This window comes from Primulina eburnea, chromosome 2, assembly GCF_022965805.1.
Source record: "Primulina eburnea isolate SZY01 chromosome 2, ASM2296580v1, whole genome shotgun sequence".
Classification (NCBI taxonomy): Eukaryota; Viridiplantae; Streptophyta; class Magnoliopsida; order Lamiales; family Gesneriaceae; genus Primulina; species Primulina eburnea.
The window spans coordinates 6814866-6885075 of NC_133102.1; the positions used below are offsets into that span (position 1 = coordinate 6814866).

General features: G+C 35.0%; 8 protein-coding genes and 1 long non-coding RNA gene across 17 annotated transcripts; 4 read left to right on the forward strand and 5 right to left on the reverse strand.

Annotated features, from left to right (window-relative positions):
• Positions 1 to 1235: 1235 nt before the first annotated feature.
• Positions 1236 to 2255, reverse strand: LOC140824539 (uncharacterized). Its single transcript, XR_012116366.1, has 3 exons — positions 2129 to 2255; positions 1546 to 1988; positions 1236 to 1442 (listed from the first exon to the last, which is right to left on the reverse strand). It is a non-coding gene; the product is annotated as an uncharacterized lncRNA (long non-coding RNA).
• Positions 2256 to 13013: 10758 nt separating this feature from the next.
• Positions 13014 to 16713, forward strand: LOC140822829 (rac-like GTP-binding protein 3). 3 transcript variants are annotated; one of them, XM_073183733.1, is made up of 9 exons: positions 13014 to 13127; positions 13336 to 13446; positions 13929 to 14016; positions 14164 to 14273; positions 14647 to 14710; positions 15429 to 15493; positions 15570 to 15635; positions 16198 to 16292; positions 16485 to 16713. In XM_073183733.1, the coding sequence occupies exons 2-9, from the start codon at positions 13342 to 13344 to the stop codon at positions 16522 to 16524; spliced, it is 633 nt and encodes a 210-aa protein (XP_073039834.1). In that variant the 5' UTR covers positions 13014 to 13127; positions 13336 to 13341; the 3' UTR covers positions 16525 to 16713. The 3 variants fall into 3 exon arrangements, with proteins under 3 accessions (XP_073039834.1, XP_073039833.1, XP_073039835.1); XM_073183732.1 differs by having other exon boundaries at positions 13120 to 13138; XM_073183734.1 differs by lacking the exon at positions 13014 to 13127 and adding an exon at positions 13142 to 13237.
• Positions 16714 to 20151: 3438 nt separating this feature from the next.
• On the reverse strand, positions 20152 to 28087 carry LOC140822830 (uncharacterized). Of its 5 annotated transcripts, none has more exons than XM_073183736.1 (5): positions 28013 to 28087; positions 27427 to 27792; positions 22899 to 27251; positions 21087 to 21157; positions 20152 to 20515 (listed from the first exon to the last, which is right to left on the reverse strand). In XM_073183736.1, the coding sequence occupies exon 3, from the start codon at positions 27201 to 27203 to the stop codon at positions 22929 to 22931; it is 4275 nt and encodes a 1424-aa protein (XP_073039837.1). In that variant the 5' UTR covers positions 27204 to 27251; positions 27427 to 27792; positions 28013 to 28087; the 3' UTR covers positions 20152 to 20515; positions 21087 to 21157; positions 22899 to 22928. The 5 variants fall into 5 exon arrangements, with proteins under 5 accessions (XP_073039837.1, XP_073039840.1, XP_073039839.1 ...); XM_073183739.1 differs by having other exon boundaries at positions 27975 to 28087; XM_073183738.1 differs by having other exon boundaries at positions 27970 to 28087.
• A 1103-nt stretch (positions 28088 to 29190) lies between these two features.
• Positions 29191 to 30279, forward strand: LOC140824540 (L10-interacting MYB domain-containing protein-like). Its single transcript, XM_073186120.1, has 2 exons — positions 29191 to 29640; positions 29718 to 30279. Exons 1-2 carry the CDS (start codon positions 29233 to 29235, stop codon positions 30264 to 30266), a joined length of 957 nt encoding a protein of 318 aa, XP_073042221.1. The 5' UTR covers positions 29191 to 29232; the 3' UTR covers positions 30267 to 30279.
• Positions 30280 to 32598: 2319 nt separating this feature from the next.
• LOC140822832 (uncharacterized) lies at positions 32599 to 36892 on the reverse strand. The gene is made up of 4 exons (XM_073183740.1): positions 36690 to 36892; positions 35600 to 35777; positions 33977 to 34134; positions 32599 to 32997 (listed from the first exon to the last, which is right to left on the reverse strand). The coding sequence occupies exons 2-4, from the start codon at positions 35754 to 35756 to the stop codon at positions 32890 to 32892; spliced, it is 423 nt and encodes a 140-aa protein (XP_073039841.1). The 5' UTR covers positions 35757 to 35777; positions 36690 to 36892; the 3' UTR covers positions 32599 to 32889.
• A 4100-nt stretch (positions 36893 to 40992) lies between these two features.
• LOC140822833 (nucleobase-ascorbate transporter 6-like) lies at positions 40993 to 46989 on the forward strand. Of its 3 annotated transcripts, none has more exons than XM_073183741.1 (15): positions 40993 to 41087; positions 41331 to 41452; positions 42048 to 42145; positions 42249 to 42422; positions 42912 to 43012; positions 43180 to 43255; positions 43394 to 43453; positions 43585 to 43769; positions 43868 to 43964; positions 44403 to 44489; positions 44605 to 44663; positions 44738 to 44829; positions 44909 to 44986; positions 46400 to 46560; positions 46639 to 46989. In XM_073183741.1, the coding sequence occupies exons 2-15, from the start codon at positions 41359 to 41361 to the stop codon at positions 46855 to 46857; spliced, it is 1581 nt and encodes a 526-aa protein (XP_073039842.1). In that variant the 5' UTR covers positions 40993 to 41087; positions 41331 to 41358; the 3' UTR covers positions 46858 to 46989. The 3 variants fall into 3 exon arrangements, with proteins under 3 accessions (XP_073039842.1, XP_073039843.1, XP_073039844.1); XM_073183742.1 differs by lacking the exon at positions 40993 to 41087 and adding an exon at positions 41092 to 41200; XM_073183743.1 differs by lacking the exons at positions 40993 to 41087; positions 41331 to 41452 and adding an exon at positions 41524 to 41939.
• Positions 46990 to 47255: 266 nt separating this feature from the next.
• LOC140822834 (inositol transporter 1) lies at positions 47256 to 50187 on the reverse strand. The gene is made up of 2 exons (XM_073183745.1): positions 49270 to 50187; positions 47256 to 48468 (listed from the first exon to the last, which is right to left on the reverse strand). The coding sequence occupies exons 1-2, from the start codon at positions 49825 to 49827 to the stop codon at positions 47524 to 47526; spliced, it is 1503 nt and encodes a 500-aa protein (XP_073039846.1). The 5' UTR covers positions 49828 to 50187; the 3' UTR covers positions 47256 to 47523.
• Positions 50188 to 59152: 8965 nt separating this feature from the next.
• LOC140824541 (uncharacterized) lies at positions 59153 to 60418 on the forward strand. The gene is made up of 3 exons (XM_073186121.1): positions 59153 to 59557; positions 59679 to 59830; positions 60144 to 60418. The coding sequence occupies exons 1-3, from the start codon at positions 59254 to 59256 to the stop codon at positions 60255 to 60257; spliced, it is 570 nt and encodes a 189-aa protein (XP_073042222.1). The 5' UTR covers positions 59153 to 59253; the 3' UTR covers positions 60258 to 60418.
• A 1798-nt stretch (positions 60419 to 62216) lies between these two features.
• Positions 62217 to 64743, reverse strand: LOC140822835 (LIM domain-containing protein WLIM1-like). The gene is made up of 4 exons (XM_073183746.1): positions 64371 to 64743; positions 62935 to 63031; positions 62705 to 62838; positions 62217 to 62633 (listed from the first exon to the last, which is right to left on the reverse strand). Exons 1-4 carry the CDS (start codon positions 64551 to 64553, stop codon positions 62433 to 62435), a joined length of 615 nt encoding a protein of 204 aa, XP_073039847.1. The 5' UTR covers positions 64554 to 64743; the 3' UTR covers positions 62217 to 62432.
• Between the last annotated feature and the right edge of the window lie 5467 nt (positions 64744 to 70210).

Genomic DNA, 70210 nt, shown 5'->3' on the forward strand with positions numbered 1-70210 from the left:
ATTGTTAATATAGATTCGATACAGTGATTATTACCATGTTTGATTTTTATTTTTACGTGTTTGTACATACATGGGAAAGCTACGATATGATCGAGTGTTTCGGTTGAAAAGTTGTTCCAATCTTCGATATAATTTGAGTCGCATGCATATTTGAGTTTAGTTTGATTATCAAACACGTAAATATCACAACTTGCGTGCAACTTGTTTATATCTATATTCTTTCTTCTTCCCTGGTATTTGATTTATTTAATGTTTCGTGTTGTAGAAAATAACGACCGACGAGGGAAAAAAGTTTGTTTAATGCAACATGTAATGATTACCAAAGTTAATGTTTCAAAAAAACTAACAAAAAAAAGTTTTTTTTTTTTAAAAAAAAGTTAATTTCTGATAAATTTTGAAGTTGTCAATACGATTGGGGTGTGTTTGGTGACAGTGATGAGATAAATAAATGATTGATTATGCTATAGAAAACAATGTTGATATATTATTAATTAAACATTATGTGATGCTAATAAGATTGTTTGATTCAACATTTTGAATATTTGATTAGCTTCTAAATATTAATAAATTTACAATTTTACCCTTGAGGTAGGCAAAGGACCTCGCGCATATGCGCGCTCTGTCGCGCGCATATGCGCGAGGAGGCCAGTAGCTACGATGCGAGAACAGAGGCACTCGCGCATATGCGCTGAAGTGTGCGCGCATATGCGCGAGAAAACCGTCGCTATTAGCGATCGCTAAATGTTTAGTATAGTTTAGTTTCCTTTGTTAATCTGCGCGGTTCATCTTATTACTTCAGCATGAACTTATTTTTCTTATTTTTTACTTCATCAACATTGATATGCCGAAGTAAAATATAATAAAAAAATATAGTGAAGCCCGTATTTTTAAACATCCGAAGTAAAATATATTATTTTACTTCGCTTTTGTTATTACTGAAGTTATTGGTAATGTATTACTTCGTAATTTATTATTGCCGAAGTAAAGCCTACCGAAGTAAAATCCGATTTTTCTACTAGTGGTTAAGAAAAATAATTACAAAACAATAAGGTAAATGACATATGAACAATGGACTAAATAAGTTACAAGATTCAACATCTAAGTTTCTAAATATTAATAAAGTTACTATTATACCATTGCTAAGTTTACTTATTAGTTAAATAAAAATTTACGTTTTTTTAGAAGCTATCATTTTCTCATTCTCGTTAGACTCACACTACTTCTTGACATCGATGTTGTTTCATCATACGAGTCATGTAGTAATTTGTCAATACCAATATCAACATCATTTCATTTTGCTTTTCCTTATCATTTAAATCCTCCGCCATGTCAGAAAATCCTCGTGCATGATCACCAGTAGCTCTATCATTTCCAAAAATTTCATACCAATCATGATAAAATGGCCAAGACTTGTTTCCCATCAGCCTTGCACTTGGATCAGCCTATAAAACCAAAAACAAAAAAGAAAAGAAGAGATATGCACACTTATGACATGTAAAATAGTTAAAATAACACAAAAATAATATATACAATGTAAAAACTTACCTTCGTGTATTCATTCCAATCAACATCTTTTACACAAATCATTTTATCGATATCATTCTACCCTATCTCACTTCGAGTAAGCATAGTAACCAATGATCCATGGTTTTTTTTTCCATACATGAACTTTTGAGTTGATATGAGGAATTCCACGTATAACTCTTTCTGGAAATGATTTCCGCATTTCATTTTCAAGAATAGTTAAGTGACCACTACAAAATCCATTCTCGGATTTCCATCAAGTTCTAACAACAACTTTCAATGCGTCGATCAATGCTTCTTCTTCTTTACCGACCATATTCGTCGTATTTTGTCTGTTTTGTTACTTTTCACACTGTCAGATTGGATGCTTGGCGGTTTCATAACTGTTCACCGCATTAATAATAATGAAAGAGAAATGTCACATTTAACTCAGCAAATGAATGAAATATTATGGCACAAATGCACTTCAAATACATGGACACTCAACAAATTTCGGCAACAAGAGATTCACGACATTTATATGATGAAATTTTCTTGACATCATACATCATAACACTTGAATTTACCAACATAACTACAAGACAAGCATAACAATTATAAAGACAAACTATCCAACAAATATCTAGAGATACAATTCAACTTGTAACTTATAAACATCTTAAACATGGAGTTGTCTAACAACTCATAATATTCAAATTCAAATATCATTAAAGCAAGAAAATTCGAGGAAATCCTAATGATTGGTTGTACATTGTCATTGCTAAATTTTCTCTCCAATATCATGCAATCCATTATGAGTTCATTCAGCGAATAATAAAGGGCAACTTCATTTTCTGAGGTATCCATGACAATGTCGTTGACTGCACGAAAAAAAATTGGTCATAGTTTATATCCTTATTCAAATAACAAAATTGTAAAAGCATACTAGAGAAGGTGCTGTCTGCTTGAATAGAGAAGCACAAATACAAAAGAAAGAACTGCACAAAATACAGAAATTGAATAGGTATAGTATAATAAAGTTATTGATGGTTCACATAGTAGTTTCTAAACAAATGAGTATGGAAGAAAAGTATAAACATTTCTAGAATGGCGTGGTCATACAACATCCTTTTAAACCTACAACATTAGAAAATTATTTCTCAATAGCTTGTGAAGTTATTTTTTTAAATCTCAACTAAAAAATACATCATTAATAGAGGCAAGTTGGCATGTAAACATAAAATTTAAGGACACCAAAAACACACACAGAAGGATTTTCATTCTGAAAAACATAACAATGTTACTATCATCATCGACCTCAGTAATATAGCCAAAACCCAGTGAATGAGGTGAGCACGACGACTGAAAACTAATCAATCAGGAATGCTGTAAGAAACCATCGAGGTCTCTTTTATGTTTTAACCTCGACACCATTGATATCACGAGATAACTCATCTTGAATATATATACGATACATACATCACAAAACAAATATCTGAAAAACATCAGTTTTTGGCAACAGATTCTTTATGATGTTGAAACAACATAAACATGAGATTTCGATAACAGAGCTCAAAATATGGGAAGCAAGAACAAACCTCAGTTTTTGGCAACAAACTTATGATTATTACTGGATTTGAGAAAACCAAGATGAAGAATCGATTGACATGAGAACGAGAGATACCTGTAATTGAGGTTCAGCCGCCGCTTTGACGTTGCAAAGTGAGTAGGGTTTTGAAATAAGAAATAAGAGGAGAAAAATGTAATTTGTTGAGTTTTGATAGCATATCTCACTTGATTTGTTAGATTAATAATCAAATAATTATCCACAAAATTGGGTCTTAAACGCAGTCAAAATGATTATTAAAATATCTTAAAATTTTAACCAAACATTAAATAAGTGTTTGACTATTCATCTTTCTTATTTAATTCACTAAACCAAACACACCCTTGGAATATTATACATTTTGCAAATTGCCGTCAAATTGCGAGAACCATTTCTATAGAATGCAACATGTCGATATCCACCAACTTTGTGACTCTAGAGGTCTTTTTTATCAGTTAAAGGAGCAATCTTCTTGTAATGATAATTTGTGCTGCATAATATATCGAAAAGGTAGCTCTAACATTTACCTCCTATCTAAACTCGGTTTTTTATTTTAAGGCAAAATTATTTTGTAGAAACAATATCACATGAGATATAAAATTTAGAATGTTTGAGACGCGAATCTCATCTCTTCTAGTAATTAAGTCATGCAGGCTGCAGCAATTGGGGCTGAAACTCACCAATCCTTGACATTTTCTTGCTTCAAAACACAAATCTACAAGCTCTAGCATTCCCAGCTTAACCTTAAGATCTTCAACAAAGATAGAGTCCTCAAACCTGGTCTTGTCCCAGTCTCTTTCTTTGTGATTGTGGCCGTCGGAGCCATCGCCATCGCCATGTCTGTTAGTACACAGCATATGAGAGCCGAACTAACTAAACAGGTTAAAGATTCAAACTTGTGATCACAGTACATGAACTCTGTGATGGGATGAAGCATTTTGAATGCGTCTCAAGATAGTTGGATATATATTGACGGTACTTGTGCTTCAAGGAAATCAATATCGTACTATTCATACTCGGCCAATGGCAACAGGTCAAGTTTGATGTGAGGTGAAGTTTGCATTTTAAAGAAATATTTTATTTTTAATTAATTTTGTCTTTTATCTAATATAAAAAATAAGTGTTTCGCGTTTTTAAACTTATTTGACATAATCTAATCTTGGTAATTATCTTACATAATTTATTTTTGGTATTTATCTCCAGATAAATTATCTTAGGTTTGAGTATAATTTTATTCCTATTGAACTCTTGTTTTCATATCTGTAGAATTGACTTTTATGGGAAGATAATTAGGTCAAGATATGAAGAAGTATATATATGAAATATTTAGAGAAGAGGTGCACACAGATATTGGAGTTTTTCTGAGCATACACAGAGTTCAGAATTGAAGATTCTCGTATGAAAAATTTGTGTGATTGATTCACATGCTTACCATATTGTTGATTGATGTTGATGACATTCGAGAACAACACTGCATGAAGTGTTGGGTGAAGAGTGGTTTCGGTTGGTTTTAAGCAACACGCTTTTTGTTTATGCATCTACTAATTGGTTTGAGTTTTTGATGCATTTTAATTCCTTGGATTGTCAAAGAATGTGGTTTGTTAATCTAATTAGTATTATTTTGTGTAAACGATATACTTATTTTTCTAGTGAATTTTTGCGATGTATTGTACAAGTATTCGTACTTATGCATAATTTAATCTGTCATATTCTGGTTATTAAAGTTTATGTGTGTATTAAATAATTAATTTCTACTGCATGTTGTGTGCTGGTGTTGACAACATCCAAGCACAATACTAACTTCTGATACACACATTGTAATTTATTTCTTGTTCGCTTATAGTTGTCAATATCGCTATGCGAAAACAACGAAGAATTCATTGCAGAAAAAAGGCAATGTAGAAAATCACATTAGACAACAATTTAGGCCCCTTTTTATGCTTAAAACTTTTGCTTTGTAGTTTCTTTACTTGTTCATAATATACTCCCTGGCTGCACCATTCAAAGGTGTCCGGAGGAAGGTTATAACATTACACTAATCATTTTTACTACACACGTACATATTCTTGAATTTTAGAAATAAGAATTCAGCAACAAAACCAAAATAAAATCAAACAATTAAAAGCATGTCAGAAATACTGGAACCTCACCTATTTCTTCCTAAAATAATTCAGGACAAATTTTATAATCATGGAAGAAATTTTTTTTAGACAAAAACTTGTGTGAGACGGTCTCACGGGTCGTATTTTGTGAGACGGATTTAATGCTAAAAATATTACTTTTTATTGTTAATATCGGTAGGGTTGACCTGTCTCACTAGATTTCTCACAAATGAGTATATGTGAGACGCTATCACATGAGACCCACTCTTTTTTTTTTATTACGTATTCAATTCGATTTTTTTGTCGATAAACTCACTGATCACGGTGCGAATCGAAATTTCAAGGACAACATCTGTAATATTAGTTTTGATATCCTGCACACCTACCGTGCACATCTTTGTGAGCACCGATGAGGTGTCACTCACCCATTGGATGCACACTTTTTCTATATCTCATCACATCCAATGGGTGAGTGACACCTCATCGGTGCTCACAAAGATGTGCACGGTAGGTGTGCAGGATATCAAAACTATCTGTAATATGTCGAAAAACTATTATATTTGTTTTCTATTAAGATAGTATATATTTAATTTGATACTGTTTTTTATTTAATTTTTTGTTTGTGCACTATTGGCGCGACCTTTTGAAATCATGTCGCTTTATCTTTACTCGTTCCTTTAGCCAACCCATATTACTCCTTTAATCATTTAAAATTATCTTCCTACTCCCATTTGCTTTAAAATATCTCTTCACTCATAAAGATCTAATAAATATTGCAGGCCTTTTTTAAAAAAAAAAAAAAAAAGTAAAAAATAGAAGAATGATGGTTAGAAAACATAGAACAATACTATAAAAATGTAATATATCGAAACCTAAAATAAAAATACTTAAATTGATCAAAGGTACAAAAAAAAATCCAAATCTTCTTCTAATGTAAGTTACGATTAAATTATTGTAGAAATACTTTACTCCAAGTACTTAACAAGACGTGACATGATTATTTCATGGCAAAAACTTGTGTGAGACGGTCTCACGGGTCGAATTTATGAGACGGATCTCTTATTTGAGTCATCCATGAAAAAGTATAATTTTTTATGCTTAGAGTATTACTTTTTATTTTGAATGTGGGTAGGGTTGACCCGTCTCACAGATTAGTATCCGTGAGACGGTCTCACATGAGACTCACTCTTATTTCATACCTTATGCTTAAAGTTTCATAAAAAAAGGTTATATATAAATTGATCGAAAGAAACTAAATCGTGTGAATACATTGTTTTAATGAAGTAATCCTCCAATCAGATACTAATTACTCCACGAAAGTGTTTGGTTAAATTTATTTGTTCTTGTCAGCTTTTATAATCTTAATTATAAGTTGTTTTAGAAGTTTATAAGTTGTCGTATATTTTAAAAATAAGATAATGTAGTTTAGAGATATTTTTGTTATGTGTCATATTATAAGATCTTTTCGGTATCATACTCTCAAATGGCTCATACCTGACCCATTTGCAAGAAGACAAGAGCCATTTATTTTTTATTTTTTAAAATATTTTCCAAGTTTTATAACTAGCTCATTTGTATCATCAATATAACGTCTCAGATTCGATGATTGTCCACACTGTATCAAGACGAGTCTTTCTAGCGTACTTATGTCCTCACTCACACGCATCCTAAGAAACATCCCAGGAGTCACCTATCTCGAATTGACCCAAGTCAAGCACGCTTCACTTTGGAGTTTTTATATGATGAGCTACCGAAAAAAGATGCACCTTCTTGATATGAGTAGTACATATCAAATCTTTTAAGCCCTCTCCTTCCGGTGTAAAATCGGTTCATCCATGTTCCCTCCGCCTTGAAGTCTACCAAAAACCGCTCATTGTCCGTGCAACCTTATGATACCGACGATCATCCCACACCCTCTTCGGCCCCATGCCTCACATGACCCTCCTAAACCAACCTAAAAGTTTGTAAACTAAATTAACAGTATTAAATATAATTAATTAATTGTGATATCACCAAAAAATCTAAAAATATTTTTTTAAAAAGGTCCCTAATTATATATGTGCAGCTGCAGTCTACGGTTCAGCTGTTGTTTTCATTAAAGGCATGGTCCTGTGAGGGACAAGCCAAAATATGTAGTCACCAAATGTCGAAGAAGACTATGACATTATTCCTCCCATGATACACGTCTTGAAACTGAATGGCTAAGATAAATGGTATTTTTATTCTTTGTTATTTTATTTAAACTCTCAATTTACGATAAGCCAATAATAAACAGCAAATCTGTCGATTTATGATACTGAATATTCCATCCGGCTCAACTATATTGGATTTCGTTCCTTTTCAAAATTTATAATCTAGTTTGTAAATGTAGTAGACATTTTTTCTTGTTTTTGTAATTAATATATCCTTGTTAACTAAGTCTTGGAAAATCGAAAACGTATTACTATTTTAGGAATGAATTGAATAAGAATAAAACAAGAAGTTCGTTTGTAAACCTTTTCTTTTCCTTGTGCGGAAAACAATTTTTTTATATATATGATGATGCCATGGTAGATTGGGTGAGCTTGTGTCTGGCAATCTACCGAGCAGAGAAGAGTACTTTCCCTGTAAAGAATTGGACATGACGGATGAGTATGATCTGGCCTGATAGGATGATCTCGGGTGGTTTGTCATGGTCTCCCGGGTGCTCTGTACCTGGTCTACCCAGGTGACTTGACTTGGTCTGCCCAGACGATATGTCTAGGTCTGTCCCGGTGCTCTTCCCTAGTCTGCCCGGGCGATCGGTCCTAGTACTGCCCAGGGCGATCGGTCCTGGTATGCATGGGCGCTCTGTCCTGGACTGCCCGCCTTGGTGGGATAACCTCGGGTGGTATGACCTGTCCTGGTGGGATGACCTTGCTCTGACATACTGCACACACTCAACAAGGTAATGTAAGCGGGCATAGTCACTCTGATGCTCAAGTCGGTACAAAGTTCACCAAGTAGAGAGAGAATTTGTTGAATACAGTAGATTGAAATGTTTCTCAAATAAGCAAACCTGAGTATTTATAAAGGAGAAGATGACCTCGATTACAGTGCATGCACATTGTTCTTCATTAGACAACTGTCTATGCCATGTATTCTGAAAAGTGCCATGCCCTGTCATCTGACAACTGTCATGCCCTGTCATCTGACAACTGCCCATGCCCTGTCATCTGTCAGCAGGCATGGCGACCTATACTGTTCGAGTCTTGTCATGGACACTGATTATCATGCTAATGATGCATGTTGACTCATACTGATCGGGTGACCTGAAACCTGTCTGAACGAGAGGACCCTGGTCGGGTGAGTAGACCATTGTTGGGCTAAAGTACCATGGTCAGGAGAAAGTACCATGGTCAGGCGAGTGTACCATGTCCGGGCTAGAGTACCTTGTCTAGTTTTTACCCATGCTCTAATCTTTGCAGCAAATTGGAATTTGACTCGTTTAAGTTTTCTCTTTACGCCCGAGTCTAAGAATGACCCGAGCCTTTCCAGGGTATCATTACTCTCTCCTCAAATAGTCGGGTTAGAGTCATACTCCCTGTCCCGATTAGTCATGCTTGGAATCCACCGAAAAGATAATTAATTCTTGCTTAGATAAGGTGCCAGGGGCCCTTATATCTCCCGGGCTTACAAGAAGGTGCCGGGGACTCATGTCTCCCGGGCTTAAGATAAAGTGTCGGGGTCTCGTGTCTCCCGGGCTTTAGATAAGTTGCCGGGGTCTCACGTCTCCCGGGCTTACAAGAAGTTGTCGAGGCCTCATGTATCATGGGCTTTAGATAAGGGGCCGGGACCTCATGTCTCCCGAGCTTACAAGAAGGTTCTGGGGCCTCATGTATCCCGACTTAAGATAAGGTGTTGGGGCCTCGTGTCTCCCGGGCTTCAGATAAGGTGTCGGGGCCTTATGTCTCCCGAGCTTACAAGAAGGTGTTGGGGCTTCATGTCTCCGGGATTTAGGTGCTGGGGCCTCATGTCTCTCGGGCTTAATATAAGGTTTCGGGACCTCATATCTCCCGGACTTTAGATAAGGTGTCGATGCCTCATGCCTCCCGGGCTTTTAACTTCTCTGTTTCTCCTGCTATATTAGTTTTATTAAAAACCAAATCACTAACCTGGAAATACTGAATCCGAATTCATTTATGGTAGAGTGAAACTTCTTAGTTGAACTAAATTAAGTGACTAATATAGCTGTATGCTACTGAGTGCATAGCAAATGCTCTTCCAAGCCAATCTAGAATAGCTGTCGAACTTCGAGCCCATATGAAAATCCACAGATAAAATCTGAGTGTCGGGCTGGTCAGATTTTTTTTTTGAATGGAAACCATATCTATACATCTATAGATCTGATTTCCCACAGACGCCACCATTGATGATGCCTGGGTAGATTGGGTGAGCTTGGGTGGATAATCTACCGAACAGAGAAGAGTAATTTCCTTGTAAAGATTTTTACATGATAGATGAGTATGACCTAGCCTGATTGAATGATCTCGGGTGGTCTGGCCTGGTCTCCCGGTTGCTCTGTCCTAGTCTGCCCGGGTGATCTGGCCTGGTCTGTACAGGTGCTCTTTCCTGGTCTGCCCAGACAATCTGTCTTGGTCTGTCCAGGTACTCTGTCCTGGTCTGTCCGGGTGCTCTGTCCTGGAGTGTCCGCCTTGGTGGGATGACCTCAGGTGGCATGGCCTGTCCTGGTGGGATGACCTCGGCTCAGATAATCTGGACACACTCAACAAGATAATGTTAGTGGGGCGCCATAAAGGTTTTCGGCGTAGCCACTCCAACACTCAAGTCAGTACAAGGTTCACCGAGTAGAGATAGAATTTATTGAATGCAGTATATTGCAATGTTTCTCAAATGAGCAAATCTGTGTATTGATAAGGTAGAAGATGACCTCGATTACAGTGCATGTACATTGTTTTTGATTAGACATAGGCACATGCCCTGTCATCTGACAACTGCCCATACCTTGTCATATGTGAGTAGGCATGACGACCAATATTGTGCGAGTCTTGTCATGGTCACCGATTATCATGCTAATGATGCATGGTGACCCATATTGGTCGGGTGACCTAAACTCTGTTCGGGCGAGAGGACCTTGATCGGGTGAGAGGATCTTGGTCGGACGAAAGTACCCTGGTCGGACGATAGTACCATGTCCGGGCTAGAGTACCTTGTCTAATTGTTACCCATGCTCTAATATTTATAGCAAATTGAAATTTGACTCGTTTAAGTTGTCTCTTTCCACCCGAGTTCAAGAATGACTTGATCCTTTTCCTAGGTATCAATATATTTGAAAAATAGCTCTGATTTCAGTTAAACATTGAATAGTTATTCAATACTCAACTAATGGTTTTACATTTATTGAATTTTCAAGGTATCATGTAAAAGTAAAACTATTAATTGCTGAACTAACGGATTTGTAGAGGTAAAAAATTATTGTTTGTATTGGATTCATTCTCCAGTTGAAGAATTTAGCCTTTGAACACCTATAAATCTAGTGTGTTTAATTATTTGCAATTCGTTTCATTATATTTTGCACTTTGATAATTGTGATGTATATTATGTAGTAATTCATATGTATATTCGCCAAACTATTTTAATTCGGTGACTAATTAATGTATCGTGTAAGATTAAATATTTGTATTTAATGAATTCATTGATGCAATCAATGAACATGCATTTTTTTTTACCACTAGTTAACATTTTAAAAATGTTTCAGAATGTAATATTTAAATCCCTTTTGGTTTATCCTTAATCACACACACACACACACACACACACACACACACACACACACACACACATATATATATATATATATATATATATATCTATATATAATGTAAAAAATAATGTTCGCTTTGTCTCAATTATATATATCACTTTTCTTTTTTCTTTTGAGTAGGTCTCTTGTGAGACGGTCTCACGGATCTTCATCTGTAAGATGAGTCAACCCTACCGATATTCACAATAACAAATAATAATCTAAGCATAAAAAATAATATTTTTTCATTGATGATCCAAATAGGAGATCTGTCTCACAAAATACGATATGTGAGATCGTCTCATACAAGTTTTTTCCCTTTTCATTTATCCCAAATATATAGGTGTGTATCAATATTTAAAATATACATAAAATGTGTGAGAGATTAATGCAAATTATCCATTGATATTTCTGTCGAATTTGTTAATTTTTTATAAAAAAAAAAAACATATCTATATAATTGGGACGAAGATAGTATAATAAGAGTGACATAAATGCAAAATAAAACTGTGAGTAGCTTTTGGTACATTGATTCATTTCGGTGGTTCAAAAAGAAGAAAATAATTGAGTTCCGACAGAGTAAATAAATTTAAAAACAAACTCTTATAAAACGGTAACATATTAAATGCGAATTGTCGCTCTCAATATATTACATAAAAATAGAGACAAAATGGTCCATACAAAGTTTAAAATGTCAGTAAATCCCATAGTTTGTGTCGGAATCGAATCGAATCGAATCGAATCGAGTTTCAACCAATGAGTTTGGCTATAAGCAAAACTTGTGATCGGAAACCCTAAATAGATGCATGAAAAAGTTTTGCCAACTCAAACTCTCGAGCTGATCGTAGTTAACTTGACTCGTCAGTCACCTTTAGTATAATCGAATTACTTGGATACGATTTGGTCATGGATCGATTCCAATATTGTGATTTTACTAGGTATGGTAGTTTGCATCATTGTTTGGATAATTTGCGATTTTTTTTAATAAAAAATGGACAACATGTGAATTTGGGAAAGTAGATGAGCTAGATACGATAGTTTAGAGTAAGTAATAAGTTTACAACAAAGGATTTTATGATATTTATACTAATATTAAAGGAGAAAACGATTATTTTTCTAACCTTACATGTGTATTTTGTAAAATTTAATTGTGTAATAAAGTCAGATCGTCGAGTGTCTCCTGTTTTATGTATATTATGTATAGATGCATATAAATATGTGTAAATTAAATATTTTAATTATGATTTTTTTAAGAGTTTAAAATTTCAAAAGTGTAGATGAGAAGTTCTATAATTTAGATTCCATTCGTAAAATTTATAAATAGCTGACTTTCATTTCGGATTGAATAGGAGATGTCCATGTAGGGATGACAATAGGGACCGGGTGGAGGCGGGTTTTCTATCCTCATCCTTATCTTTGTCCTCGAATTCCATCCACACCTCCATACCTGTCTCCATCCTCGCTTTTTCGGGTTCAGAAAATCCCCACACCCGAAATTTCGAGGATCAACTTCACATCTCTGTCCCTATCTTCGTTTCAAAAATATTAATATGGCAAAATTATTACGGATTCGACGATTTTCTCAAAATAAAACTTATTATTATCTATTACTATTATATTATTATCTATTAGTAATAATATTAATATTATATTATTGATATTGATAATACTATTATTTTATTATTGATGTTATTTCGGGGTGAGTTCGGAGATAGGAATAGTAATCCGATATCTGTACCGAACTACATCGGAGATTTAAAAAAATCCTCGAACACGAAGTCAAACCCGAAAAGATTGAAGATCCACATCTTCGTTTTTTGAAAGTTGTCATTCCTGTATACATGTAACGTTGGGCAGGAGTGTTTTGCCTTGTAACTATGATCTGAAATTCAATATCTGTAACAGTAAAAATTGAAATAGCAAATGATATTCGTACATTTCTTCATCAAAATTTGTGAAATGTTTGATGAAACTTTTAACAAGTATCGAACGTGAAACTTTGAAATTCATTAATTGTTAAATTTGTCAAAAATCCCGTAATTTAAATCCAATCTTGAAAAAGGGAAATCTTTAATTGTCACAGACGAAAGCATAAAGTTTTCCAACAACTCTGCCATAAAAAGAATTTTTATGAGTAAGAATCATGTGAGCTATGCCCAGTCTCTCTCCCTCTGCCCCTCTCTCGATCTTTAATGCCCCATAAAAAATTAACCTGATTTCCGAACCAAACACTTGGCTCACAAAGTTTTCATCTTTTACTGTTTTTTAGTCCTCTTTCACTTTTGGGAAGTTTGTTTTTCTTTACCCTTCAATAATATTGTGTGTGCTATTGTGATCTACAGACTACAATGGCCGCAAATGCTTCAAGATTCATCAAGTGTGTGACTGTGGGAGATGGTGCTGTAGGCAAGACTTGTATGCTTATTTGCTACACCAGTAACAAGTTCCCAACTGTCAGTTTACTTGTTCTTTGTTTTTTAGTTTTTTGGGGAGAAAAAATCTGAACTTCGTGCTGTGAAATGTTTTGTTGGATTATATTTTATTATGGTTTAGAGATGGAAATTTTGAGGGGAAAAGGGGTCTAATGATTAGCTTTATGTTTTTTGTGCGTTGTTAAGGCCTGCAAGGCTTCTGGGCTTGCAGCTTTTCTCTGTATCTTGCTCTTTTCTTTTCTTTTTTGGCTAAAAGTGGTATCTTGATTTCGTATGCTTCTGGGTTTTTGTTTATGGTATCTTTCTTGAACTTTGTAATTTGGGCTTACACGTTGGACTATTATATTTTGGAAATCTCAAGTCTCTTGGAAAATTAGGTAAAAATTCGAAATTTCTTGTCGTCTGATGGAGAAAACTAACCAAATTTTGCTATTTTTTCAATAATGTTTCTTTAACTTTTTTCGGCATGTCTTTAAAGTTTTTGCTTGTTCGATGGTAACTAGGACTACATCCCAACTGTGTTTGATAACTTTAGCGCAAATGTTGTGGTTGAAGCAACTACAGTCAACTTGGGCCTTTGGGACACAGCTGGTAAGCTTATGCTTGGTAGTCAAACTAGTTGGCTTCTCTTCACAATAAATTATTGTTATTTGGCAAGATTCTTTGTAATTTCCGAATATTATATTAAGTGGAGGATTAATTGTGATGCGTTCTGTTTCTTGATTATCATGTTTGTAGGTCAAGAAGATTACAATAGATTGAGGCCATTGAGTTATCGAGGAGCGGATGTATTCGTGTTGGCGTTTTCATTAGTCAGCCGTGCAAGCTATGAGAACATAGTCAAGAAGGTGAGAGCTATTGTCTTAAAGTAATGTGATTGTTTATAATTCCTTTGGTTTTTAGGTAGATTCCTTTATATAATAGGATACAAAGTGGATGCAATTGGAAGATTGGTGCGCTCAAATAGGAAAAAAAAAGATAGATTTTTTATGATTTGTTTTAGAATTTATGTTTCGACCCCATATTCAATTTAGGCACCCCTCTCTTCGATCTCGCCACGCTCCAGTCCTAGAAATTTCTGGATTCACTTTTAGGTGCAGTGAGTGCCCTACAAATTTTTTAGAGACTAGAGAAAATGGATTTCTAGGACGTAGATCATGGAGTCGAGTCACATTGAGTGCATGTAGATGCTTATGATCTTCAATGGTATTTTGTTGGCAGTGGATCCCTGAGCTTCAGCATTTCGCTCCTGGAATTCCTGTCGTACTAGTCGGCACCAAACTTGGTATGTTGCACTATATTAGTGGCTTCTTTCACTAAAATTGTGGTCGCTCTGCTTCTTTCATCATTCTTTGATATCATGTAGATGCTGTGTTTACTGGTAATATCTTTCATACGTTCATATTTTTGCTAAAATAAGGATACATCACACACGTTCTCGATTTAGGTGGAGAAAATGTAGCTGTAGTTTAAATAACGCTGTCAAAATTTATAATCTTTATGCTGATGAAATCGGTGAAAAATTCTTGCTTAAGGAGTTGACAAATCTATTATATCTTCACAACAATTTCTCTAAGTGGCTCTTGTTATCTTCTTTTGTTGTTTCGTTCATCAGCGTTCTTGAAGAAAGAGTTGACAAATCTATTATATCTTCACAACAATATCTCTAAGTGGCTCTTGTTATCTTCTTTTGTTGTTTCGTTCATCAGCGTTCTTCAATTTCTTCTTATCCTTATATGCAAAATTTATGAAAGAAAAGGGCATTCTTTATGCTAGAATTTAGAATTTTAAAGAAATGTCCATCAACGAAGATTTTCCTTTATTTTGCATTGAGAACTTCATCATCCATTGTTCTTAGTTGCAAAATTTCCTGAAGCCATATTTTAAAATTAACAATGGCTACTTATTCAACGAACCTGTGGTAACAAAAAGGAAATATCTATATTTCTTTGCGTCAGTTGTTATGCATCAGAAAGTAACAACTGTTTTTGTATAATCAATAGATCTTCGTGAAGATAAGCTCTACTTAGCTAATCATCCTGGATTAGTTGCTGTTACTACTGCACAGGTATATATATGTTGTCATGCTGATCAGATGCTAATTTTTCTCGCATTTTATTTACATCTTTAGTATACATTATCAGGGGGAAGAGCTGCGTAAGCAGATTGGTGCCTCGTACTACATTGAATGCAGCTCTAAAACTCAGCAGGTGCGTGGTGGCAGACCATATCATTTTGCAACAATCAGTTAATGTGTTCATAAGTGGAATTTGGGGAAAGAATTTAGCCGTTTATCTTGTACCTGTTGATGAATTTCATCCCCAAAATTGATGTAGTTAGGTCGAAAGCCTCTGTTTTCATTTATCAGTGTGGCCTTGGTCGATCATTAATACTTGCTAGGCTTGAAATGATTCATTACATGCAGAAATGAGGAAGTGTGTTGAATTACAAGTCTGCCTGCTTATTCCATATTCGTATACATATGATAAAAATTTTAAATTACAGAATTGTCTGAAAGTCTTATTATGTGTGGTTGCACGAAATAGTAGGGGCAACTGCGCTACCCGACAAGTGTTCAGATTCATGCATACATTTGATGCTAGTTCTTTTGCATGTGCATTCACCATTTCCTTCGATCACTTCTTACATGAGCAAATTATGCATGCATAGACGTTATGTTTTCATGCTAGCAATTTCTTGATATTTTCAAATGATGCATATTTGTACTGAACAGACAATGTAATGGCTTCTGATTTTGAATGCAACGTGCAGAATGTAAAAGCTGTGTTCGATGCTGCTATTAAGGTTGTAATCAAGCCACCACAAAAGCAAAGGGAGAAGAAAAAGCCGCGTAGAAGATGTAGCAGGTCACAATTGGCTCCATTAGCAACTATCTCGCATCTGTCCACGACTATACAAAAAAATTATTGATTTATGCCATAAAACTCCATTAAACCACAAACTATTACAAGACATTCAGATATATATACATTCCATGTTTCGAGTATTCTGTTCGTTCGCACTTGACTTACGCCAACTTTTACACATACCATTTGCAGGAGTGGCTTCTTCTGTGGAAGATGTGTTTGTTCGGAATGAATCAACGGAGTTGCAGGTTTCATTCACCACAACATATGAAGTTTGATTTGAATTATGTTCTTCTGGGTGGTGTATAAACAAATTCTGGGTGCAAATAGTATTTATAGCATAGTACAGGGACCAAATTGAAAGGCTTGAATTGGCGATCTAAACCAAGATTCTAAGCATTTGATTTGGTGATGATCCTTATTCCTATGTGCTCAGTTTTGTTTTTGGATAACCCATTCTTTTCTTATTTTCTGATATCTAAGTTGACTCGAATGTGTCTAGTTTTGATATCGCGTTGCGTTGTCTAAAATTTATTGTTCTAACATAAAATTTATGAATATGTATCTTGTTAGACGATTTCACGGATACGTATCGACAATTTCATATATTTACAATAAAAAGTAATATTTTTAGCATAAAAAATAATATTTTTTCATGTGTGATCTAAATAAAATATATGTTTCCTAAACTTATTTGTGAAACTATTTCATAAGAGTTTTTATGAAAATTTATTGGACACGTGTCTTTATAATTACATAAAAGAAGACATTAAAAATCTTTTTTTTTTGGGTTACAAAAAAAATATTTTTTTGGTTCATAAATTGTCATATCTCAAATTATGAGTAGGATACTAGTATAGTCCTATGTTAATATAGGAAAATTATTCAAATTCCACTTGACAATTTTTAATCTAAAAAATTCATTTCCATCAAATATTTGAACCAAAAAATCCAACGTAAATTTTTATTTCAAGATTACTCTTTTCTTCTTCAAGTGAAAAAAAAATTTATTGAATTATAGATTAATTTTTAGGGTGAGTCTCATGTGAGACCGTCTCACGGGTCATGATCCGTGAGACGGGTCAACCCTACCCATATTCACAATAAAAAGTAATACTCTTAGCATAAAAAGTAATATTTTTTTATGGGTGATCCAAATAAGAGATCCGTATCACAAATACGACCCGTGAGACCGTCTCACACAAGTTTTTGCCTAATTTTTATTAGAAATATAGTAGTAGTAGTACCACTACAATAACTACTATCGAATTGTCAATTAAAATTGTATGTACCACTTAATAATTTTTTTATAGAAAAAAGTATTTATTTTTAATAGGTACTTGTATGAAGATTATTTTGCCAAAAAAAAAAAAAAAAAAAGGTAGTATGCACAAGAATGTGCTGGATTAGATGAAACACATGGTAGAGAATATAATGTCCCACATGAATACATCCAACATAAATTTTCTCTCCAATCCATCAAAGCCATAATTCATCAACAATAAACACACATAATTTGTCCTAACTCACTTGATGTAGTACAAATTGGGCTAGAGAGGATATTCCATCATTTACAAATGAGTCCTATAAGTTTGTCATTTTTTATTTTTGGTTCTGGTGTTTTTGGCACAATTAAGTTACATCTGATATTTTTCATTATTTAAACATTTGATCTTTTTTTACCTGATTTCTATCATTGTTTCTTAATTGACATTTTTTTCTTGGTGATATGTAAACTTTGAATTGTAAGTTTTGTCACATCACACATAATGTGGAATTTAACATAAACATCACATCTTACCTCTCATATTCATGACATTAGCTTTTATTTATAGGAAGCAAATCTCTAATTTCTTTCAACAAATCCTTAACTTTATAAAAAGAAGAAAATTTATTTTACACGAGATTAAGAAATCATCTGTTTCTGAAAGATGAATATTATTTTGTAAATGTGGAATAAAATACAATCGAGAATTTTTTGGACAAGTGATAATCCAGGTAGAAGGTTTCATGGCTGTCGAAATTGGAGGGTGAGCATCTTGTTTTTTTAGTTCTTTTCTTTTACAACTTTCTTGTACTTTAATTTTTATAGTCTTGCACTAATTTGTTTGGTGAAGCCTGTTATTTTCTATATCAGAGCGGTTGGTGTGATTTTTCGTAAGAGAAAATTCATCAGTGTATCGTAGATCGATGACTAATAATTCTTGACTTGAAATAAATAAAAAAAATTGTTGTCGAAGTTTACAAAAAAGTAAATAAAAAATAAAATAAAAATTTGATTTTTTTACTCGTCGGATCATGATTGATTTTCATTTTTTAAGCTTGGGTTATTGGATAATTTCTTAGATGAAGATCAGACGCAACTCGAATCCACATTTTTTGCAAAATAACTTCGGCCAATTCTATCCTACACCAGGTAAGTTACACCCCTTTATTTTTTTACTTACACATGTCTTTTTCTTTTTATTATTATTATTGCATTTTGACACTACGTTAATCATAATCAACCAAATTAATCATTAAACTAATTTTGTTTCATGTTTATAACATGTGTTATATTATTATTGTTCTCAAATTTTAAAACTTAATATTTTATATTTAAAAATTACGTGAACTTTTTATTTGATAGTAAAACTTTTACGTTATTTAAATTTTCAATTCTATTATTTTTATTTTTGTGGTAGAATCATATAAAATGTCAAAAATCAATATTTTAAATTTTATTATTATAACAAATTCTATGTTATACTCATATATAAACGCTAAGAAAATTACTGTAGCTATTGTAAATGTTATACAATATAAGAGATACAATTATCAAACTCAAATTGATAATAAAAAAAAATTGACAAATAAAAAAATAGAAGGGTGTAACTCACCTGGTGTAGGATAGAATTGGCCAATAACTTCTCTTATCTAAGAAAATTGATGATTTTTTTGGAGGAATATAGAGACTTATTTCTCCCTCCAAGTAAATATTGATGGATATGGGAAGGAAGAAGTGTTCACTTCTCTCCAATAAAAGTTTGTGTGTGTTAAATTTCATATTATTGTGATGTGACAAAATCTACAAATCAAAGTTCACTTATCACCAAGAAAAAACGTCACTTCAGCAATTGTGATGCAAATTGGGTAAAAAAACCAAATATCTAAATAATGGAAAATATTGGATATAAATCAAAAGAGACAAATATATCGAATAAAAAATCAAAAGTGACAAACTTATAAAATCATTTTTCTCTATTGTACCAAGAACCTGAGACAAAAAAAAAAAAAAAAAAAAAAAAAAAAAAAGAAAGAAAGAACTCCCTTGTTACACGAAAAATTCCTCTATTTGCCCTAACTCACTTGATGTAGTTGCTAGAGGGGATATTCCATCATTTACGAATTAAACCAATTTGTTTTCCTTCTTGATTACCTTTTTTTTTTTCACTTGACTCTTGTTAAAAAATTCCACAATTTTTTTTTAAAAAATTTGGGTGATCCTCATACCAAACAAATGCAAAACGTGACATTAAACCAATTTGTCACACTAATTTTTAGATTTGTTTTTCCCAAAGTTTTAGATTTGTTTGGCTCAGGCCGATTTCAGTCTATTTTCAAATATAAACTGTCACTAAAGTTGAATGGTTAGACAGTTTTCACATCACTAATCAAGCCGAATTCCTAGGTTTTGAACTGAAATCGAACCCAAAATTTTTTATTCTTTTTTTTCAACTATGGAATTTTTTGGTTTGGTAGTTTGTGTTTCGGATGGATTTCTACTTTAAGATTTAATTATTATAGTATCAACCAAGCAAAAACAGAAACAATAATAGGAAATAGGAACAATGCTTACACATTACTACTGCTGCATCCATCTAATGATCAACAAATATATGTACATTTATAACATCAACTGATGAGTACATGTCAAATAACAGGGATTCTACAATTGTAAATGAAGCATGAAAATATTAGGGTGAGATAGAAAACCCAATTACAATACTACAACAAAGGCAATAGAAACTAAAGGACACCAAAAAAAAGGTTAAAACCTACTTAATTACTTGTAAATTTGTAAATGGAAAAAATAAAGATGGAAGGTTAATTAGAGTCAAACTCAAATCCCGAAAAGCCTCTTCACTTGGCATCGAATAACAATTTTCTACGACCCCGCCTCCTCAGGAATGGTTAACCAGGAAGGTTGTATGCACATCTACCTTTCTCCTAAATTTCCCATCCTATGGAAGGTAAAACCAGAAAATTGATTATCCAGGAATCAGCTTCAAACACTAGGAAAAGTAAAATAAACAAGACGCTAATTAGCATAAACGAGAGACGACTGATATACCATCACCAAAAATATGTAAAACGTGAAATTGAAGTAACAGCAGGAACATTTTCTGAGGGGTGGTATGAGGATCACCACTACAGATGATGAAATTTGACAAAGTGACCAGAGTAAGGGAGTCACATTACAGCTCGAGATTGTATAAATGCAAGCGGAAAACTAGCAGAAAGATGCATAAAAATTAATGAGTGGTGAAATCATAAACTAAGGTCAAATCACAAGTGCAGAAAGTCCTATTTGCATCACTTGAAACAAAACTTACTGATCCACATATAACGTAAAATGCTTCCGTTACATTCACCTGTTCCATATAATCTCTAATCGTTTATGAGACTGTAAAACAAACAGGATGCCACTTATTCTTACCAGGACACTTGAGCTGTTATAGAGGGACTACTGATTATATTCTATACTTATATAAAAAAAACTGAATACATACACCTTGTGAGAGAAACACTCACCCAAAGTTAAAATGGAGGGCTGGTGAGAATCTACACCCCTACGACACCAATATGTAATCATCCCCCAACACCTGTCATTGGCATTGGTGCAATACAAGTCAAATCATATGTTATCGATTATCATAAAAGAAATTCCAAAGAACTAAATTTTTCTATTCCCAACAAGAGTCTTGTTTTCATACTAAACAATAACAATTTGCCCATACATCCCAGTCACTTTTTACAATGCTTGTTTGGGAAATGAACACTGACAAATATAAAATCTGGGAATAATTACAAAAACATTAGTATAATTCAATGTTGATTCCATATAGAAGCTATACAGAAGCCTGAATAGTTGGAAACTCAAAGGTCTCAGGCTGAAAAAGGCATCCATATAAAATCTTATACATAAATAAAATGGCGAGTTTTCCCCTTCTAATTTATGAATTGCTGCATAATTAATAAGCCACATTCAAGATGGGAAAAAAATTAGGCATCTATCAGAATAGCCATCTATCATACATCATTTTAGTGTGTGTTTGCCATGAGGATTACCGGATCATAGAACCCTTGTGATAGATTATCATACCTATTTGGACGTGATTTACCAGAACATTAGTAGAACGTACGTACACGCTTGCAAATAATAGTAAAACCCTGACATTATTTGTTGAGCTTTCAAACCATAACAGATGTCCTGTAAACAATACAATCCATGGAGTAGGAAAATTGCTATACGTTGCAGGTCTCAAAAATACATCCAGAAGTAGAGATGGCTATTACTGTCTTTATCATAAAACTACTCAACTTTATCTCTCCTATAGTCTTGTAAACCAATCAATAGATTATTTATCCAATACTACTATTTATCCTATCATATCATATATATAACTCAAATAATCAATCACTCACTCTATTATTATACCAGTTTAACTGAACGCACCCAAAAGGTATAATGCGCATTTCTCGATGACAACAGATGATGGCAAGTAATCTTGATGATAACAGATGACGGCAAGATATGGCAACGGATGATGGCAAGCAAAAATGCTAAAAGAAGAGGATCCAACATAGAAAACTGCATACATGACTGTATGTCATTTCTTCTGGACACATGTAAAATTTCAAAATATATAAAGAAGCTGAGCAACTGAACTAAGTCATGCAGCTACAGTGCAAAAAAGAGATGATAACTGATGACTGCAGATAAGATTATTACTGGGAAAACAAAAACTAACTTAGATAACTGGATGCATACACTAATGCAGGTTCATCCTTAACGGACACTAGGTACAAATTCAGAGAAAATTTGCAAAAGCTCTCGACGCCATTTCAAAAAAAAAAAATCTCATCAGTCATCTGGCAAGTATCCTTCATCACTAACACAGAAAATCAGACCATTCCAGAGTTGGGCTAATTCCATGTATAGAACATGTTCAGAAGTGATGTGTTAAATTCCCCTATAAACCCTTGTTTCATGCAATCATATACAAAGTACTTTAAGACGACAAAATAACCGAAATTTAGCATTACGAGCATCAGAACTCAAATGACCTTGTGGTGAATTTATTGTGGCCAACCCAGCTCTATAGGCTCATAAAAGAGGCCTGGGTTTAAGATACATTCTGTGTATGAGTGGGTACTTTTTTTTTGGTTTAATTCTTACAACAGAAAAAAACTCGTCACTCAAATATATTTGGATCAAGTGGAGTCTCCATTTGAAAAGCATACAAATGAAGTAGGTGTATTAGTAAAGAAAATAAATATTGTACAAATCAAATTTTCCGTAGGCATATTCTAAATTTTATTCTGCAATGCATGAAAACTTACAGGACTTCAGGGAGTGATGCATTCACATTCCTACTGCCACGAAAACTGCTTGTATCTAAAACTCTCGTTGTCCCAACCGCCTTCAGGCTCCTTCCTCTTCGAAATACCACCAGGAACTGGATACATCCGGGCTTGATCCTCTACTACAACTTGTGTGCTGGCAACAGGATGTTGTGCGAATGAATCCTCCCTGACTTCTTCCATGGCTCCAGGGCCTGCATTGAGATCCAGACCTTGTCTGCCCCACTTTCTGTTGTTCTCCAGCATGCCGTTGTTGCTACCATCTGGAAGGTTAACTAAGTACGGTCTTTGAAATTGGGATGCCACAGGACCAATCTGTCCCAGAAACTGTGAATTTACAGGAGGTGCAAACAACCTAGGACCAGATGAGGAATCTGCATAATTTGTTCCAACTGAGAAGGTGGCTGAAGGTAGAGGAAAAGTAGTCCCAAAGGGAAAGACAGAAAACTGGAAAGGACTAGATGAGAAAGGGACAGCAGGAGATGATGACAAAACCGATCCTCGATAGACATCAGGAGTAAGTGGGGTGACACCAAATGCCCTCTGAGGCGCACCAGGGGGAAAAACTGGAAAAGGTGGGTCACCTCGATCGGGTAATATTGTAGGAATTGTCACTGTTGAGTAAGTATTTCCAGGTGGAAACCAAGATGAGTAACTTCCCACCCCAGGACTATTCATTCTAAGTCCTGGAGGATGCAATTGAGATGGTATACCACCCTTGACTTGCTTCCTGATACAGCTGTGCTCAGCACTAGCATTATCAACAATAGGCCCATCATTGAGATCAAAATCCCTCCGAACATCACCGGTAGGTAAACCACCTAAAGGTTTAATGCGTGCCATGGAACCCTCTACTTTCTGATAGTTGCTGGTGGAGCAATAAGCATTTTCAGTTGCTTCATCAACCCTATTCAAATCTAGATCCAGCCCTCCAGAGCCAGGGACAATTACAGAACTCAGGGAGTCATTCAGCAAAGTAGCATAATTACTTACAAAACCAATTGTCGAACCAACAGCCATAGCAGAATCTCGAGAAGCTATTTCCTCGAGAACTCTCTCATCCGGTACATTAAGATCAAAATCCAAGGGTGTGCGACCCTGTTTACCTATTGAAGCATCAGAACATGCGTTACTCATTGAACCAAATGCCGTTTCAAGAAATTTTCTGGGTTCAGCTGGCCGAAATGCGCTAGTAGCAGCAGATCCCTTCCACCCAAGTTCCCCTTTACTTCTCACTAAGTCATCTGGAGGAACAAAAGGACCTTTAGCGGCAGCAGCAACAGTAATGGAAGCAGAGTTACCGGCCAAGGCAGAATTTACAGAGAACGGTACCGAGTTAATAATATGGACATTTGTTGAACCAGAGGATACTAAACTGACGGGCTCCCCATATTTCCCATCATCGGCACTAAAACCTTCATTTAAATCAAACTTTATTTTGGTGTCTGTATGTGTTTGTCCTGCAGCAGAGGAACAAGCCTCTACAACAATAGAATCACGATTCTGAGCTTCATCTGTTTGAATGCTAGAAGACTTAGGACCTTTAAACTCGGTCTTTTGTGGACCTGCATGATCCACACCGCATCCTCTCTCAGAAGGTGATTCATGCTCTAACATCTTTTTGCTTTCAACATTTGTGCCTTTCTGATTCTTTAAATCATCAGATCCGGAACAAGAAGTAGCCAAGCTATGTCTTTCAATATCTGCATTCCTGACTACTTCCTCGCTGAAGTTCGGCAATCCAGACTTGATTATGAAATTCTTAAAACCCTTTTCAACAGATTTTCCAATGTTGACTTCATCAACACCTTTTGAGACTGAATTCTCACCACATGCAGTTTGTTGTAGCTTTACACTGTTCTCTCTTTCTGCAAATCCAGAAACAACAATAGCAGTAAATTTCTGTTGTAAATTATTTCCTGTGCTTGATCCTTCACTTAAATCCTTTTTGTTGTCACCTTCACACAGTTGTTTTGAGCCAGCAAATTCAGTCATTAAATTACCCTCATCCATAACAGTACCAGCCTTTTCCTCCATCATCTTGACCTTAATTTCGTGGGTTTTGCGATTTAAAATACCAATAGAACCAATGCTTCTGGAAGTGTCTTCATGAATATCTTCATCGAACTTGTCATCCATAACATTCTCGGTTGAAATAGTATCTGTCTTTAAGTTAGACTTCTCAACAGTGTCCAAGTTATTGTGAATATTTTTTCGTGGATCCAAGCTAGAAGAATTCAAGTGATTGTTACCCTCTCTGCTATGTACATCTTCCGTAGCATGCGATGGAGCACATTCATTGTCACCAGTAAACTTAACTGATACTTTTTCAGGCACGTGCAATCCATCCTCAGACACTAAACTACACTCTAAAGTAGACTGCTCCTTATCATCAGCATCAATGCAATACTTACTTGGAACTGCTGACATGTAATTTTCAGAGGAAGACTTGGATTTTTCCTCATCTGCACCGCAGTTCTCTTCAACAGCTGGAGTGCTTATTTCTGTAGAATCTGTAGGTGAAGCCAAGTCAGATCTTGACATTTCTCCTGCAGCCACACTAGCAAGCAAGTTCATTCCACCATTATCTTCAAGAGACAAAGATGAATTTGCTCCAGAATATTTAGCACAGCTCTCAATTAGAGCATTCATTGGGCTGAAAGAAGATATTTGCGACCTTGACGTCTTCAACTGATTTTTGGGGAGTCCTTCACTTAATCTCCTGGAATCATCGGTGGTTACACTTCGCTCTTCCTCAGGAAGAGCTACAGGAGAACCAGCACCCTCTCCTGACCCAGTCAACAAATCTTTTGAGTCGTTGTTTTGCCATGAATCAGTCTTGTCCTTTGAAGTGTGCTCAAACTTCTCATGCTTGTCTAAAAGTGCAGGAGAAGAAGCTCGGCTGCTCATTAAGCCGGGATCTTCTAGAGACTCTCCACTGACACCATGTGCAGGACTTCGTACCTGATTTGATATTGCAACAATTAGCTTATGACTGCTACCTTCAGTAATGGGCCCCTCAAGAGCCCTTCCAAAAGGCGAAGAGGGTTGAGACTTCTCCAAAACAGTAGTCTTTTGTGCTAATGAACCTCTGCTAGAGCTAGTTTCTTTCTGAATTCCAGTTACAGGTACTCCATGAATTCCACTATTTTTTCGAGTACGAATAGTACTGGTTGATATCTTGTTAACAGGAAGTAAACCTGCAGAAGAGCTCCTCCCGTCCTCCTTCCCAGAAGGAGACTGACAGCAATTATTAGATTGAATAGAACTAGTACTCCTGTCCTCCTTGATTAGAGGGACATCAGGAGTGCCTCCAGAAGAAACTCTAGGCTGGCTCTCCTTGCCAGATGCAGGTGATGAAGAAGATTTCAAAGGTCCAGGAGATGACGTAGATTTAATGTTACTATCCCCATGTGAAGGCCTTGTAGAAGTGGTTTTCAATGCATAACTCTGAGTGGCTGAGCTTTTCAAGGCAATGTCAGAGCCACTTGGAGTTTTGCTACCACCATGTGATGCCTCGGGAAGGCGTGATTTAGAAGGCCAAACAGATATAGCTTGGGCTGAACCAGACTTTGTGTCAATACTATTCATTTCCGCTTCAACACGTTTTTTCCACGTATCGACCAAACTCCGTGCCTTTCTCTGGATTTCCAAGTTTTTATGTGACCGTAAATGATTCACAGATCTACCAATGTTGCATGTTTGAAGGGCATGAAGGTCCACAGGTAATTTATCCAGCGCACGAAGCAAAACCAAAACAAATTCTTCCACAGATTTATCACCATCCTTTAAATTATTACCATCACCAATCTTCCCTTTGTGGATTTCCTGGAGCCATTCATCCAACACAGGCAAACCCCTGAGCTGCACAAACCGATTAAGACACTCAACCTTGTCAGTAGCAGCCATTACACCTGCAAGCATGGACCGAGTAAGCATATCCCTGTTTCTCTCCATCCTGTCTGATTGCATTAGCTGGATAAGTTTCTCAACCCCATCCACATCGGTGACCCCTCCTTTTTCGGTTATTCGCGCTATCTCGGCTTTGTAATTAATTCCAGGTTTGAATTGAACAAAATCCTCATCATTGGCCCTAGAAGACCGTTCTCTTTTCACAGAATCAGCACCATGATCAGCTCTGTCCCTCTTCTTTCCCTTGACTTGAGCAGGAAAATTTGTCCCACTATTTTGACCACTGTCACAACCAGGCTTCAGTTGTACAGTCGAAGACGAAGTATTAACTTGCTTCGGAGATCGATCACCAGGCTGCAATGTTGCGTGCATTTCTGTCCTATTTTGTATTAAATCTTTGTCCACTACTTCTTGTTGATCCTGTTAAAAAATAAACCATCAAAGTATTAAAAAATCATAAAACCTCTGACGCATAATTGGAAAGTTTACCTTAAATAATGTTAAACAATAAATCATCGAAGTATTACCTCTAACGAAAATAATGACATGAAATTCATAAACCGCAAAAATAGATAAAACTAATTGAATGAAATACCTTAAATAAAAAACCAAAATTCGTTCATAAGCACGAGAAGAATGCCGAGTAGCAGCCAGGGGTAGAACCGAGAAAAAACCCCTCCCAATTCTAGCAGTTCCGATCGAACCTACGATGCATAATTGAATATTTTACCTTTATCCCAATCTTCCTCAACCCAACACGCCAACATCATCCAGCAAACTCACACCTTTTAACTATAAATTCCCCCTTCCTCAAAACCCCCCACTTCGATAAGTCAAATTTTCATTTCTTCCGGTTACCCGATAAAATTCCCGGACAACCCTAGATCGTCCAATTACGCTGAAACCCTAATCCACCCCGCCTTTATTTCTGTCGACAGCTTCGATTCTCCGACCGAAAAACCTAAAAAATCCAGTTTCAAAACTTTCAGATCGAAAAATTAAACCCAATCAATCAAAAACCACCAAACCCAAAAGCGATAAAAAAAAAAACCACACAAGTGACAATAAGATGACAATTAACATAAAAATAATAAAAATAAAATCAACACACACAAAACTCACACACGTGCACGTAAACCTGACAAAGCTCAACAGCGAGAGAGAAATAGAAATAGAGGGACCTGCGGAATTTTTCGATTCAGAGAGAAACGGCGAGGAACTTTAGAGAGAGAAAACGAAGGTGAAAAAGACAAAACCTGTTCGTCAAGAGAGAGATTTATTAAAATTTTAATATATAATAATAATAATAATAATAATAATAATAATAATAATAATAATAAAAGAAAGGAAAACGACGTCGTCAGACGGCAAAAGCAAAAGGTGTTGTAGTTGTACTTCATACTGGGAAAAGGATGCGGGCAGTCTGGGCAGATCGGGCAGGCAAGAGATAATGATATTGTCACCCGTCTAGGCACCCGCGTCATAGAATATGTGGCTTTTGTGCGGTGACTTGAGTTGACCGTACCTCTGTTTTGACTTTTTGGAGCTTTTCCATGTTTTCTCTGGGGAAAACGATTGATTTAATACTTCAATGATTTCATCAAAATCAGGCAGCTAATCGATTCTGCCTGTGATTTCCTAACGTTGATCCCAATTAAAAGGTCCATATATAAACCAATTAAAAGGTACATAGACAAAATTTATTTTCCAAATTTCCAATCAAGAAAGTGAATTATTGTGGATATCAATCCATTCCAACGATAAAAAATACATATAATGATGAGTAAGTTTTTTGTGAGACAGTCTCACGAATCTTTATATGTGAGACGGATCAACCTTACCGATATTTATAATAAAAAATAATACTTTTAGTATAAAAAGTAATATTTTTTCATGGATGACCCAAAAATATATTGGTCTCACAAAATACGCTCGTCTCACACAAATTTTTGCCTATAATGATATATTTAAAACAATATTTGATGCGGATAATAAAATAAATCAATTACGCACTGATGAATTATGTACTGATAAATTTTGTGTGATGATTGCATGATAAACAGATAGAGGGCCCGTTTGGTATAAGAAACTACAATTAAAAAAGTGTCTTTTTAATTTTTAACTTGTTTGGGTGGGCTTCTAATGCTTAAAAAAGCACTTATTTAAGTTGAAATTAGAGTTTTTTTAAAAGCCCTATTTTAGAGCTTTTTCCACTAGCTTTTTCAATAACCTAAAAAAAACATCCACCAGTAGCCTCCTCTCAATCTTTTCTCCATTCTTCTACAAGGTACAATTTTTTTTTTCCGTCAAGGTTTTTGTTCGTTCATTTTTTTCTGCTTTCTTTTTGCTGCAAAATCTACACTCCCTATTGATTTTTTATGTTTTATTTTTTGAATATAGAATGTATTCGAAGTTAGCTCCTAAACGAGGATTATCAAATCCAAGTCAATTACCTAGATATACGATTGAGACTGTTGAACTTGGATTTGTTGCTGATGGGAATAATAAGGCGGATTGGACTGATCAGAATACCGAAATATTTTTAAAAATTTGTGAGGAAGAAATTGAATCTGGCAATATGCCTACCAAACATTTAAACAAAACGGGGTACACAAATTTAGTTTCAAAATTTCATGAGAGAACGGAACTTTCTTTGAATAAAAAACAATTCAAAAATAAATGGGATTCTATGAGAAAATATTTTGCACTGTGGGCACAACTTATTGGAAATAATGAGATTGGCTTTGGTTGGGATCATAACAAGATGACCGTGCAAGCTGATAATAGTTGGTGGGAGGATAAGATTAAGGTACATAATTTATATACTACATTTTAAATTTTTAATCAATTATTTTTATTTATTTTTTGTTACGTTTCAAATTACAGGAAAATCCCGAGTATGCAAAGTTTAGATTGAGGGGACCCAAGAATTTAGATTTATTGGAAAAGATATTTAAAGGTTCCATAGCAACTGGCTATGCTGCAATAGCACCATCAGAGGATCAACCAATTCATAATAATTTCAACGATGATACAAATGATTGGGATGTTCAGTTAGATGGAGAGTTTCAAAGTGATGTTTATATTAATATTGAAAGCCACGAATTTATGGAAAACTCAACAATGGGAGCTGACACCTCTATGCAGCAAAAGAAGAGAAAAAGAAGGGAGAGTGGGGAAAAAAGAGGTCTCATTGCCACTAGGTTAGCCGATCAACTTGTTCGTGTCCTTCAAGAATTTGAGGCTCAAAAGTCTATACACGAAACACCAAAAGATGATCCATGTAGCATTGAAAATTGTTTGGAGGTTCTTCGTAGTTTGCCTGGTATGGTGGTTGGCAGTGAGCAATTCTTCATAGTTACTAGAGTTTTGGGTAAAAAGCATAATAGGCAAACATTTATCGGATTGAAGGACTCGGAACTGCAGCTTGGTTAGGCAAAAACATTCACTAAAGATGATTTGAAGCGTTATTAACATGAGTTATGTTTTTGGAAAAATACTTGAATAATGCACTTGTTTTTTTCTTTTATTGATTGATGAGTCAACTTTACTAAGTAGTATGTTTAAATTTTTAATGCAATAATCTAAACTTTCAATGTTTATTGTTTTTTTTTATATATATTTATCTTTATTCATATATTTTCATAGGATGTCTTCGAGTTCATGCTCCACTATATCAGATAACTCTGATGCATCAAGTGATTCCGACATTTCCGTTGATTCTATTAGAAATACACGTCTCTAAGAAAAGAATGGTTTTGTTAATCTTGTGTGGTGTTACGAATTATGTTTTGAAATATATTGTTAAAGAAAAATGTAGGACATCGTGGTTATCAGGGTCTCAATGGGTGGCAGAGATATTGAATGGTAATGAGACACGATGCTTTGAAATGTTTAGAATGAAGGAAACATGTTTTTTATAAACTATGTGACGATCTACTCCAAAAATATAGCTTACAGCCAACAAAAGGAGTTGATATCTATGAAAATATGGGATTATTTTTGTACACGATAGGTCAACCTGCTTCAGTTAGAAATGTTCAAGAGCGTTTTCAACACTCAGGAGAAACTGTTTCAAGACAGTTTCACAGCGTTTTAGAGTCCATATGGAAGTTGTCGAGAGATATCATCAAACCTATCGATCTTAATTTTACAGGTGTCCCTGAATATATTAAGAATGACAAAAGATATTGGCCTTATTTTAAAGATTGTATAGGGGCTATTGATGGCACACATATATGCATTCGTGTTCCGCCTAGCAAGCAAAGAGATTTCATTGGAAGAAAAGGGTATACTTCAACAAATGTTATGGCTGTATGCGACTTCGACATGTGATTTACTTTTGTATGGGCTGGTTGGGAAGGTTCTGCTCATGATTCTAAAATTTTTAAAGAGGCTATGCGCAGAGAGAGATTGCATTTTCCACTCCCACCTGAAGGTTTGATATTAATATATCTTATATGTTTTTTTAAATAATTGTTAGATAAATATTTACACTTTTTTAACTCTTATTTTTTGCAGGTAAATATTATTTAGTTGATGCAGGTTATCCTACTTTCAAAGGCTTTATGGGGCCATATAAAGATACTAGATATCATTTACCTCAATTTCGATTGACTCCAAAGTTCCGATCAAAAAACGAAGTATTTAATTATCATCATTCCAGTTTAAGGACGGTTATTGAAAGAACATTTGGAGTGTGCAAAGCACGATGGAAGGTATTACAAAATATGCTCACATTTTGTCTAGATACTCAATTTAAAATTATAGTGGCATGTTTTGCTTTACACAATTTCAGGCGATATGATGCGGCTGGAGATATTCTTGAACAACTCGAGAATATTGATAATTTACAAGAAATCGAGCAAGATGGTGAAAATGTTTATGTCCATGACAGAGGTACGAGATGACAAGAGCCAACACAAGAAAATATTACGGAAATGAAAGAATTGAGAGATGACATAAGAAATTCACTGCGATATTGAACTATTAGTTTTTATTTAAATAAATTAAAGTAGAATGTAAACATTAACCATTGTTATTAACAATTGTTTTTATGGTTTTTAAGATTTCAATATTTTATTGTTTTGGTATGGATTTAATTATTTATATTTATACATCATATTTGTTTAGAAATCCGTTATAAAATATATATATATATATATATATATATATATAAATTAATGAGTTAAAAAAACACTTTAATGATATGTATCCAAACACATTTATTAATTTAAAAAGTGATTTTTATCTATTAATCCAAACACAATATTAACACAACTTTTACTTAAAAAAACATTTTTAAAAGCTAATTAAAAAAGCACTTTTTTAATCAAAAAACTTTTGATACCAAACGAGCTCAGAGCCTCGCCTAGTTTACATATCATATTGCTATAAATAGAAATCGAAGTTAGTATATCCAATGATATCTAATCTCTTTACACATTAAATTATGTTAAATGAAATATATTATAGTTCAAAATATCCAACTCCTAATCTTTATCCAAATATGATTTGATAAAATATATCAAAACAAAATCATGTATGATACACATATAACAAAAGCTATCGATTCAAAAACTGATATGACGTCTTTCCCTTCAATTGCTACCAAAACATTAAAAATGGAACCGTACGTTGGCTGATATTTTCACACGACATCTTTGGCAATATTTACTACGGTTTTCCGACACATAGTGACCTGTTGGTAAACATTTTACATCTACCACCTCAAGAACAGATTTACTCCTACAATCGAGACGAAAAAACAGAAAAACACAACCACTACAAAATAAAATTGGCTCAGAAAGAAAGTGTACAACACAAGTGCTTGCAACACTTTCGAGATATACACAAGGCCCAAGTGGTCAGTACAAATTGTATAAATATACTGAAAGATGAGATCAAGATCTACATGGCAATGTAGTAGAAATTTGGTCCGTAACCATAAGTTCAGAATTTGGACACGATGGCTGCCAAATCACAAGAAAGGGGAATGTGGAAGGATGCAACTCAACCAGCGTCTGCCGTACCTAATAGTGAAGACCGGAGTAAAAATTTATAAGGAGTTGATCATCCTTTTCATCTCTGCCGACCTCCTAGCATCTGGTTCATCCAGAGCTCTCTCAGTCAGCACATGTTTAATTCGGCACATTGACTTTCTTACCTGTTCAATCATGACAAGGGAGGGATGAGTAACAGAAGACCATGACTCAGTGGCGGTAATCGGGCTGCAATTATATATCATATGGCCATACGAGTGGCTATTTATGGAAATTTGGGATTGTCATAAGAAACGGGGACATTAGCTATTGGAATGATGTCAGAAACTCAGGGTACTCCGATAATTCCTCAGACAATACAAAATATTGGCCTGGAAGTCACTTGCAGAATAGCAAAGGATACTACACTACATAAAAGATAATTACAGTCATGTTTAGTAGCATAGTATGAAGAACATGAAGACTGAAGCGATACGGCTAATGTAATATTCCTTTGTAGTGACTGCCGCCACCTGCAGAACGAAGTTTAATATATTTGTTCTAATAGGATTTTGATTTTTGAATTGGCTAATATATCAATTTCTCCGTACGACTGTAAGAAAATTTCAAAACTATCTTGGTAGATTTGCTATGTTAATGTTCTCAATAACAGAACACAAAAGAATAAAAGATAACCAAAATGGATCCACCATTGGAGTATGCTTCTAACAAAGTGGTCATTGACCGTAAACTTTTTATCTCCAAATAAAACCGTTAACCGCCTATTTAAGGAAGACCTAATTCTCTATATAAATAACTAAAATACTTTTGCTAGCGGGGCATTAAGCCGTAGCTCTAAGATAGTACAAGTCTAAAAGGCTAAATGGTTAATTATACCAGGAGAGTCATTTCCGAACACAATATTTAGGTGATTATTCAACACACACACACATTTAGGGAAGAGTCTTTCTCAAACACATATAGCAAAGCTTTACTAGTGACTGGTAGAGAGAACATGAAGCTAGCTATCAGCAGTCTATCAGATGCTCACACAAAAGAATCATTACCATGATCAGAAGAGATAGGAACAAGATGCAGTGGACAACTTGAGAACCGACACAATCAAATTACTTTCTCTAGTCAAGTTCAGAAGTAAAGTTGCACCTTTGGGACACGCTCTGGATTGGGAAAACGTAGGTTTTGAGCATGAAGCATCTGCCGCTGAGTCATCAACATATTCTTTTCCTTCAGAAGGACATACCAGAGCTTGTTAAGGTCATCCCAAGACTTGAGACGCAGTTCAGAAGCCTTCCAACTCCTACCTGAAAAATTAAAACTCTCTATCAGAGAAATAAATAACAACATAAACACACCAAAAGCAAGTATAACTCTTCCAATGAAGATTTATCACGTATACACATAAAAATTTATCTCAAAAAATCTGCTGGTGGAGTCGAATATATCAAATTTTATGAGTGACAAGTATTTAACCACTTTCAGAACACATAAACAAGTAGTGGTGCATGTTGCAAAGTTATTGTAGCCATACATGGTATATGGTCTTATGAGATCTATGGCCCACTCAAATGAATATGCACTACTTAATGAGAACACCTTTATCGAAATCTTCCGTACATGTCTTACATAAATAAGCTCAGAATGCAATCTATCAAGGAGAGAATGAAGCAGTTAATGATGAATCTTAGCAGTACAACAATGGGCAGATGAAAGACGCATTAATCAACCACCAACCATATAATAGTAGGAAGAAAAAACTTTCAGAAGAACAGTTGTATTTCTTCCCTTGAAGTTATGAAAGGAATCGAGCATAGGATACAAGAGCGAGGAAAGGTGGTTATAAATGGGTTTTGAAGACATGATCTTATTCTTCACTTTCCAAGTGAGCAAATAGTCAAAATAAGATACAGCAGAATTATCGAGCAACAATGGTCTAATTCAATTATCAAAGTGCGTAGTGCTTGAAATAGAGAAAGAAAATCTGGCAACAAACTTCAAAAAAAAAAAAAAAGAGTGCAACCTGATCGTTGGTGTTTACCAGTGTTAAAATCTGCTGCATAAAGTGATATGTTTTTCACATCAAGTGTGTGAAAATCAGTTGAAGATCAAACTTTCAACTGTAAATTCTCGCATTTACATCCCCAGATTCCAAGTAAGTTTATCAATTCATGAACACTTGTTATCCATACATTTCTTCTCAAGCAACAACATGATCCCTTTGATGAGCACATCTTGATTTAGAGACCATATCTGTTGGCTAAGATTTACTATTTTCCTAGTGGAACCCCTTGGCAAGAAACCACTCACTAACGATGAGAGTGTTATACGCTTCTTCCTTCAAATAAGAGAATCATATATCTACTAACCCCGTGTTAAAAGTTTTTTGTCTTTCACAGAACAAGTGTTCAGGCACCACTTATATGTCTTACTATACCTATGAAAACAGATCAATCATGTTAAGGCGTTCAAAATCTGCATTTTGATCCTTACCCCCTGCACTCCAAAAAGAATGCATGAAAAGACAGAGGGAATAAAGTAAAGAATGGAATGACTGTGAGGAATCGAGGCTTTCTTCTTAATCCATGGCCTTAACACAGTCGTTCTTCTTCCATTTAAAATAACCTGAATTCTTCCATACATGACTAAAATCTTCAGGCATCGAAAAAAATGCATCCCAGGGCCTAGCATACAAAACTAAAATACCCAACAAAGAAAAACAAAAACAAAAACAATGTTATCAATGAGTGGACAGAGACAGTAACATTTTACCATAGACAACCGGTTTATCATCCTCCGGGTTCCTATCAGCCTCGAAGAACTCCTCAAGTGGGTTATGCGGAAGCTTAGAAGCAGCAGCAGCAGCAGCTGAAGCCTCAGATTTGGCAGCAGCGTATAGCGTCCTCCCAAATATCCTTGTCAAAAACATTACTTTCAAAATGAGAACTTTCTGCAAGAAGCAAGATAAAATATGAATAATGAACACCAAAAACCGCTAATCAAAACACACTTTCTTTAAAATGCGAAGATCGCAAACTTTCCAATTAAATTCCGCGCCTCGAGTATAATCTCAACCTGGGTGTTATTTATTCCTACCATTTGCCACGAATAACAAAACAATACAACAGAGGGGCCAGGAATCAAGCAAATGAGCAGTAGGGGTGTTCAGTCTGTTATAACCGAACCGAAATTAGCAAAACCAAATGAACCAAATTTTTTTTCGACCAACCAAACCAGCAATCGATTAAATCGAACCAATAAAAAATCGGTTATTTCGCTCCGTAACCGAAATAACCGCTTTTTTTATAAAAAAAAAACCCTGGATTTTTCAATTTTTTGTCACTCCTCATCTTATTTTATTGAATTCCAACAATTCGTTACACCGATCATTCGACTTTCTATCCACCGAGAGAGCACTGAAAATCAGTAATGTCACAACCATTTGAAATCACACAAAAAACAACACTTGATTAAATTAACCATTAAGTTGATACAACATATACTCATGTATATATAAGCAAAAAAAAAAAGAGAGCAGAAATTGAAGCTTTAAGCAGAAATCTCGAAGCACGTGGACAAATCTCGATCATCCATCTATCATGAAGAATATCCTTTCAAAAAAAAAAAGTGAATCCTGTACCCACATTGGATAAATCTCGTTTCATCCTATCCTATCACGGAGAATGTCCACGTGAGAAAGATGAAATAAACCACTCAGGGATACAACACATACTCATGTAAACTAGTAAAAAAATGAATAAAATCTGAAATCTCCAAGCAAATCAAGCAAAGTTATGAATTTATTTTCACAAATAAACATGAGAAAAAAAACGATAATCGAAGTAAATAAAGATTTACTCACAAGTATCGGTTTCTCGTCCCGGATCCCGTCGTCCGTTGGTTCGAAAATTAGGGCTGAGAGCAAAAGTAAAGAGAAAGAACGATGGATAGAAGTCGAAGAACTGAAGAAAACAGTGACCAACGATGAAGTCTGAAGATGAAGTCCTCGTAGGTTTTCGTTTAGGACCTGTAAAAATTAGATTGGACTTTTTGTTTTAAGCCCTCACTTACCAAAAACCCGAATTGTAACTTTTTGCAAAGCACGCTATTTGAAAGCGTGTTGGGTTTGAAACTCATTTGGCATCCTTGTCAGCCCAATAAAAATATTTTATAAACATCTACTTGTTGGGCTGATGATACCCCAAGGCCCAATTTCAGTTCATTAAAAAAGTTGTTATATATTAATTTTAATGTAACAAATATCGTACATTTTTATTATTTAGGTAAAATTCAGTTTTTGTATATGACAATTTTATTTATTTTTAAAAAATAACAAATTAAAACTAAAATTCGACAAATAAATAATATCAAAATTGTGATTTTTCCTAATTTACTTTTTATTATTTCCAAAAGACATAACTGCCAATAATTTCGTCCTCATTATCTGAGAGCTAAGGCCATCTCCAATCCACTGCACTACATTGGTGTTACACTAAAATCATCTCCAACCACATTGCATTAATTTTACACTACAATAGAATATTTCAAGAATATTCTTTTTTTTTCAATATTAATATTTCTGTTTTATGTTAATTATTTATAATTTGATAATATAATGATAATTAAATATTATAATTTATATATTAAAATTTATATATTTAAATGGATGAAAGAATTTTATACAAAGATTTGAGTAAAATTACTGATCCAACTCTGCGTGAGTACACTAAAGCTCAGCAACAAAAAATATTGCAAAAAAGACTTGAAGATGAACGTCGAGAAAATGACAACTTCGGATCTTATTTTGGAGATATTGGAGGATCGGGGTCTGGTTTACTGCATTACTAAAAATCTTTTTTTGACGTAATTTTTTTATGTTTCGTAATTTTATGGTTTGTTAGTTGTCGTAGTTTGTTTATTGTTACGTAATTTTTGTTGTTTTTTGTTCGTAATTTGTACCATTTTAACACATTATTAATTTAATCTGTGTTTTTTTTTATTTTTTATTTTTACACTTAATTAATTTCTAATCAGAATATTAAAAATTTTATAATTAAAATTTCAAAAAAATATTAATTAATTAAATATTAAACACTTTATTAAATTAATCAAATTAAAAACTAAAAAAAATAAAAAAAATATAAAAAAAAATTGTGAGAACCCGAATTTCCAGCAGCATTATTCAGTAGCAATGGAAAATTACAGTAGAAGCTAACAATTCCAGCAGCAGTCAATAATTCAGAAGATGATATTTTTCCAGCAGACACAATTCCAGCAGACAGAATTCCAGCATATAGAATCCAGCAGCAGAAGAATTCAGCAGCGCAAGATTCCAGCAGACAGTTACTGATTCAGCTTAGACTTGTAACTGAAGCATTAACATGGAATAAAGGATGTTAATGGCAGATTATGGCCATTAATTGAGAGTCTAACAAGCAGAAACATTGCCTATAAATATCACCCTCAAACACCTGAATTGGTTTACCAAAATCTTGAGTTGTCACTTGAAATATTTGAGCTAAGAGAGTGCTGATTTTCGAGCAGCAGAAACCAGTAGCAAGAACAAGCAGACTTCAGATTTCAACCGAAATACTTTTAGCAAATTACAGTAAGTGGACTTATGTATAAATATCTTGAAATCCGTATGATAATTCTGTTTTAAAGTTCAGTTTCTGTATGATTTCTGATATATGATTTTGAAGCACTGAAACTCCCCAGTGAACTAATGGTAGGAATATATATTCTGAACATTTCTGAATTCTGATTCTGATTCTGGCCTCACCCCTTAGAGGAGCGAACATATAGGGGACTGATATCAGTTTAGCCATGAAATTCACTAACATGTTCAGTGCTTACTAATTCTGAATTCTGTTCTGGAACCTGCAAATTCTGAATTCTGATTTCTGTTATGAAATACGAGTTTTCAGTATATTATTGTATTTCTGTTTCTGTTGAAAACGATTTCGAAAACTGGGAGTTATTCCCGCCCCTGCTTACTGAGTGACAATCATATCACTCACCCACCAAACCCATCTCAGATAAGAACGAGAAAGAGTCGATAGGAGAAGAGGAGCAACGTCAGTTTTGGGGCTGGTGATGAAGATCATTGTTCTTAGTTCTGATTTATGTTTTATATTCCGTCAGACATTGTAATTTTATGGTTTTACATTTCCGCTGTAAAACATTTATCCTTGAGTTGTAACAGACAACGATTATTATGAATAAAAGACTGGTTTTCTGAAATTCTGTACTTCTGAGGCTTGTTGTTTTCGAATGAATATTTGAGAGCAACGCCGGTGTCAACTAACCCCCGTCTCGGGGCGTGACAAAAATTGTGGCAGAGCAAAATTACTGCGCCACATGTGGAGCAGCTTGTAGAGCTGCTCCAATCCAGCGCCAGTTTTGGTGCTGGATTGGAGTGAAAATCATGGGTGGTGCCATGATTGGAGATGCTCTAAGACTTCCAAATTTTTAACACCAAGGAATTATAAGTAAGGTTAAACTAGTTTAAGTTTCTTAATATATTTACTTGTATCCATGTTTTGTATAATAGTTAGTTTTAAAATACAATGTATCAGAAATCAAAACAGCGTTCTCTTCGAAAAAAGTCATGCCAAACAACAATGCAAGATATGTCAACTGCATAGTTAGATGGACACCCTCTCCTCTAGGGTGGAAATCTCTAAATGTAGATGGAAGCTGCAACCAAAAAACTCGAAAAGTTGGTGGAGAAGGTATTTTTAAGGATGAACTTGGGGACTGGATCTTGGGTTTTACCCACAACATTGGTTGGTGTCCGGTTGAGGAGGCAGAGCTTTGGGCGGTCCGCAAAGGGCTGGAATTAGCATGGAACTCGGGCTACAAGAAGATTATACTTGGAATTGACTCAGCAAAGGTCGTGCAGTGACTGAAAAAAGAAGAATTGCCTTGTTCATCCATCCTTAACTTGCTCTCTACCTGTTTGAACATCTTGAATAGAGACTGGGAAGTCAGAATCAACCATATATACAGAGAACAAAACAGGGCAGCTGACTACTTGGCATCGAAAACACTAAGTATCAACGAGGATACAGAGATATCTGGACCCCTCCAACAGGACTAGAGGACATCATTGAAGAAGACAAGATGGACATAAGATATTTCAGAAGAATGATAGTGCGCTAGTCGTACTATGACGGGTGACCTTCCTCTCTTGTAACCCAAAAAAAAGAAAAATAGTTAGTTTTAAAATATTTTTTTACTAACTATTTCCATTGTATCTATTATATTTCTATCATTTCTACTTAAAAATTAATAAATTACATTTTAAATTTTTTAAAAAACCATTTATTTCTGCTTTTTTTTTAAAGATAAGTGTGTCACGAGTCGCTAGTTCTAGTAATATTTGGGAATGTAATATTTGGGAATTCGACATAGATAATTTTTCTTACTTTTACTTTTTGGAATTCCCTATATTCCCTCATTAAGGTGGATTGTGTATCAATCGGTCGATTCAACCAATTTCTTTAATAATCATTACTGCTGAATATTTACAATTAATTATAGTTTATTACACAAAACCTAAAAATATCCATTTTGAAGAACCTTTTTACATTTCATTACAATAGGTTGCTAGTATATCCCATCTGCATCAAGGAATTCACATGTCTTTATGGGCCATTGCAGATAAGGAAACAAACAAAGCAAGAAAACTTCTAAATAAAGCCTTGAAAGTGTGCACTTTGCATAAGATTCCCTCCAGTGTAATTTCCTTTTCTCAGCATGCTCCATAAAACGAGCTTAACATTTCAAGCACCGAGATATAGGCATGTGGTAAGCACCATTCCACTAAGTCTAATTCAAGAAAGTTTAAATTTTTAAGTTTTTAAAGTACAGAATTTTAGCACTTTATACGACACATTAAATGATCTAGTTGAGGAATAATGAACTTCTTTCTGTCTTGCACAGTCCATGCAATAGAACAGATTTGAGTTACAATACTTTTATTATCATGATTTTATTAACAGATTTGAGCCAGTTTTGTATCTTATCTATATGCGGATTCTGCAAAAAACAATTGTCACATTACTGTTATTCGAGGCTTCTTTTCTCGACTTTATGTAAAAAAAATATACCATTTGCCATTGCCACCTTTTGTAAAGTTGCTTCCTTTTTTTAATATACCTCCCCTTTTATGCTGCAGAAAGTTTTCTTCTTTTGATTGTACAAACATCAGTTCATGAGTTTTTCTTCTTGAAAAGCTTCCACATTTCATACCAAGGTACATTGTGTTTTTCCTCTTCCTTGTACATAAGGGACCTCTATTTATATGCTCTTATTTTGTTGAAAACTACAATATTTTAACACACAGAGTTCCATTTGCTTGGCTTTCTTGTGAGTTTTTTCTCGAACTTTTTCTTACTTAGATAGTGAGTGGGATATGATAAATTTGCACGGATTGCATAATTTCTGAAATATTTCTGATCAGACTCTTGAAAAATTTAATATTTCTGTTATATCACAGATATATAAAGGTGAAAAAGTTACAAGTAATGGCAGCAAAGGCAGCAGATGAGCCAGTACCACATTTACCAAAAGACCAGCTTCCAAATGTTGCTTACTGCATTACCAGCCCTCCTCCATGGCGTCAGTTTTTGTTTAATTTGCTATAATTTCTTCACTTTTTAGTATATTCTTTCGGTGATCTTAAATCCCAAATTATTATTTTTTTTGGTTTTGGCAGATACCATGTCCTAATTTTTGCGATACCATCTACTACAGTTATTCTGCCTTTTTAAAGTTATTCTGTTTTTATCTTTACCTTTATGAAAAAATAAAAATATTCCTTCTGCTTTACTAGAGAAATGTACTCCCATCCAATTTCCATAAACTTGTAGTTATCCTTAATCATATGCATTACATTTTATAAATCTTGTGTTTTCTAGATAAAATGGCATGACTGTGACTTAGGATTTGCTAAATTTCTAATCATGTTGATCCATTTTCATTAGTTCGAGTTTGGAAATCCTTCATCAAAATGTTATGATAAATTTAGCTCGGTCATAATCGTGTAACTTGTTTTGTTGAGACATAGCATTCAAATGAGTTGTGAATCATTGTTTTCCGATGAATGGTCAGAAAATGCCTTCTTTCTCGGTTTTATATTTTAAATTTTGTTTCTTATAAAACCAAAGGTGTATTAGTGCAATTTTTTGAGGCATGTTTGCTATTGTTTTTGCAGCCGAAGCCATAATTCTTGGATTCCAGCATTATCTGGTGATGCTTGGCACGACTGTTATGATTCCTACGGCCTTGGTACCTCAAATGGGAGGAGGAAATGTGAGGCATTGGATTGTTTTTGTGCAGTTCAATTTATGAACGTTGGCTCTATTTGATTTTTGTATGCGGAAATATATTCTTACACCAACTTTTTGACCTTAAGGAGGAGAAAGCGAAAGTTATTCAGACGCTGCTGTTTGTTTCTGGTTTGAACACGCTGTTGCAGACATGGTTCGGAACCAGATTACCTGCTGTAATTGGAGGTTCATACACCTTTGTTGCCCCCACAATTTCGATTATTCTGTCTGGCAGATGGAGTGATCCTGACCCAATATCGGTTTGTGATCTTGAACCTATTGTTGTTTGATCCCAGTCTGTTGTACTTGGTATGTGTGACACCTCTCCTCCATCCTATATCAGGGTGCGGTACATATGCAAAATGCCTTACGCAACTATGATATGAACATATGCAAAAGATCATATGCTCGTGAAGTGAGAATGTATACTGAGTAGTTGCTTGCAGAACTCACTTAATTGAGTATTCTGCCTGGGCTTGTGGGCCAGGATGTAACAGCGTATCATTCTGGTATCCCAGGCTTGTTTTACATAATTTTCAAGGTGGCTCATAAGATATGAACATGCAATAAATATCTTCTGTACCTCATAAACTACGCAGCAAATAAAATTACAAAACCAACTTAGCATTCAGTCTTTTGAGACTTAACTGCACGGAGAGAACAGTACACAGAGAGTCCTACACGAAATACTATTGTTTATTTTTGGTGATTTGATCCTTAAGATGTGTTTACCATGAATGATGCTTCAGAAGTTCAAGAAGATAATGAGGGCCACACAGGGTGCACTTATTGTTGCTTCAACAGTCCAGATAGTCCTGGGTTTCAGTGGTCTTTGGCGTAATGTTGTGAGGTTTGTCTAAACTTTAGCAAGTATATCATTAATATAGTTGAAGTAAATAGTCATGTTTACTAGTTGTAGTCAACTACTAAGTTGTTTAAAAAATGATGTCTCATGTAAGATTACACTGGTTCCGGGGGTTCGATTTATACTAATGTGGTATGTTCAAAATGGCGCAGGTTTCTGAGTCCAATTTCCGTTGTCCCTTTGGTTTCTGTAGCTGGTTTTGGGCTCTATGAGTTTGGTTTTCCAGGAGTAAGAAATAGAACATCTTTTAGTTGCCACATTCAAATATTGTTTCTCCTTTTTCAAGAAACTATGTTCAAGAAAATACTTTTTAAGCCACTTGCTACTTCCAAACTCACTCTTTTTATCTCTGCATTTTGCATTCAGGTTGCCAAATGCATTGAAATCGGGTTGCCACAGCTCGTCCTTTTGGTTCTCTTCTCTCAGGTAACAAGTTACAAGTTCAGTTTGACTAAGAAGATCAACATGTTATCCCCTGAGAATCTTGTCACAATAAGCGTATCTAACAGTTAACTTGGCTAACTAGTTTCACTATCATAACATGTCATTTACTACAGTATTTGGTCCACCTCATACGTCCCGGGAAGTATCTCTTGGACCGGTTTTCAGTTTTATTCTCCGTGGTGATTGTATGGATTTATGCTCATTTTCTTACTGTGGGTGGTGCCTACAATGGAAAGCCAACAAATACGCAAATAAGCTGCAGAACTGATCGTGCTGGACTTATAGATGCTGCTCCCTGGTAAGCTTAACTTTCTTGACTATAGCAGGGACTCACGAGAATTGTGATTCTAAAATTGTTTTCCTTACTAAAATAAGTGTTTGTTCACTGATTTCCAGGATAAGAGTTCCATATCCGTTCCAATGGGGGGCACCTTCATTTGATGCTGGCGAAGCCTTCGCCATGATGATGGCAGCGTTTGTGGCCCTCATAGAGGTTTGTTGTTATTTTGTCCGTGGGTTGCACAGATTGATAGATGGAAAAGATGTCCAATAAATTTTTTTGATTGATCAATATTGCAATATACATCCTACTTCTAGAAAGACTTGTACAGGTTTATGAAGTCATATAATGGATTCCTTTATCATAGGGTTGATCTTTTTTTTTTTGTAAAAATGAGTGTATAGGCCTCGCTTGCAACAAATATTGTCCTCGTATTTGCCTTTAGGATGCAGAAACAGCTTCTTACATTAAGATATCTTGAATCTTCACCTTCTCTTATTTTTCCTTGGCTTCTAAATGACACAATGTTCATTATCTTTGCAGCTCACAATTTCTTAGTTAAAGCCAAATTACATTTTAAGAATTGCACGTACTTGTTGACTGCAACTTACACTTTTCTGAACATGTTTTGTGTGTCTAATGTGATTTCAGTCTAGTGGTGGCTTTGTTGGATTGTCGAGATATGCGAGTGCGACACCCTTGCCACCATCTATTTTCAGCCGTGGCGTAGGCTGGCAGGTAGAATAAGACATCTTGCACTGCATAGGGGACTCTTTCAATGTCTCAGTAATTTCCCAGAAACAGAATGAATGTTAGAACATAGATTTTCATGTCGCCTGCTTCTGTATGCCAGGGTATTGCTATCTTGTTGTCTGGAATTTTTGGAACTGGGAATGGATCATCAGTGGCTATGTAAGACAGTGACTCTTGATTTCTGCGTGATTTCATATCTTATGCTATATATGCTTTTCTTTGCTTCTGCTCAGTGAGAATATTGGGCTGATAGCACTGACACGAGTTGGCAGTAGAAGAGTAGTGCAGATATCTGCTGGATTCATGATTTTCTTCTCTGTTCTGGGTAATTATCCGATTCTTTTAAACAAAATATTCTTCTGTAGATGACATTGCTCTCTAAGAAACCAGAGTTATCTTTGCAGGGAAATTTGGAGCAGTCTTTGCTTCAATTCCAATGCCTATTGTGGCTGCGTTGTACTGTGTCTTCTTTGCTTATGTTGGTAAGTGTTTACAATATGTGAATCCAATATCTCGTCCCTGATGAGATTGTCTTAGAGCTGTGAATGATCGGCAATATACAATCAATTTGAAACAAATTTACTAGGGTGGGATTACTTACCCCTGAAATATTGTTCTTAAAAATCTTTTTTGTCATTGTTTTTATAATTACTAGCATGATGCACGTGCGTTGCACGTAATTTCAATTATATTATAAAAATTAAAAAAATAAGATTTTCTAAAAAATAATTTGAATTATTTTGTTATTTATCTGAGCTTAATTTCTTATCATATTAGACGATTTATAAGAACTTATATAACTTACTTTCAAAATTGTTTTCCAAATTAAAATTCAAGCAGTTGATTTTATGTTATATAATAAATTGTAATGAACATAATATATAGAACAAAATGAACTGAAACAAAATTTTTTTAAAAAAATTATATATTCAAACACAACGTATAAATCATAATAACCTAAAAATCAACCAAATTATGTATTTTACCAATGTATAAATCATAATCTACAAAAGCGAAGCGTACTAAAGACAAATAATTATCAATTTAAAATCACTATGACTAACTCATAAAAACAATATTAATACAAATGAAATAGTAATATTGACAGTAAAATATAACTCATAATATTTAATTTAACCTCTTAATTTTTTTTTTTACTTTTTATTTTTACAATTCTATATCATGGATGATAAATTTTATATATCGATCTTTCGTAGACTAATATTGATGACTATTAATTTTTGTTAAATAAATTTTAAAATAATAAATAAATCAATATATGTAAAGATGATTTTTTTCTCTTATCAATTTTTCATATAATATTTAATTATGTCATATTTCATTTTTAAAAAATTATTTCATTCTATGTACATATAAATATGTGGATGATAGGAAAACAATGCCCTTCACCGTGATTACAATAAAATCATTGGAAAAACATGTAGAGAGAATTAAAAGGATAAAACATTTAAATGTAGTATAAAGATGAGTTATTTGATAAAATTAATGTAGGAGTTACATTCTAATCTTGAAGTGTGAATAGAAGGTTAATTATGTCATTGCACAATTGGAAAACAATGCCCTTCATCCACACTTTTATAGGTATATAGATATAGATAAGTTTGAAACCCAAAATCCATGCCATCGGGCTACGCCTCCTCCCCTTGTCTGCTCTCGCTCTCATTTTCCTATTTCATGGATTTACCCCTACATGCAACTGAACAACATGTGTTGACTGTTTTCGTAAAATTTGAGTGGATGAGAAGTAGCTACTAACGGGAACCTATTATATAAATTTCCACTGATGAGGACCCATGGCATTAATTCTTCTGAACAAAGTTTATTGCATCTAAATGATTCACATGATACTTACTATACGCAATCCTGATGCACAGGCTCGGGTGGTTTGAGTTTCTTGCAGTTCTGCCAACTTAACAGCTTCAGGAACTTGTTCATATTAAGCTTTTCAACTTTTCTTGGCTTGTCGATTCCCCAGTACTTTAACGAATACACTGCCATCAATGGATACGGCCCGGTCCACACATCTGGCCGATGGGTATGCACAACCGTAAATTCTTGGCATTCATATAAATAAGAACTTTTACTCACAAAAAATAATCTTTCCATCTTGCAGTTCAACGACATGGTAAACGTCCCCTTTTCCTCCAAAGCATTTGTAGCTGGTATAGTTTCATACTTTCTTGACACCACTTTACACAAGCAAGATGCACAAGTACGGAAAGATAGAGGAAAACATTGGTGGGACAAGTTCAAAGACTTCAAGACTGATACCAGAAGTGGGGAATTCTACTCCCTTCCCCTCAATCTCAACAAATATTTCCCATCTGTCTAATGTCTGTCCCTGGAAGGACAACGGATCTTCCTTGTATCATGCTCGTTCAGTAGTTCTGTAAAACTAAATATTTATAAAGAATTATGGGACTCTACAATCCCATTATTTAGTGTCTGATTAATTTGACATCAAGTCTCCATGTCTCACTTCATCAAATTTTTTTCTTATAATTCAATCTGTTTCTGTAAAACAACATTATATAATCCAACACTTGCGTTCAAGCTGATCTCAAGTATAGAACTTGCCCTATGGCTTAACAATCACTGTCACGCTACAAAGCCCAACTAACTCTGACATATGCAACTTTCATTCCCATATAAAGGCATTCTGGTTTACATAAAACTTTTGCACATTTTACACTGGTTCATAAATGAAAATAAAAAAGCATGGAAAATGCATGATGTGAATTATGCATTGCATTACAGAATAAGTTTATTTAAAAACTACATAGGCGTACCAGGTGAATTACATATGCGTACCAGGTGTGACTCAATCACTGAACCTAAGTTTGGTATAAGCAACAGTTCCATCTACTCTTGCCCTAGTTGCTCACTTATTGGATTATTTCCCATGGTTTACCGGGATTTCGAACACATTATAGTGGACACACATCTCACAAACATTCAGATTGCATAAAACAGAAAAAGAGATTCAAAGGTTCATCGCTCAACGGTTGTTTCCAGTTTCCAGCAGTGGTTCTTCACTACAGTCATGGCCCCGAGCTCTCTCCTTCCAGATTTTGTCCACTTCCTCAAATGACAATCCCTTTGTCTCAGGCACAAAAAGAACGACAAATATAAATGCGACAACAGCCACTCCAGCAAGTATCAAGAAAGTTTGGCCAGTACCCACAGCTTCAGCTAAGGACAAAAAACTTTGAGCTACTATCAGATTCGATATCCAGTTCACTGTGGCAGACATGCCACCACAAAGTCCACGGTAGGCCTCTGGATATATTTCTGAATTAACTGTCCAAGGGACAGGGCCCATTCCAGGTGAAAAAAATGCGATGTAAAGAGCCAAACCCACAACTGCAATCCAACCATAAAACCCATTTACAGGATCCGTTGATTGAAAGAAAAATGCCACAGCAAGGACAATAAGAGATATGGTTACTCCACACAAACTACTTAGAGCTAACTTCCTGCGACCAACATGATCAATGAGGTATATTCCAAGAACTGTACCAAGGGCATTCATGGCCGCAACTATGAGAGATAGAAGAAGTGCTAATTGATTCGAATGAAAGCCAGCCATTTGCACAATTGTTGGGCTGTAGTACATAACTGTGTTGATTCCCGTAAATTGTTGAAAGGCCTGCATACCTGCTCCAGCCAAAAAAGCAAGTCTTAATTCCTTTAATTTGATAACGTCAATGTAACTGACATTGTTGCTTTTCTCTTGCTCTTCCCGAAGTGCAGCAGCAAGCTGATCTACCTCCTTTTCTAACCGATGTGGATCATAAATTTTAGAAAGCACAATAATGGCTTCAGATTTATCCTTCTTCATGTAAAGCCACCGTGGAGACTCGGGCAAAAATATAATAAGAGAAAATTGTACAATAGCAGGCAATGCAGATACTCCAAGCATCCACCGCCATGTGCCTGGAACCTGGTTAGCCATTAAACAACAAAAATCACAGAAGGCAACACCAATTATTACCAAAAGAAATACACATCATGGATATGACATTACTTACTTCACATTGATAAACTAAACAATCTTAAAATTTTCAGTCATGTTGTCTCTTTTTTTCAAAACTTTCACTAGCTAACTATTCCTTAAGCCATATACCAAAAAAACACACAAATATAATCAAAACATGGATTAGCCATAATACCGATAGCAAATTAAGAACTTTGATATCTGACCCACGAAATCATTAAATGTTGATGTTTCTGATAAGCAATGGAACTAATAAAGGGATAGAGAATCAGGACGGCTTACGAAAGAATGAAAGAGGTATCCAAATCTCTTTTGCTAATTGATAATAATCAACCATCATTCTGAGATCAAAAGAAACTTCTCAGCTGTGTCCATAGTCGCCATAAATCTACCAAATACAAGGTGGCAAAACACTGGAAAATACTTTAGTAAAGAGAGTTAACCCCACAAAATAATTGAGCATACAAAACCTCCCATGGTCATCCAATGAACACGCAATATGAAATGTCAGCTAAAACACTCTTTAGAACCTACAATCATTTAACTTTCCATCATCCCGAGTATACAAAAGCTGGTCCTCCAAACTATAGCACCGGTAACATTGACAAACCATCAAGAACTACACATTACCTAGCACACTCTATGTGTCGTAAAATTTTCACAAGATGAATTTAACAAACATAATAATCACAAAAATTAGCAACTGCAAAAGCTAGCAAATAAAATGACCGAGACCAAAAGTCCGACCTCTGTAAAAGCAATGTTCACAAGGTAAGAAAGAAACTGTCCACCAGTAATCATCAGCACATTGGTACTGACGAGGCCACCCCTAATTTCTGACGGAGAAGCCTCGGCAATATATACAGGAGCCGTAACAGATGCTACACCGATACCCAATCCAACCAAGAATCGTCCCGCGATAAGAACATAAGCATTGGGAGCAGCAGCCATGACTATGGATCCAACAATAAACACTAAATCAGCAAAGATGGTAGCTTTCTTACGCCCGTAATGATCATTAATCCAACCACCTCCAGCAGCTCCAATCATGGCACCAACCAAAGCCATGCTGACAATTGTCTCCTGTAAAAAACTACTCCCATTAACTTCCTCGAATTCCTCTTTTATATACAAAAGGGCTCCAGAAATAACTCCAGTGTCATATCCAAAAAGAAGACCGCCGATACCAGCAACCATAGTCAGTCCCAGCACATAAGAGTTGCTGAAATAGGTGATCCTCCTGCCCCCGTTTTCTCCGCCATCATTCAAATATCCTGAACTCGCTGGCAATAACTCTATCGTCATCTCCTCCTCGCAGCTATTGATAATTATCTCACAAGTGAAATAATCTTAAATAAAAAAAAAAATTCTTAAATGTAAGGTTGCAAAATAATGAAGAATCTGTCCACGAATTCAACCACGATTAACAATTACAAACAACATCAACAATTTACAGAACAAGAAAGAGAGAAGAAGATGGAGTGCAAGGTAACTTTGGGTTGGAATTTGGTGACGTGGGGCAGAAGCAGAAAATCAGATAAGGGTTCTTGTAATCGGTATGGGCAGGTACATCTCCTGAGATGACAACCAAATTTAGGCATTTCGAGGAGAAATTCTTGATTTCTTACAACTTCATTTTGAATTTCTCTAAATTCAAACATTAATTTGTGTTTAATATCTGTCGGCGGAAAATAAGATTTTATATCCTTGATTCACGAGAATCTTTTTTTCCATATTCACGTGTCTTTTTTATAGATGAAAATATATACAAAAACATTTTAAAATATGATTTTAATATAGAGAACTTGAATATCAACCATTTCAAATATTATATAAATAAGATTTTGAGTATAAAATAACAACTATATTAATATCATATTTGTTACATTTGTTTTAACAATGAAATATTATATATTAGTATCACATTTTTTAATATTTTGTGTCGATTTTCATCAGAGAAAAGACACGATTCATTAATATCAATACTTGTTATATAAGTTTGGGTGCTGAAAAATCGTATATTAGCGGGGTGTATTGGTTATAGACTTTTCATGACTTTTAGGATGTTTAAAAGTCTAGAGGTATTCAAACTAGACTTTTATATACTCCATAAAAGTTTAGTGGTATTCAATGTAACTTTTGTAGAATTTAAAAAAGTCATGTGGTATTCAAACTTGACTTTTAAAAACACTACGAAAGTCTATAGGTGTTCAAAATGTCAATAGACATTTAATGACTCTATAGAATTCTATTAATTACAAGAATTATATCCTGAAGTACAACAATAAAATGTCAACAAAAGTCTTTGATTCAACCTAAAGATTTGGATTTACATTTAATACAAACTTTCATTCTTTTCTCATCTATTTATTTTTCTTTTTATTTGTACTTTTTAAAAACTAAAATTTAATTTTTTTATTAATTATTATATACCATTTTATTTTTAATTATTTTCTTTAATTTTAGTTAATATATCTTAAATTATTGTATAAGCAAATTCATACCGATACTAAACCAAAATTTTCGGTACACAGAACCAAAAAACCCTTACATTTTAAAAAAAATTATAATTTATTGTTTTAAAATATTATATATTTTAATATTTTTGTATATTTTTCCGATATTTCGGTATATACCAAAATTTTCAAATTGGATATCGTTACCGTACCGTACCGAAATTTTCGGTATATTTAAAATTCGATAAATTCAATATTTTTTTGCTACGGGAATCTCGGTATACCGAAAATTCGGCATTTTTTCTCACTCATAACAGGGCTTGTGTTGGCATGTGCTATATTACACAATTTTCTTTGAAAGAAGTGTCAATTTGATGGATTTCAAATTGAACTAGGTAATGAAGCTTAATTGTCTTCATTAGCACAAGTTTATGAAGATGACGACTTTGATCACTTATTTAATACTCAAAAACAACAACGAGCAAATACTAATGCATGGAAGGATATCATAGCCAATGGAATGTAGAACGATGTTGATCAAATTGTCAGTAATGATTAGATTTATTTTTATAAAAGACTACTCATTATTTTGAGTGTTCTTTTAATAAAATTTTATTATGAACTTATAAAAATATTATTCATTAATATGTTGAATTGACATAAATAATTGAAATTTTGATTTCAATAAATTGGATAGTTCATTTGTCGTTTTTCACAAATTAAATTGATTTAACTTTTAAGTAAGTAAAATTCATTTACATTCATAAATAAAAATAATAATTTAAAATTGAACAGGTTATCTATGTCCAATAATTATTTTAAAAAACTTAATAAAAAATAAATCACAATTATAAACTACAAAATTCACATAATTCTATGAAAAAGTTTACAAAAGTCTACAAAAATCTTGAAAAAAGTCTATAAGGGTCTATGAAATTTGTTTTACAATTCTATGAGATTCCATAAAATTCAATAAACATCCATCAACTCCATAAAAGTCTATCATTTAAAAAAAGTCATTAAAAGTCTTTGGAAGTAAAGAATGAATACACCCCCTTTAGTATCATACTTGAATCATTTGGTACTCAAATATCATATATTAGTACCATATTTTCAATGTTTTGTACAATTTTTCATTCGATAAAAGACGTAGTCATTAATATCAGTACTTGTTATGCATGTTTGAATACACAAATAATATATCTGTACCAGATCTGAAATATTTTGCACTCAAATATCATATATTAATATTATATTTTTAATATTTTGTATCAATTTATATCCGAAAATCGAAAATATATTAACTCATAGAGACTGACATCAAAGTATGTTGTTGGGCTGATAAATATCAGGAAATGTTACTCAAACTGATTATAGATTTCTTTTTCCAATATAATATTATAAAATTTAAGTAATTGCTATGCTTTTCACGGAATTTGGATTTGATCCGTCTTTCCAAGCCATCAAATAGCGAGCATGTCCATTGTGAAAGGATCGGGCCGGAAGGTTTTCTGTAATTCAACAACTTATAGTACAATCCTTCTTATTCTAATTTCATTTTTTATTGACAAAAATTTGTGTGAGACGATCTCAAATGTCGTATTTTTTGAGATTGATTTTTTATTTGGGTCATCCATGAAAAAAATCACTTTTATGATAAAAGTATTACTTTTTATTGTAAATATTAGTAGAGTTGACTCGTCTTATAGATAAAGATTCGTGAGACCGTCTCACAAGAGACCTACTCTTCTTTATTTCTCTTAAATTTCCGATATATGCCCAACCAACTAAATCCTTTTCAGCTTCATTCTATTTTTTTAAAATTATTATTATTATTATTATTATTAAACTGAAATGTCTAAAATATCTAAATTATTTATTTACTGAAATCTTTAATCAGTAATTTTTTTTTCTTTTTCTTATTGTTAATCTTTTGTATATTTTTCATAAGCACCATTCAAATTCGAAATCTTAAATCCGCACCTGCCAATGACCATATCATCTTACTTTGAGGAACGTGATTTTGAAATCCTTCTTTGAAAATTTGTATCCGAAAATTTGTTTGTATAATGGTCATGATTAACAAATTTTTATGAGAATTAATTATCATATATAGTTGAGTTTTTTAAATATATAGTTTAATTTTTTGGGTCCTCTCTTTATTCCCTATTGACCATATATACCACGCGGCCCAAAGTATTTATATGTTAAGACAAAACACGTGAATAACATTAATGAAAATATCAATCAATCATGAAAAAATTCGAGTGGGTGAAACAAATGAGTGCTTGATCAAATAAAAAATGCCAAAATAGACAGTGCGGTTTACCTGAATAACTTGGTTTAATGAATATTGCATTAGTTCGAAGATTTACTCAATGCATACAAAAGAGTAATGATCGCAGGTTCTTATATCATAAAAAATGATATGTAGGCGTAGCTATATTATTTGTAGAAATTGAGTCAGATTTGAATTAACAATGATGCTTAATTTGTAAATATTTTGTCGTACCAAACGGTATTTTAGAGTTTTTGAACTGGACATATTGATACTCGAGTATTAATTTAATTAATAAATATTTGACGCAATAATGTGATAAATAGTGTACAAAAATAGCATAAAGTGCACAATCTTATAATCCATGCCTTTCGAAAAATTAAAAGAAGAAAAGCTTATGGATAGCATCGTATTGATAGAGAATAGAGTTAATTTGAAAATAATAGTTGTCTTGTGACGGGTCAATATTGTCCTATTTATAATAATAAGTAATATTTTGACATAAAAGATAATAGTTTTTCATGGATCACTCAAATTAGAGATCTGTCTCACAAAAATGTTATGTGATATCGCTGAAATCGGTGATGCTAGCTGGGAGGTCAGATCCCTGCTTGGAGAGCTCGGACCAACCGTTTGAACTCTGTCTGGGAGGTCGGATCTTCACCTTGGGAGCTCGGATCAGACACCTCGAAATCCAGAAACACAAACAAGAGTGTTAGAAGGGGGCCGGAAGGTTGTTCCGGCGTAGCCCCTCCGACGCTCAAGTCAGAAAACTGAGAGAGAAAGCGGTGTGTGCAAAGAGAATGTGAAAAAGTATGAATTGCTAAAACAATGAACGGAACCTGGTATTTATAGGAGAACAATAGAGTCCTAGTTTTGGTAGGTTTCGATCTTCAGAATCTTCGGAAGATTTGATTAGATCTTTACCCAGATTTGATTTAGATATTGCAAGATTTAGTTTAGATTTCCGATGGGCTTTATTTTTCTGGGCTTTTGATATCCACGGGCTACATACTCCACATCTGAGGAAGGGCTCTCGCAGGCATGAGCCCATGTGATGTCAAGACCTTATGGGAGCTCAGCTCGGGAGCTCGGCCGAGGGTCTCCGATCGTCCCGATAATACTTTCTTGGAGGTCGGCTCGGGAGGTCGGCCAGGGAGGTCGGCCGACCTCCAATCGCTGTAACTTCTGACATGGGAGGTCGGCCAGAGATGACCTCCCGGATGACCTCAAGTGTCCTGCCTGCTGGGCTCTACTTGAGATGGGCTATCGAGAGCAGGCCGAGCCCATCCTCCCATCGGGGGTATCACGATTCCCCCCCTCAAGTCGAGCTGACGTTGAAGACCTAAAGCTCGTAGTTTCCTGAGCTCTCGATGGCCCATGATTACTCTGAGCTCTCTGCCTTTGAACTGCCATGAGCTGACGTTGAAAACCAAAAAGCTTGTGGGTGCCTGAGCTCCCGTTAGCTCTTGGCTGTACCGAGCTTCGAAGCTTTATTGCTGCGCTGATCTAGGATTACCAAGTTATAGGGAGTTCTTCCCTCCGAACGTGAGTCTCTACAGATGAGCGTAGTTTTCGATCGTCTTGAGCTAGAAGGTGAAGTTCTTAGTCGGGCCGTGGCTAAACAGGGCACTCCACTCTATGGTAAAGTTCTAGCTGTGCTGAGCTTAGCTTGTTACCGTCTTGCCCTGGGAGGTGAAAATTTCAGCTGAGACAATTAATTAAGCACAGTACTCTACTCTGTTAAGTTGTTTCGAGAGGCTCCATCTGAGCTGATCTGATCCTCCCCGCTTTTAATCTAGCCGATTAGGTTCTCACCCCTGCTGATCTGACCCTAAGCTGAGGTTCCTAGCCCAAGGCCTTGCGTATTCCTGAGCTGGCAATGAAACGTCGCTGCCACTTGTCCGTTCATGGGCAATCCTCGCGCATCCCGAGATGATCCTAGCCATCCACGTCGCCTTAAATCAACGGTTCGATTTCCCCAGGGTCCCTCTATAAATAACATCCCAAACCCCACTCAGTCACTCTTACGCTTTGATTTCTTCACCTCGGCTCCGACCCTCCACAAGACTTCTCATTTTCCAATTCCCTGTTTCGTTCTCCCGATCGCCCGTAGGTACTGCTATTATGGTTTCCCCCAACCCTTCTTCTTTGTCGACCTCCGAGGGGATATTCCGCGAGGTGGATCAGTATGATCCCCTCACGGAAGTTGTCTCGAGGTCCAGTGAGTATCCTGAGATGGTGGGGGTCAGCCCCCGCCTTGCTGTTGGTGATGATGGCGCAGCCCTGAACCAGCTCAGCCTCAGTTATCCAGAGGAGCCAATCAGGACGTTTGTCCCCTGGTTCGAGCTCCACCCCTCTTGGCTGGATGCCTCGGATGAACTTCGCATCCGAGCTATTTCCTGTGCCCTTGCAGATTATAACTTTAAATTCCCCCATTCCGAGGATAGGGCTAATAACCCTCCACCTGGCTACTACACTTTCTACCAAGACCAGCTAGAGGCTGGTCTTCGATTTCCCCTTCCTTCTTTCTTCCAACACCTCAGTCAATTTTACCAAATTCACCTCGGCCAGTTTACCCCCAATGCCTTTCGTACCTTGTGTAATTATGTAGTTCTCTTCAAAGCCTTAGGTTTTGAGGTCGACCCCATTTCCTTCTCCCATTTCTATCTCCCTAAGAGGTCAGAAGAGGGGCCCTTGCGTGAAAGCATTTACCAAGGTTTCTGTTGCTGCAGCTGGGACCTCCAAGGCCGCACTGTTGAATCGTCTAATGAAGTCCCTCAGTGAATCTGTATCTCCTTGTTTCAAATTGAACAGACCCAATGAGGTTTTCAAGTATTTCTTACTTGTAGCATACTGGTTTATGAATAGGGTGCTGAATTCTCGAAAGCTGGTAATGGAATGTGGCGGGAGCAAATCGAACCACCTCTGGGCGGGTCCCACTAGAGTGGTAAGGAAGACCCGGCATTTGACCCCATCTGAGTATCGGTGAAGCAAAGCAGAATTATTGAACCTTCCGAGGTGTTCTTCGGGGTCCGTACTTTCATCATAATCCTTGACGGTTGGTTGGCGGAAATTAACGGGGAGGTCTTCATTTAGTATCTCGAGGGAGAGTGGGCTTTCTCTGTCCAATACGGGAGGTCGGCCCCCCATCCGCCTGCCAAGCCTCCTGACTTCCTCCCAAATGGCTTCCATATGCTCAGGAAGAGGAGGAGGAGGAGGAGGAGGAGGAGGAGGAGGAGGAGGAGGTTGTTGTGGCGGTGGTGATGGAGTACGATTTCGACGGAGGGCCTCATTCACAGACCTATTAATCAACTGGGCCAATTGGTCTAGACTAAGATCAGCCACACCTCTGCCTTGGCCACCTCTGGGACCTCGGTGGCCATCTGCATGGCCCTGGTTGCCACCTCCGGGACCTCGGTTGCCATCTACATGGCCCTGGTTGCCACCTCCGGGACCTCGGTTGCCACCTCCGGGACCTCGGTTGCCATCTGCATGGCCCTGGTTGCCACCTCCGGGACCTCGGTTCCCACGCGCAGGGCCTGTTCTTATACCTGTTCGTCCCCACATGTCTACGTCTTCTCAGTATGTTCCCACAGACGGCGCCAATTGATATCGCTGAAATCGGTGATGCTAGCTGGGAGGTCAGATCCCTGCTTGGAGAGCTCGGACCAACCGTTTGAACTCTGTCTGGGAGGTCGGATCTTCACCTTGGGAGCTCGGATCAACCGTTTGAACTCTGTCTGGGAGGTCGGATCTTCACCTTGAGAGCTCGAATCAGACACCTCGAAATCCAGAAACACAAACAAGAGTGTTAGAAGGGGGCCGGAAGGTTGTTCCGGCGTAGCCCCTCCGACGCTCAAGTCAGAAAACTGAGAGAGAAAGCGGTGTGTGCAAAGAGAATGTGAAAAAGTATGAATTGCTAAAACAATGAACGGAACCTGGTATTTATAGGAGAACAATAGAGTCCTAGTTTTGGTAGGTTTCGATCTTCAGAATCTTCGGAAGATTTGATTAGATCTTTACCCAGATTTGATTTAGATATTGCAAGATTTAGTTTAGATTTCCGATGGGCTTTATTTTTCTGGGCTTTTGATATCCACGGGCTACGCACTCCACATCTGAGGAAGGGCTCTCGCAGGCATGAGCCCATGTGATGTCAAGACCTTATGGGAGCTCAGCTCGGGAGCTCGGCCGAGGGTCTCCGATCGTCCCGATAATACTTTCTTGGAGGTCGGCTCGGGAGGTCGGCCAGGGAGGTCGGCCGACCTCCAATCGCTGTAACTTCTGACATGGGAGGTCGGCCAGAGATGACCTCCCGGATGACCTCAAGTGTCCTGCCTGCTGGGCTCTACTTGAGATGGGCTATCGAGAGCAGGCCGAGCCCATCCTCCCATCGGGGGTATCATTATGATTTGTAAACATGTTGGATGATTGAACAAACTAAGCAATTTATCGTTATAGATTTTTTGTGTGCTTTTTTTTTAAAAAATGAATGACTATTTTTTTGTTCTATACACTTAAAAATAATGCTAAAAATCCCGTAAAGTGGATTTAGAAGTTTAGGTAATGTTACTCAAATGGACACAACTCAAAAGTACCCATTCTCATTTGAATAAAACTACATGAAAAATTGCTTGATCCCGAATGTTTACTCAATATACATCGCAAAGCGACGACCGCAAGTTCTATCGACATATAAAAAATCACATGAAAAATGTACCCAAATTTTTTTTACAAGAAAATTATATTTTACTTAATTTATCCTTTGTCTACAACTACAAAATTTATGATATCGCATAATCACTCTCCCGTATTCTTAAATTTACTAAAACATTTGTCTATATTTATTTATCATTTAAAATTGTCTAAAAAATGTAAGATAAATAATATCGAAATTTTAGTTTTATCAATAATTAAAAGATTAATTGATTAAATCGAAAAATTTACAACCACGAATAATTGTGAGATGTACATCCGTTTGGTACACACTAAGTCTCTCCATTGATTTCAAATGATTTTCTAGGTGTTGACTCGCAACTAATCGTTTCGTTCTTGTCATGAATTAATGATTAAATTGTTAAGAATCATACGTATGTAGACATCAAATTTTGTAGTAAATTAAAAAAAGTTTGGTTTATGGTAATGATTTATATTGGAAGATATGAAACTGAGAAATAAGTCCATTATTTTCTATGAGTAAAACTCTTGTGAGACGATCTCACGAATTTTTATCTGTGAGACATGTTAATTCAACCGATATTCACAATAAAAAGTAATATTCTTAGCATAAAAAATAATATTTTTTCATGAATGACCCAAATAAGATATCTGTCTCACAAAATACGACCCGTAAGACCGTGTAACACAAGTTTTTGTCATTTTCAATTTTTTTAAGGAAAATTAGTTGGAGTGGTTCAAATAATTCACCAAATTAATAAAATCAAACATAAAATAAGTGTCAATTAAAAAGATAATGCTTTGCCACAAATAGAAAACATCGCCTTAAAGTTGATTTCCTATTCCAAACACTATACATAGTACATTCCTTCCTAGCTAGTAAATATTAGATGTATTTAGGATACGAATGATGTTATGAATTTGAAATATTTGGAATTTGATTCATGATATAGAAAATTGATGACTTGATATTAGATATTTATAACACTGCTTCGTATGTTGCTACGATCAAAAGTAAATCTAACAATTTTTTAAGTATAATTTGGAAAATTATGATGAAAAACGATATTTCATAATTTTTTTAATGTCTTTATTTTTTTGTGAAAGAATAGAAGGAAGGTATCTTTGACTGGGGGATATTTTTTGCTAGGGTGCAATGTTATTTGAAGTAGTGTTTAGACACACTTTATCTAGTCTAGGCTATATATATGACTGTGATGTGTTCCACCAAAACAAAGGTGGTGGTGGGTGAGATTGCTACTACATATTCCTTCCCCCCACTCAAAATTAAGAATCAAAAACAAAATCTAGTCGGAAATGGGAAATTGCCAAGCCATTGATAATGCGACTTTAGTGATCCAACATCCCAATGGTAAAGAGAATCGGCTCTTTCAGCCTATTGTCGCTACTGAAATAATGAAGATCAATCCAGGTCACTACGTCGCACTTCTCCTCACCACCACCTTGTACAAATCCACCTCCTCCGCCACAGCCGCCGCCGCCGGAAACAAGGGCAGTACAAAAAATAACAAAATCCCACTTCGTGTAACACGTATTAAGCTCCTTAGGCCTACCGATACTCTTGTTCTTGGCCATGTTTATAGACTAGTAACTACTGAAGGTTTGTTTCTTTCTTTCGTTTTGTTATTTAATTTCTTTTGTCTTTGCAATATTTGTTAAGAGTTTTTAAATCAAACTAAGGAGTTTAATTATGGGTTTTCTATCTTTTATATATTTTGCAGAGGTAATGAAGGGATTGGGAGCCAAGAAACTAGCAAAATGGAAGCAGCGGAAATCTGGAGACGATGCTGAGATGTATGGAAAGAGTGCTGCGAAACCAAATTCAGATTTCGAGGGAGTTCTCAGAAGAAATGCCGTGGAGATGACAGAGCAGGTGGATTTCTACTTTTCCTCCTATATTTATATATAATCTCATTTCATGCTTAAATTATCTCAAGATTTTCAACCAATCTGACCTGGTTTCTTGTTAATTATTCATATTGACAAGTACTGTTGAGATACTCTGTATTTTGAATTTTTTTACTCATATGTCGACACTGCAACTCATGTTTCCAATATTTATTTGTCATATCTCGCATAAATTATTCATATTAGAGCAAGTTTAACTCATAATTCAGTCTCATCGGGCATGGTGAAAAGATAAATATAATATTTTTTGATATATTTTTCCCTGTAAAATGCTACAGGTGAAGGATAGAGGGCGCAAATCAAGAAATAATAAAGCACCAGTAGTTCACGCCCCATCAAAATCCAAAGCATGGCAACCGTCTTTAAGTAGTATCTCTGAAGCTGAAAGCTGAAGATTTATTACCTTTTCTTTTCTGTACTTTCTCTTGTCCTTGGATTGAGATTCTGCCCAAAAATATCTGTAACTTAGATAAGCTAACAAGATCAAAAGAGCCACGATCTGGACATGAAACTTGCCCTCCATGTATCAAAGAATTAATGTTTCCAAGTTCTACTTCACCCTAGGGCTGCAAACGAACCGAACATGTTCGCGAGTTTTTCGAGCCGGCTCGATAAATATTCGATTCGTCTTCGAACTTATCGAATTTGAGCCGAACTCGAACACGTTCGAACTTTTTTTCGAGCCGAACTCGAGCCCAAATTATTTTGTTCGATAGCTCACGAATAGTTCGCGAGCCTTAATATTTTATTAATATAATATAATTATATATATATATATATACATTTCGAATATTTCGAGCATTTCGAGCTTTCAAACCTTAATATCCGAGTAATAATTCGAATAGTTCACGAATATATTCGAATATTTCGAGCCGAACTCGAACTCGAACTTCATTTCGAGCCGAGCTCGAGCCCAAATATTTGAAATTATCGAACTTCGAATCGAGCTCGAACCTATTTCGAGCCGAATTCGAGCCTGACTTTTTTACTATTATTCGGCTCGATTCGGTTCGTTTGCACCCCTACTTCACCCTACCTTAAACATTTTAGAATTGTTTGCACAATTATTGCTTCCAACTGATGAAATCTATATAAGCATGTTCAGAAAGAATGCTTTGCAATGTAAAATATGAATTCTTTTTCCGATGCCAACGTGGGAAAAGATTCTGACAAGTTGGAGTTAATGATTCTATGATGCAATCTTTGATGGCAAGAATAATTAATACAAGACTTTTCAGAAAAACTACAAGAGTGAGACTGGTTCAACAACTCCAGGAATAGTGTCTTAACACATAATTGTCACACGTCGGGTTTTTTACTATTTTGAATGAGAGATTTATTTTAATAGGTTTATTAATATAATTTTCAATAAACTTTACCCGTTTTCAATGAGTCTACAATAATCTGAAATGGTCAAAGTTGAAGATAGGAATGATACCAAGAAACCTGCAAATGTAATGATTATTTGAACAAAATTTGACTTGAAACAATCATTTGAGCCATTTTTTGCAGCACTTTGGAATGGATTAAGAAGGAATCATTCCTCCACCACAGATTACCATTAGATACTTCATTTCGCAAGCAAGTGTCCCACTGCAACATAATTAATATTAAAAAGTAAATAATGGCTTTTTCTTTCCTTTTCTTTTGGCTTTCTATTGAGAAAAAAAATTATAAAAGGAGAAGCATTAACAAGAAATATCTTCTTAAAACTATTCAACTTCATGTGTTTTTTCCCCTTCCAGATTTGTGGCCAGCAAAAGAAAGGAATCTGGCGCATACTTTATGGAACCGAGATAATTATTTTGAAAAATTAGGCGTGACTGTATTATCATATGAAGTTGTCTGGACATATTTGTTATGAGATCCATATTTTGAAAAAATAATGATTTTTTTTTAATGTGACTGAGATTTAATTGTTGTCTCTAAAATTTTATTATTTTTGAAAAAATACTGGCTTGCTCGCTATATAAACTACTATTATTCGTGTTATAATGTTGTTATCACGCCATGAGGCCAGGCCCGCGACTGCGTGACTGCACAATGAGCCCTTATAACAACTATTTCGTATTCGTCTTCGCTTTACGAAAATGATTAACCCAAATTGCTATAGAAGTCCATTGTAAGCCATTATAAACTTATTTTTAAATATTTCATTTTTAAGATGTGGGACATCACAGTTGCTACATTTCATTTAATTTATTCCAGAAAAATAAAATTCATACAAATATTTTATTAATTATAATCTTATTATCTCAATGTAGTAATAGAATATTTTCTGTATTTTGTAATTTTAGGCACACACTGTCCATTAGGATTCAAAAACTCCCATTTCAAGCTTCAAAACAACATTCAACAAAACCATCTTACTCTGAACCTTGGTTATATTACACCAAAAAACACAATAATATTGTGACAATACCATCCATCAAAACACAAAACCAAAAGGGAAAATCACCAGCATATATCAATTCGTTCTTTAAATTTTGATGTATCTCTATAGTTGATGCTTCAGAACCAAAGTTCCCAGGTCTGATATTGAACTTTTAACGTCGATGAAACTTATCCTAGGCTGTTCCGTTTTCCCCTTTAACATGTTCTTGTTTTGCTAATCCGCTAAAATTGCCTTTTTGCTTGAAAAGTTGAGTATGGTGATGCCTACAGTATAGTTGATGTTCATGCGCAACGTAATTTGATGGACTTATCACACAGCCACCATGGCTGCACTTGAAACACGACTTATGATACGAGCTTCCATCAACCGCTACCTATAAATACATGTCATAAAAAGCATTAGAAGAATCGCTTTAGAAGCTCGAGTTTTGAGTAGTTTATGTACCTTTTCCAGAGGGTAGACTTTCTTGTTGCAAGAAACACATTTATCTTGAGTTCCTGCAAACAAGCTTGAAAGTTTGCTGTTGTTTGTAATGCCTTGCTCCGAAGATCTGTCGACTCTTGCAGTTTTTAGGCCTCCTGTGGGTAGGATTAGATTAAGAAATAAGCTAAGCTTAGAGTATTATTGAAGGAACAAAGAGAAATAACTAATAAGGGGCTTGATTTTGTTAGAACCATCGAAACTTTTATCCAAGCTTCCAGTCATCTTGAAAAGTTGATCATAGTGAGGTTTGCAGTACAGAACTCCTTCATAGGAACAGTAATTACTTAACTGCAGTAACGACATAGAGAAATTGCAGATAGAATGTGAGCAATAAAGTCAATAAATTTTCTACAAATGATATAACGCGAAGGAAGAGAAATTAGTGGTAAGATATAATCTATGCTGGCTTTGAGGCCAACAAACCATGTAGCAAATGTTGATGGTTTGCCATAATTTTTTCACTTAACGAATTCCATTAACAGTACTTTGCGGAAACTAAAATTTTAGGAAATAAAGTAGTCTCATATGTTGAAGACAGAGCAAGCAGAGTTTGAGAAAATCTTCTGTACCACGATCGGTTGATTCTGTTTGACAAGAATCACAAGTCATGTGCACGAGTTCAGGGGACTAGCTGAAAGCAATTATTGGCCGAATAAACATATCGTTTTATCATCTTTCATCACGGGTATCAACGGTGATTCGAAATCAGTAGCATGGTCGAGGAGCACAAAAAATGAGTTCTATAATAGTTGTGCCACAATTAGGAATGAAAGAAAAGATGACTCCAAACAATTAGGGGCATAACTCGCGAGGAGACGAACAAGTGTGTAAGCCGAATAATCACATCATTGATGCCTTAATCAATTGTATGAGACAATATGTATTCAAATTTGAGAAAAAGCAAGATTATGATTATTTAATAGATTTAGCTTCTTTTAGCCAGATTTCGAAAAGTAAAAACACAAAACAAAATCTTGTTACAGGGCACTTTCTCATCATTTTGCTGATAATTCATCTAGGAAATACACAAGGAAATCGTGGGATTTCCTTGAAAAATTGATCAAACACTAAGGACTCTCCCCAACAAGTAGAATGACGATTGAATTTATTTTGTTAACTCACATGTAATTCACATATTCAAAAGCAAGTCCAGTGAAACATGGATCAGATATAGGGAATGAAATATTGCAACTATACATCAGCAATTGACAGCCAGACATGCATTAGTTCTAAAGCATAAATTCTTCTTTTTCGGCAAGCAAATATTACAACAGATCAGTTTACATTCAAAACAATACCTGCATCAAGATCCTCACAACTGATCTAATGACTGATGTCAACTATCAGCCGATCAAACAGTTTACTCCCGAATACGAGACAAAATTTGTATTTGTGAAAAATTCTACATACTTTTTAAACCGAATCCATGCGAAATAGGAAATATCAATACAAGCAACATCACAGTTATCAAGCATGTCCATCAAGAAATACGCACACACACCAAAACTACTGCAGTAAGATTAATACAAGATGGGCTATAGAAATCACAGCGATACAACAAGTAAGCAAACACAAAAACAAGAAAAAATAGTGTAAAATAACAAGAGGGTAGCAAAAAAGATCTTACCTTGAGGGTTCCCCTGCAGTGGTGGCATCTGAAGCAAGCCTTGTGATATACCCTGCTATCCGCAGTGAGTTGATCCACCAAATACACAGTCTTTTCGCAGGCTTTACATTTCTGTGTTGTCCCTGCAAAAGTAGCCATCTTCTTAATTTTGCTTTTGAAAACTTGTCGTGGATCTTGATTCATTGTTCCACTCTGAATTAATTGTGTATATATATAAAGAAGGAATAGTTTCGAGAAATCAACGCTACAAAATTACGCTCTTTCCTTCTTTCTCTTTCCTTTGATCAAGTCTTTGTTTTCGCTGTGTGTTTCCCAGGTCAGCTAGTTAGAGGTATAGTCTTTGAGCGGAGACATTACCATGCAGTCCATTTTTTTTGGAATTTTGACACGTCAATCGTATCGATATTCATAATAAAAAATAATATTTTTAGGCTGCGTTTGATTTGAATGATAAAATAAACTAATGATTAGTAAGTAAATGATAAAGAAAATGATTGTTGTAGGAATGTAAGGTGTATGTTTGATATGATTTTTAAGTGTAGATAATTTTGAATTTTTTGATGAAAGAACAAAATTGCCTTTTCTTCTTTTTTTTTTCTTCTTCCACTCCGGCGACGGCGACGGCGGTCTGTCGGCGGCCGGTGGCGGCGGCGGCAGTCGGTGGCAGCGGTGGTCCGGCGGAAGACGGCAGACGGCCGGCGGCGACGGCGGCGGTCGTGGCGGGAAGTGGTGGTGAGTTTGAATATAAGAGAAGGGTAAAATTGGAAAATAGGAAGGATTAAGAGTTGGATAAATAATCCTAGAGGGTGTGGAGGTATTATTTTAACCTACCTAATATAACCTAATCATTAATAGGCGGGATAAACTTGGTTAAATAATCACTCGTACCAAACATGTGATTAGGTGGGTTAAAAAAAATAAACTCACCTAATCACCCCTACCAAACGCCCCTTTAGCATTAAAATAATATTTTTTCATGGATGACCCAAATAAGAGATACATATCACAAAATGCGATCTGTGAGACAGTCTCATACAAGTTTTTGTCTAAAATAATACATACACCAAATTCAATAATGTATGAATATAGACTGTATTCTATAAAAAAAACTTACATATATTTATTATGGGATAAGCCAATGAAACGAGAAATCTTGAGCAAATGCAATATGGTCGGCATGGGCTGTTTGGTATATAGTTAAAAACATCTATCAATCAATAATAAAAATTATGACTATATATAGTCATCTTTATTTCTGGAAATAACAATATCTTTTGTAATTAACTAAATGAGGTGAATATATGATTGATGAGTGTCGCTATTTTTTATGTGCTCTGGATAAACTCAAATGGTTAACGCAGTAGTCTTCAAATCATATTGATCAGATAAACTATATTAGACAAGATTTGTGTGGAGACTCAAAGTTGGATAGAGAGTAATTGAGCCTCTCTGACCTCTTGATAGGAGATCATCGTAACCTAACATCTAAGCTACCTTGGGGCTATTCCATGCATCTTCTCGCTTTTATTCATTTTGATTTTTTAAAGAAATTAATTCTTTAATTAATTACGTAAATACAAAAACTTGTTATTCTAAATTAAAGTGAGATTAAAAATATTGTTTATCAAATTTTCTTGAACTTGCTTTAAAAAAATATGCATTGTAAAAAAATTATTATACATAAATTATGCATTTTTATATTGGAGTTCATCTGTTGATTTGTACTTAAAAGTTAAAATCACGTAGATTTCAAAAATAAAATAAAAATATGTTTAGTTTGGAACAAGAAGAATCATTAAAGGATATTATAGGTATTTGGTAAAACAAAAGATAGGAAGAGAAGTGGAGTGCAATTAGATATGTCAAAACGGGTTGGTGGGACAGATCAGCCCGCAACCCGTCATTAGGTGGGGCGGTGCGGGCCAGTGACGGGCCTCTAAATGGTCAGCCCAGCCCAACCCACCTGGGCCGCAGGTTAGGCGGGCCGGCCCACATATTTTTTAAAAAAAATCTAAAAAATATCACAATAAACATAGAAGAAAAATATATTTCAGTCAAATAGTTTCATAAAATACTTAAAAACACTGAAATAAGAAATTAAGAAAGCATACAATATAATCCATAAAATGTAAATTATTTAAACCAAACATGAAGATTGAGACATGGAAGAGAACATAAAGTCGAGGAAAGAGACGGTTGTAAATTTAAAAAAATACTATGTCTTCAACAATACACATAATTAGCAAACCTCCGCCGGGTCCACAAAATTTCACTTGCAACTTGTCGGACTTTCAAACGAAACCACTCTTGGGTTCACAAACAACTGTTATGCTTAATAATTATTTTAAGATTCATGAATAAAATTTACAGGAATTTCTTCTCTTTGTTTCTTTATATATATCTGTAAATTTCTCTCTTTTTATTTCTTTATGTATATTTGTTCTAAAAGTAAATTATCAATATATTTGTTCTAAGACATGAGTGCGCATGAAACTTATTCCAATTTTTATATAAAACTTAAACTTAAAAAATAAAATTTTATCCTAATTTGGCGGGCTAGCCCGTCCCGCGGGTCTGACCCGCAGCCCAAACGGGCTCAATCCATTTGGCCCGCCTCCAAACGGGCTGCTATTTATCAACCCAACTCATTCAATTTTTATGGCGGGGCAGGCCGGCTCGACGGACCTAACCTATTTTGAAAAGTTTAAGTGCAATAAAAAGTGAAGTTTGAAAAGATAATAAAGTTATTATTTAAATATAACTAAAATAAATAAAATTTAAAGTGATACCAAAAGAATATGATTATTATTTCTTAAATCGGGCATTTTAAATCAAACAAGGATCTTGTTTCATATATTTAATGACATTTAATGACAAACATTAATTTGAATAGGTTGAGGAATGCTAGATTTCAAGAAAATTTGAATTATGTAGTTGTCCACACGGTAGGCATTTAAGGAAGGGTATGTACTATTTAATTAAATTATAATAACAATAATAATAATAATAATCATCATCAGAGTAATTACAACTCGTTGGCCTCTCCATCCCGCCAAATAGATGGTTGAGTTGGTAATTTTTCGGCCCGTCCAAATAACATATTGTTTCACCTACTTAATATAACTGAAAATTGGTAAAGTTTGTCGGATCGTCCTGCCATTCTTTATAGAAAATTGACATAATTGTGTCATTTGACATCAATACAAAAGAACTACAAAATATTAAAGGATAATAAACATACATTATTATGTTGTAAACAAAATGATCTTCTAACAATTATTGAAAGTAAATCATAAAGAAAGAAGATAAAAAGCTTTAGATATCATCTTTATTCCAGAAGTAGAAAACGTGAAAAAATTTATTGGAAAATGAGAATAATATAGTCTAGGCAAACATTCAGAGATTACAAATATGTAGAAACAAGTGGATCATAATGAATGAGGACTCATCTAGAAGCACGTGACGAACTTCGACAAGAAAAACTTTAAGAAAATCTCACAATAAAGCTAATTAAAATTTTAAAGATAATAACAGCTGGACATGTGGAGCAAGAGGTCTCATTTCGATCAATCGTCTAGAAAACAATAGAAAATGAATAAGGTGCTTCGAATCAACTTCGAATATCTAAGAAGCGATTTATTAACAAGATCTGATTCAAGTATATCAGTTTGAAAATATTTCTTAGACGAAATATGTATGAAGCAGAAGAAGTCGTGAGTCAAGAAGAGTCGAATGGAGAAACAAAATCAAAATCCTACTGAAGACGAAGTGTTTCGACACGAAACACGTGAATAAATATCTGGTTTCTTTAACTAGATAACTATATCTTACAACATGATCCAAAATATCATTAAAAAAACCCTAATATACATAGATATCAAGAATTCTCTACAGTGACAAACAAAAAATTTCATAGGAAATCTCGGCCTAAGAATAGAAAATATCATCTAATCTATAAAGTTTCCAGAAAGAAAATGACAATCTAGTAGAACTAACGAGAAACCAGATAGAGATGCAATTGATTCATTTTGAAGAAATTACAAAAGAATTACAGAAAATCAAGACAGAAGTAGCACAAACCATGTCCTGTATTACTATTAGAACAATACAAATTATGATAAAAGCTACTTTGAAAGAAAGAATATATTCACCCATTGATATTGTTATATGCAATAAATGAATGGGTAATATTGAAGATCTGATACTGAGAATTATCTAAAGAACTTATCTAACATAAAGAGATCTATAAAAATCTTTCAAAATAGTTATTTCTCAAGATGAAGATAATTTGGTATTATACACATGTGTCGGTGATCGTTGGTGGACGACATTTCTTATAAAGCTCACAACAGAAAAATAACATCCATGTAGATATTTTAGTGAACTATTATCCGATGCATATGTCATGTGATGACACATAAATTAAAAGGAATGCTATACTATAAAAAAAGACTTTTGAAAGATGAAAATATTATTTCTGATTACTAAAAAATTTACCTTGAAAGTTGATAATACACTTGTTTAAAGTTCTTTAGAAAACAGAATTAAATCTCAACTCGAGAAGACTAGTTTATTAAGATGGTAAACTTTATGTCAAAATTAAATTTTTGATATTGTTATTATTAAATTTTAAGAAAATATTGTTGCATATTTTCTAACAAAAAGCGGACGACACTAATTTCGATGTCATCATAAAATACAGAAACATTTGAGGGAGCACTTATAAATTCTTCTAAACGAGCTCAACAAGCTTTCCCTAAATGTAGAATTTACTGGTAGATTACAAGAAGTTGATAAGAGTGATGTCTTTTATTGTATTGCATGTTATTTACATGCTTACACTCAATTATGATCTCTATTGCAGAAGCCTATCTTCCAGGCTATTGAGAAACCATTCGATTCTCAAAATGAGAGTTTTCGAGTATAGAGCTCTATACTTGTAGCAGGGAATTTAAGTACTCCTAGCACAAGTACTAAGTCGGGATCATCTTCAGATGATTTGGCCCATGCAAAAATTGAGTCTCCGGATTCTTGTCTCGAGTCATCAATTCAACCCTTCACTTCGTGCATTGAAAAAAATGTTCAACCTTAGACCTCAAACAAACAAAGAAAAATCTAAGGTTGATACTCATAAGTTTATAATTTATCCAATTCAGGTATAGCAGCAGAACTGAGAGAAATAAAAACTAGAACATGAATAAACCCAAAAGCACGTTGGGTCGACGTTGAAAGAAAATATACACAGATCAGCTCAATGCTTATTATAAAGAGGTCAAGTCATGGTATGAATTTGGGCTTTGTTGGATTGCACAAATGCTAACATTATTATTTTGAAGATAAAAAATTTGTTTTTGTGTTGCTAATATATTTAATTAAGTGTGTAGCTGATAGATTTCAAGTTGAAAGTAATAAGTTTTTGAAATATATTTTCCGCACAACTTAGTTTTTGGCAAGCTAAAGATTTCTGATTACATCTCATAGCTCGGTGATTCAAATGACCAACAAACAAAACTGTTGAACCACCAACTCAAATTTATACAAGTCATATTTCAGACCAACTCGACTGATTCAGATGTTTGATGTAATTGGAGCTGAAATCATCTTGAGATTAGAGTTTTAGTATCAGAGTTAGTTGCTTTCGAAAGAGAATTTAAAAATGATTAATTTTTTTTTAAAAAAAAATGAGATATTTTCTAACACTTTATATATAGTTGAAAAACTTCTGGCAACGTGCAGCAACTTTGAGAAAAATAATATAACTCCTTGCTTGATTATCTAAATGTTAAACCGCTTTTTACATTGCAAAACAGAATCATAGAGGATTGCAAGGTATAAAATTT

What these genes read in the sequence shown, in the direction of transcription:
- LOC140822835 (XM_073183746.1), bottom strand. Translation starts at nt 64,553, where the DNA reads ATGAATCAAGATCCACGACAAGTTTTCAAAAGCAAAATTAAGAAGATG. An exon ending in ACTGCAGGGGAACCCTCAAG is followed by an intron (nt 63,032 to 64,370) that starts GTAAGATCTTTT and finishes TCGTTACTGCAG; the next exon opens with TTAAGTAATTACTGTTCCTA. An exon ending in AAGTCTACCCTCTGGAAAAG is followed by an intron (nt 62,634 to 62,704) that starts GTACATAAACTA and finishes ATGTATTTATAG; the next exon opens with GTAGCGGTTGATGGAAGCTC.
- LOC140822829 (XM_073183732.1), top strand. An exon ending in GCAGCTCTAAAACTCAGCAG is followed by an intron (nt 15,636 to 16,197) that starts GTGCGTGGTGGC and finishes TGCAACGTGCAG; the next exon opens with AATGTAAAAGCTGTGTTCGA. An exon ending in CCGCGTAGAAGATGTAGCAG is followed by an intron (nt 16,293 to 16,484) that starts GTCACAATTGGC and finishes TACCATTTGCAG; the next exon opens with GAGTGGCTTCTTCTGTGGAA.
- LOC140822833 (XM_073183741.1), top strand. Translation starts at nt 41,359, where the DNA reads ATGGCAGCAAAGGCAGCAGATGAGCCAGTACCACATTTACCAAAAGAC. An exon ending in TACCAGCCCTCCTCCATGGC is followed by an intron (nt 41,453 to 42,047) that starts GTCAGTTTTTGT and finishes TTGTTTTTGCAG; the next exon opens with CCGAAGCCATAATTCTTGGA. An exon ending in CGTTTGTGGCCCTCATAGAG is followed by an intron (nt 43,965 to 44,402) that starts GTTTGTTGTTAT and finishes ATGTGATTTCAG; the next exon opens with TCTAGTGGTGGCTTTGTTGG.
- LOC140824541 (XM_073186121.1), top strand. Translation starts at nt 59,254, where the DNA reads ATGGGAAATTGCCAAGCCATTGATAATGCGACTTTAGTGATCCAACAT. An exon ending in TAGACTAGTAACTACTGAAG is followed by an intron (nt 59,558 to 59,678) that starts GTTTGTTTCTTT and finishes TATATTTTGCAG; the next exon opens with AGGTAATGAAGGGATTGGGA. An exon ending in CCGTGGAGATGACAGAGCAG is followed by an intron (nt 59,831 to 60,143) that starts GTGGATTTCTAC and finishes AAAATGCTACAG; the next exon opens with GTGAAGGATAGAGGGCGCAA.
- LOC140822832 (XM_073183740.1), bottom strand. Translation starts at nt 35,756, where the DNA reads ATGTTTTTGACAAGGATATTTGGGAGGACGCTATACGCTGCTGCCAAA. An exon ending in TGATAAACCGGTTGTCTATG is followed by an intron (nt 34,135 to 35,599) that starts GTAAAATGTTAC and finishes TTAATTTTTCAG; the next exon opens with GTAGGAGTTGGAAGGCTTCT. An exon ending in ATCCAGAGCGTGTCCCAAAG is followed by an intron (nt 32,998 to 33,976) that starts GTGCAACTTTAC and finishes ATGATTGAACAG; the next exon opens with GTAAGAAAGTCAATGTGCCG.
- LOC140822830 (XM_073183736.1), bottom strand. Translation starts at nt 27,203, where the DNA reads ATGCACGCAACATTGCAGCCTGGTGATCGATCTCCGAAGCAAGTTAAT.
- LOC140822834 (XM_073183745.1), bottom strand. Translation starts at nt 49,827, where the DNA reads ATGACGATAGAGTTATTGCCAGCGAGTTCAGGATATTTGAATGATGGC. An exon ending in TGAACATTGCTTTTACAGAG is followed by an intron (nt 48,469 to 49,269) that starts GTCGGACTTTTG and finishes ATGGCTAACCAG; the next exon opens with GTTCCAGGCACATGGCGGTG.
- LOC140824540 (XM_073186120.1), top strand. Translation starts at nt 29,233, where the DNA reads ATGTATTCGAAGTTAGCTCCTAAACGAGGATTATCAAATCCAAGTCAA. An exon ending in GGTGGGAGGATAAGATTAAG is followed by an intron (nt 29,641 to 29,717) that starts GTACATAATTTA and finishes TTCAAATTACAG; the next exon opens with GAAAATCCCGAGTATGCAAA.